This window comes from Rattus norvegicus, chromosome 13 (genome assembly GCF_036323735.1).
Source record: "Rattus norvegicus strain BN/NHsdMcwi chromosome 13, GRCr8, whole genome shotgun sequence".
Lineage (NCBI taxonomy): Eukaryota > Metazoa > Chordata > Mammalia > Rodentia > Muridae > Rattus > Rattus norvegicus.
This window is the reverse complement of record NC_086031.1, coordinates 24,039,519-24,111,607: the sequence shown is the minus strand read 5'-3', so window position 1 is coordinate 24,111,607 and position 72,089 is coordinate 24,039,519. Positions and strand designations below refer to the sequence as shown.

The 72,089-nt window shown below is 38.8% G+C and overlaps 2 protein-coding genes across 5 annotated transcripts; both read right to left on the bottom strand.

Annotated features, from left to right (window-relative positions):
* Positions 1-25,793: 25,793 nt before the first annotated feature.
* On the bottom strand, positions 25,794-43,637 carry Serpinb10 (serpin family B member 10). Of its 2 annotated transcripts, none has more exons than XM_039090410.2 (8): positions 43,503-43,637; positions 40,334-40,510; positions 38,124-38,189; positions 37,552-37,689; positions 35,720-35,837; positions 33,394-33,536; positions 30,998-31,153; positions 25,794-26,444 (listed from the first exon to the last, which is right to left on the bottom strand). In XM_039090410.2, the coding sequence occupies exons 2-8, from the start codon at positions 40,499-40,501 to the stop codon at positions 26,397-26,399; spliced, it is 837 nt and encodes a 278-aa protein (XP_038946338.1). In that variant the 5' UTR covers positions 40,502-40,510; positions 43,503-43,637; the 3' UTR covers positions 25,794-26,396.
* A 2,938-nt stretch (positions 43,638-46,575) lies between these two features.
* Serpinb2 (serpin family B member 2) lies at positions 46,576-59,675 on the bottom strand. Of its 3 annotated transcripts, none has more exons than XM_008769495.4 (8): positions 59,614-59,675; positions 55,397-55,585; positions 52,993-53,112; positions 50,961-51,092; positions 50,428-50,545; positions 49,864-50,006; positions 49,124-49,288; positions 46,576-47,631 (listed from the first exon to the last, which is right to left on the bottom strand). In XM_008769495.4, exons 2-8 carry the CDS (start codon positions 55,562-55,564, stop codon positions 47,227-47,229), a joined length of 1,251 nt encoding a protein of 416 aa, XP_008767717.1. In that variant the 5' UTR covers positions 55,565-55,585; positions 59,614-59,675; the 3' UTR covers positions 46,576-47,226.
* Between the last annotated feature and the right edge of the window lie 12,414 nt (positions 59,676-72,089).

The following is a 72,089-nucleotide window of genomic DNA, read 5'->3' as shown; positions in this document are numbered from 1 at the left end:
GACAGGATCATGACAATAGGTCACATACCATAAAAACTGGAGTTCTCCATGGTAATGAAGTATTTGGCTACACTTTTTTCTGATTACTCTTATTTTTAATCCTAATTATTTCACTTTTATGAATAATTGTTTGTATTTCTTTAGAAAATCTGAAAAGCATCACTAGGAATTTTTTCTTGTCCTGTTGCATCTACTTCTCCCTGAGTTATTCTTTCTAAATAAGACCAATGTTTGTGATCCGGAGATACCTCTTCAGGGAAAGAAGGCATTCGTTTGCTAATGAACTTCAAGAGCTTTGTCAACTGATGGTGTCCTGCTTTAAGTATTTCCACCAGCAACAAACTGTGCAGAACTTCTCCAAACAATCTGTTCTAATCTTCTGCCTCCTTCTCATTTTCTGGCTTTTTCTGTGTTTACCTGTGCTTGTTCTCACTTCAACCTGTCTATCACTGTCCTGGTAAAACTGCTCCCTTTTTCTCGACACTGCTCTCTTGAGTAGCTTCCCTTTCTCTTCTTGTGAGAGTTAGGCATATCCTATTCTGTCAATTTTTTATCTGATTTGCCACTTTGTCATTCAACTAGACACTACTTTCAAACATGTGTGCTTCCTTCTCTAAACTAACTTTACCTTCACGCAAACCTAAACCTTGTTTGGGATTAAATGTATTAAGGATGTTTCTGTATTCTAGTTGAAGGGATTAAAAAGTATATGCTAAGGGCTGAGCACATGTAGAAACAGGGCTTTTCGGTAAATAACACATCTAGGAGTTCACAATGTGATCAAATATTCCTCAATAGGTGAGGGGATAGAGAGTGGGAAGGTGGAAAGCTAGACTGAGGGACTGCCCCAGCAAATAGGCCATCAGCCTTACACCCTATAGATGTCTCCATGTCTTTATTCTTGAATCCCAAGCAGGATCCCTGAAAGTTCCAGTAACAATACGCGAGTACACAAGATTGATGTGTAAGATTAATTGCTCTGTCAAACTTTTACATACTTTGCTGACTTCTATGGAATACAGAGATACACAGGAGGCCAGAATGCTTCATTGCCTGAGGGATTACCTCAGTTTTTTGGGGACTGAAAGGTACACAGTGCCCCAGGAGCTATGGTCTCTAACCTGAAAAACTCATGATCTGTGCCTCTAAAGGTAGCTGGACCAGGAACTCCATGAATTCCTGTGTGTGTTAATTGAATGCTGTGTAATTCCTGAGTCAATTGATCATTGAGTTGTTCCTTATAGTTTACATTTTTTCATTAGTGTAGAAAATTCTTTAAAATGCAACAGGACATGTATGATACATTTCTCTATATTATTATTTAATAACTTTTAAAACAAACATTTTCTTCTAAAAATGCTTATATTGACATTTATGAGACATTTACTTTAGTGTGTATGGTCTAATGTAGATTACACTAGTATTGATGTGTCTATTAGTAGTTTGTTTCCTCAGTGTATCATATGTTAGCATTAGGGGAAAAACTGTTTTAATGCATATAAAAATCCTCTGTATAACCTTTTAACTATTTTTTGAGTCTAAAATTATTCTAAACTAATTGGAAAATATTATAAGAATATATATAAGAAATAAGAATCAATAATAGAAGTAAGGATAAAAGTTCTGCCACACTAACATCTTCTGTTAAAATTTTTATGAATAAGTAAATTTATTATTTATGTAAGCATATTCTGTGACATCTAAAACATGTTTTTAATAATGCTAAAAATATTCAGATAAATATTAAAAAAATAAAATGATCATGTTTTATGACTTCTTTTGGATACTAGAGCTTGGATGTGCAACCTTGGGCAGGCAAGGTAAGTATAACTAAGCTCTGTCTTTAGCCCTATAATTTTTATTATACCTTAATATTCTCTAGCACACTTTTTATAATCATAATCCAATGACCTCATTTTTTCCCAAGCAAAACAATACTATTTTAAGAAAACAAGAAAAATAGTTTTCATTTCCTGGGATGGATTATTTTTTTCATTTTAAGAAATCCTTTTATTCAAATTATACACATTCAAATAGGGACAATTTTACATAAACACATTTTACCTGCATAAAAGTATCTCAGAGAAAGGAATCAATTTTACTCCCTACTTTCTATAGTTCTGAAATCTTTGATTCCGTTACATTGACTGAAGTTGCACTTCATCAGAGTGGTGCAGTAGAAGCAACTGGGTTTTGATATGCCACAAAAATCTGATTACAGCCATCAATTGTGGATGAGTCCTTCTACTCCCCTCCTGCACCAGCTCTTCAGAAGTCTAGGTAGTGATGACAGTCCTTAAGGTTTTGACATCTATTATACTAAAAGTACCTTGAGGCTTGTGACTACCTATAATGCTGAATATTTTCCACATTCAACTGGAAAAGCATCAGAAAGAAAGTTGTACAGTTATATGCATTGTAAGTGACATTGCACTAGCCCTCCAGGAGGGGCTCTCAATGTAACTTTCTAGACATCAAAGTGCACCCATGAGGTTCCCTCCAGTTCTTTAACTCGGCGGTTTCTCAACCTTCCTAATGCTGCAACCATTTAATTCAGCTCCTCATGTCGTGGTGATCCCAATCATGAGATTATTTTTGTTGCAACTGCATAACTGTAATCCTGCTACATTCAGAACTGTAATGCAAATATCTGATATGCAGGATATATTTTCATTGTTACAAATTGAACATAATTAAAACTCAGTGATTAATTATAAAACAATATATAATTACATATTTAAAATATTTACTGCTAAGTACAAATAAATGAAAATTTGGCTTGAAGTATGGTATAACAGTGTTAATATAAATACAGTAAATTACATGGTGAGATTTTGTGGCAGTCTGTGTGAAAAAGTCGCTGGAAAAGTTGAGACTGCTTCTTTCTCACCAGATCAGTGATTCTCAGGGCAGTATTTGCAAGAGCACAATAAAAATCATCTTCCACAAGTCTACCTCTGAATTTATACTTGATAATCAGCAAGGTAGACACCCTGTTTCACCAAGATGTGTGGTTGGAAATGGAACAAAAAAGTACAACAAAGTCTCAGGCAGGTGTGACTGCAAAAGCTTGATCCAGACTTTTGTAGTTGGCATCGTAGAAAATTCAGCTCTTGCTGCATCGCTGTTAATAAGTTCAGTGAGCTCCTCTTGTGCTGACTCAGGAACATCATTAACTTTGCCTGGGAGTGGGCTTCTAGCAAATGCAAACGGGATGTCAGGTAGATGTGGAAAGTTCCATGAAGTTTCACCTGCAAGCATTTACAAGTGTTCTTTCACAGAAGATATCATCATAATCCTTTTGTCTGGTGAGTATCATATTCCTCAAAGAGAACCAGATCAGGGAGCCAACATGTAAGATTTTATTTTCATCCTCTTTCTTTTTTCAAAGCTGAAGTTTTATTTGGAATGTCAGATCTTTTCAGACAAATTGAGGCACATTGCTTTTGATTCTGGCAGTGATAAATTTAACTCATACAAGATGGTAAAGATGCCAAGCAAGTAAGTTCTTTTCAGCAATGGACTTTTAACTCTGAAAAGTGCTTCAAACTGCAGTTTCGCTTTCCAGTTAAGAAAAGCTTTGATTTCATTGTGAAGATCAACAACACCTTTAAAACATGTCCTCTTGACAGCCATCTTTCTTCAGTGTAAAATAGCAGAGCTTTGTTTGACACAAACTCATAAAGTTTCGAGAACAGTCGACTGTCTAAAGTGCAGGCCACTATAAAACTGACAGAACTTATGCCACCTTGTAACACTTGTGACAATTGCTTCATTTGCAGTGGATCATAAAAAGAGATCTGGACCTGTGGATACCGGCCCGCAGCAGCTCTCTGCTCCCAAACCCCATGGGAGAGAGACCTCACCACCTGGTCAGGTGGGCACTCCTGAGGCTGCAGAGCGGAAGAGACCACCAACACTGCCCACTCCTGCCCACATCCCTGGCCACAGAAGAAACTGTATATGGCCTCTGGGTTCCCATGGGGGAGGGCCCAGGAGTGGCAGGACCCCTGCGCCTGAGACACCACCAGAACCTGAAGAAACAGACTGGATAAACAGTTCTCTGCACCCAAATCCTGTGGGAGGGAGAGCTAAACCTACAGAGAGGCAGACACACCTGGGAAACCAGAAGAGACTGCACTCTGCACACATTACTGATTCCAGAGGAAAACACCAAACGCCATCTGGAACCTTGGTGCACTGAAGCTCCCAGAAACGGCAGCGCAGATCTTCCTGGTTGCTGCCGCCAAAGAGAGCTCATAGGCAGCACCCCACGAGCAAACTTGAGCCTTGGGACCACAGGTAAGACCAACCTTTCTGCTGAAAGTGACCTGCCTGGTGAACACCAGATACAGACCCACAGGAACAGCTGAAGACCTATAGATAGGAAAAACTACACGCCCGAAAGCAGAACACTCTGTCCACATAACAGGCTGAAAGAAAACAGGAAAACAGGTCTACAGCACTCCTGACACACAGGCTTATAGGACAGTCTAGCCACTGTCAGAAATTGCAGAACCAAGTAACACTAGAGATAATCTGATGGCAAGAGGCAAGCACAGGAACCCAAGCAACAGAAACCAAGACTACATGGCACCATCAGAGCCCAATTCTCCCATCAAAACAAACATGGAATATCCAAACACACCAGAAAATCAAGATCTAGTTTCAAAATCATATTTGATCATGATGCTGGAGGACTTCAAGAAAGACGTGAAGAACTCCCTTAGAGGATCACAGGAAAATATTAATAAACAAGTAGAAGCCTACAGAGAGGAATTGCAAAAATACCTGAAAGAATTCCAGGAAAACATGAATAAACAAGTAGAAGCCCATAGAGAGGAGACACAAAAATCCCTGAAAGAATTCCAGGAAAACACAATCAAACAGTTGAAGGAATTAAAAATGGAAATAGAAGCAATCAAGAAAGAACACATGGAAACAACCCTGGATATAGAAAAGCAAAAGAAGAGACAAGGAGCTGTAGATACAAGCTTCACCAACAGAATACAAGAGATGGAAGAGAGAATCTCAGGAGCAGAAGATTCCATAGAAATCATTGACTCAACTGTCAAAGATAATGTAAAGCGGAAAAAGCTACTGGTCCAAAATATACAGGAAATCCAGGACTCAATGAGAAGATCAAACCTAAGGATAATAGGTATAGAAGAGAGTGAAGACTCCCAGCTCAAAGGACCAGTAAATATATTCAACAAAATCATAGAAGAAAACTTCCCTAACCTAAAAAAGAGATACCCATAGGCATACAAGAAGGCCTACAGAACTCCAAATAGATTGGACCAGAAAAGAAACACCTCCCGTCACATAATAGTCAAAACACCAAACACACAAAATAAAGAAAGAATATTAAAAGCAGTAAGGGAAAAAGGTCAAGTAACATATAAAGGCAGACCTATCAGAATCACACCAGACTTTTCGCCAGAAACTATGAAGGCCAGAAGATCCTGGACTGATGTCATACAGACCCTAAGAGAACACAAATGCCAGCCCAGGTTACTGTATCCTGCAAAACTCTCAATTAACATAGATGGAGAAACCAAGATATTCCATGACAAAACCAAATTTACACAATATCTTTCTACAAATCCAGCACTACAAAGGATAATAAATGGTAAAGCCCAACATAAGGAGGCAAGCTATACCCTAGAAGAAACAAGAAACTAATCTTCTTGGCAAGAAAACAAAGAGAAGAAAAGCACACAAACATAACCTCACATCCAAATATGAATATAACAGGAAGCAATAATCACTATTCCTTAATATCTCTCAACATCAATGGCCTCAACTCCCCAATAAAAAGACATAGATTAACAAACTGGATACGCAACGAGGACCTTGCATTCTGCTGCCTACAGGAAACACACCTCAGAGACAAAGACAGACACTACCTCAGAGTGAAAGGCTGGAAAACAACTTTCCAAGCAAATGGTCGGAAGAAGCAAGCTGGAGTAGCCATTCTAATATCAAATAAAATCAATTTTCAACTAAAAGTCATCAAAAAAGATAAGGAAGGACACTTCATATTCATCAAAGGAAAAATCCACCATGATGAACTCTCAATCCTAAATATCTATGCCCCAAATACAAGGGCACCTACATACGTAAAAGAAACCTTACTAAAACTCAAAACACACATTGCACCTCACACAATAATAGTAGGAGATTTCAACACCCCACTCTCATCAATGAACAGATCATGGAAACAGAAATTAAACAGAGACATAGACAGACTAAGAGAAGTCATGAGCCAAATGGACTTAAGAGATATTTATGTAACATTCTATCCTAAAGCAAAACGATATACCTTCTTCTCAGCTCCTCACGGTACTTTCTCCAAAACTGACCATATAATTGGTCAAAAAATGGGCCTCAACAGGCACAGAAAGATAGAAATAATCCCATGCATGCTATTGGATCACCACGGCCTAAAACTGGTCTTCAATAACAATAAGGGAAGAATGCCCACATATACGTGGAAATTGAACAATGCTCTACTCAATGATAATGTGGTCAAAAAAGAAATAAAGAAAGAAATTAAAAACTTTTTAGAAATTAATGAAAATGAAGGTACAACATACCCAAACTTATGGGACACAATGAAAGCTGTGCTAAGAGGAAAACTCATAGCACTGAGTGCCTGCAGAAAGAAACAGGAAAGAGCATATGTCAGCAGCTTGACAGCACACCTAAAAGCTCTAGAACAAAAAGAAGCAAATACAGCCTGGAGGAGTAGAAGGCAGGAAATAATCAAACTCAGAGCTGAAATCAATCAAGTAGAAACAAAAAGGACCATAGAAAGAATCAACAGAACCAAAAGTTGGTTCTTTGAGAAAATCAACAAGATAGATAAACCCTTAGCCAGACTAACGAGAGGACACAGAGAGTGTGTCCAAATTAACAAAATCAGAAATGAAAAGGGAGACATAACTACAGATTCAGAGGAAATTCAAAAAATCGTCAGATCTTACTATAAAAGCCTATATTCAACAAAACTTGAAAATCTGCAGGAAATGGACAATTTCCTAGACAGATACCAGGCACCGAAGTTAAATCAGGAACAGATAAACCAGTTAAACAACCCCATAATTCCTAAGGAAATAGAAGCAGTCATTAAAGGTCTCCCAACCAAAAAGAGCCCAGGTCCAGACGGGTTTAGTGCAGAATTCTATCAGACCTTCATAGAAAACCTCATACCAATAGTATCCAAACTATTCCACAAAATTGAAACAGATGGAGCACTACCGAATTCCTTCTATGAAGCCACAATTACTCTTATACCTAAACCACACAAAGACCCAACAAAGAAAGAGAACTTCAGACCAATTTCCCTTATGAATATCGACACAAAAATACTCAATAAAATTCTGGCAAACCGAATCCAAGAGCACATCAAAACAATCATCCACCATGACCAAGTAGTCTTCATCCCAGGCATGCAGGGATGGTTTAATATATGGAAAACCATCAACATGATCCATTATATAAACAAACTGAAAGAACAAAACCACATGATCATTTCATTAGATGCTGAGAAAGCATTTGACAAAATTCAACACCGCTTCACGATAAAAGTCCTGGAAAGAATAGGAATTCAAGGCCCATACCTAAACATAGTAAAAGCCATATACAGCAAACCAGTTGCTAACATTAAACTAAATGGAGAGAAACTTGAAGCAATCCCACTAAAATCAGGGACTAGACAAGGCTGCCCACTCTCTCCCTACTTATTCAATATAGTTCTTGAAGTTCTAGCCAGAGCAATCAGACAACAAAAGGAGGTCAAGGGGATACAGATTGGAAAAGAAGAGGTCAAAATATCACTATTTGCCGATGATATGATAGTATATTTAAGTGATCCCAAAAGTTCCACCAGAGAACTACTAAAGCTGATAAACAACTTCAGCAAAGTGGCTGGGTATAAAATTAACTCAAATAAATCAGTAGCCTTCCTCTACACAAAATAGAAACAAGCTGAGAAAGAACTTAGGGAAATGATACCCTTCAAAATAGACCCAAATAATATAAAGTACCTCGGTGTGACTTTAACCAAGCAAGTAAAAGATTTGTACAACAACAACTTCAAGACTCTGAAGAAGGAAATTGAAGAAGACCTCAGAAGATGGAAAGATCTCCCATGGTCATGGATTGGCAGGATTAATATAGTAAAAATGGCCATTTTACCAAAAGCGATCTACAGATTCAATGCAATCCCCATCAAAATACCAATCCAATTCTTCAAAGAGTTAGACAGAACAATTTGCAAATTCATCTGGAATAACAAAAAACCCAGGATAGCTAAAGCTATCCTCAACAATAAAAGGACTTCAGGGGGAATCACTATCCCTGAACTCAAGCAGTATTACAGAGCAATAGTGATAAAAACTGGATGGTATTGGTACAGAGACAGACAGATAGACCAATGGAATAGAATTGAAGACCCAGAAATGAACCCACACACCTATGGTCACTTGATTTTTGACAAAGGAGCCAAAACCATCCAATGGAAAAAAGATAGCATTTTCAGCAAATGGTGCTGGTTCAACTGGAGGTCAACATGTAGAAGCATGCAGATCGATCCATGCTTATCACCCTGTACAAAGCTTAAGTCCAAGTGGATCAAGGACCTCCACATCAAACCTGATACACTCAAACTAATAGAAGAAAAACTAGGGAAGTGTCCCGCGCTACGTCTCGCCAGCAGGAAAGATGCGGCACACACAGGATCCTACTACAGAAAAGCTTTAATGCTTCTTGAGAGGGAGAGCATAAGCTTACAATGAGGAGAAGGAGAGTGAGGAATAACCGTCCCTTATATAGGAAACTATCCTCGCCTAGGACGTGTCACTCTCTGACTGGTAGCTGCCAATTATGCCAGATGACGTACCAAAACGTACGTGTCCCTTTGAGTAGGGAAGTTACCAGGCGCCTGCGTATTGCCCTTTTTACTAGGTGCGTTCTGCAGGATGCCGGTGCCATCTTGTAATGGAGTTTGTGAGGTCAGCTCCTCACATATGTGAGGACAGCTCCTCGGACAGCTCCTCACATCTCTGTGAGGACAGCTCCTCGGACAGCTCCTCACATCTCCCCCTTTTCTGTTTTTTTTTTTAAGCAAACAGGACACCCAGATATAGGAGGGTGAAGACAGAGGTCATATCCTCGTACAAAGTTGGCGAACCTGTACAAGAGAGATACCCTTAGGCTGTTGTTGGGACCCAGGGCACTGCCGACCCATCGCACTGCCATTTTTCGAGGGAGGGAAAACTGGGGCAGAAACCCTCATGTAATATGACATGCCTTCCAGGGAGCGTATTTGGTAGAACTTCCCTGTGCGATGCTAAGCTCGTCACCCCTCATGGGCTGCTCAAGCCAGACACTCTAATCCTGTGCAATCAACCGAGGTTCTAGGAGTGCAAGAGCTGTCCAGCCGGCGACCTGTTGCTCGAGCATGGTCAACCAGATATCGGCTGACGCTCCTTGTTCAAGGGCTATAAGCGCCTGGGCGATCACTACTTTGTCCTTTCTTGTTTGAGATCTCAATTTGCAAAGCAACCAGAGGAGTAACACTAATCCACAGCAGAGGATCACTCCAAAAAGTCCCACTCCCACACATTCCTTGATATAAGAGACTGCTGAGGTGATCCAGGACGACAATCCCTCCGTCAAAGACAGGTCCAGTCGGGTAGAATTTACTTGAATGATGGTCGCTCTCAGCTCCCGAAGTGTCTGTTCAAACTCTGAGGTCCAATTCTGTAACAGATGCTGTGAAAGACTCTTAGACAGATTAGCAGCTCGGGTAAATTTGTCATATTATATGGAGGTGACACAAAGGCCTGGGAGTTTTTGCTCACAGCCAAGCTGGGCCAGTTGCCATAGAATGTCTAATTGCTCTCGGACCAGATCTATACGTTGGTTGACAAGCATAAGGCCTCCCTATATCTGAGTATTGGCCGAGGCCTGTCTGTCCTGAGCCACAGAGATGGTGGCCGATAAATCATTGATAGTTTGGGTTGTCTGTACTGAATTTGACAAGGCCAATGCCGAGGCAGTAACCGAGGCAGCGACTGCTGTTGTAGCAATAATGCCAGCAATAATAGCAGAAGTACCAAAATCTCTTTTTCCTCTAAATAAGGTCATGGTCCCCGAGGTATCAACAGGGATCGGGATAAAGCGAGGCATGCGGGTAACTACTGCGATATTTTATATGAGTAGCTGTCCAGACAGAGGCAGCAGGTTTGATGTTCCCCATCCAGGAAAATGACAACTGTCCCTTTTCGCCCTTTCCTCCAAGTAGCATCGCCATGGGCGTAAGATCAGTGCAGCTACCATTAACGCAATGTAAGGCCACCACCATAGAGAACTGTGGCGTTAGCCACAATGTCCTCCTCACCAGTTCCCCATGTGGCCTCCCTTAACCAAGCAGAAGATTGATTACATAACATAATGCAAGGGAGATCAAAAGATGTTTTGTTGAATATGCCAAAGGCTGCCCTTAAGGGGAATAGTCCTATTTTCTTTTAGTCGTTCAACCTGTGGATCCTTAGGTAAATAGGCCAACCCTAAATCCCTGTTAGTGGTACATCACCGGCATCGGGAGTGGAAAGGTTGACATTATTCCCCATCGTAGCTCGCCCTGCACCGTTGCTGGCATCCATAGAAGAAGAGTGAGGAGGTGCAGGAGTCCCAGTCCCTTCCTGATCACTTGCTGTGATGCTCCGAGTAAGTCGTCCTGGGATCCATATGGGATTTTCATTGTCCTGTGGAAAAACACAGACAGCTCCCCTGGATCTTATTAAAACAGGATCTGGGCCTTTCCATTCATTTGTTAATACATCCTTCCATTTGACTAATTCTTTTGTCCTCTTAGGCTCTGAGCAATGTCGCTCAGCCGCTGTTTGTCCAGCTTCATCAAGATTTAAAAAATTTAAGGTAAAAAGGGCCAGAGCAGTGGCCACTCGGGGTGTTGGGGGGAGTTCTATCATAATTCCCCTTCTTTGTTTTATTAAATATGATTTGAGCGTCCGATGAGCACGCTCTATGATTCCCTGTCCTTGAGGGTTGTAGGGCAGGCCTGTCAGGTGGGTAACCTGCATCTGAGCACAAAACTGACAGAATTTTTGAGATGTGTAGGCGGGGCCATTGTCAGTTTTTACACATTTTGGCTTTCCCCAAGCACTCCATGCTTCAAGGCAGTGCTGAATGACACGTGTTGTTTTTTCTCCTGTAAGTGGGGTGGCATGTAGAATGCCAGAACATGTGTCTATAGATACATGCACATATTGTAATTTTCCAAAAGTAGAATTATGAGTAACATGCATTTGCCAGATTTGCAATGGCTGTATTCCTCTCGGGTTGACCCCGATGTGAGGAACTGGGAGGAACTGGCAGCACTGTTGGAATTGGGTGACTATATCACGTGCCTCTTTTCTAGTTATAGAGAAGCGGCGGCGTAAAGTTTCTGAGGTGACATGGAAATTGCCATGAAAGGCTTTAGCGGCCTCTAAAGGAGAGGCCCGGGCCACAGCTCATTTTTGTGACTTTGTCAGCCAAATCATTCTCTGAACTCATTGGGCCAGGGAGTCCAGAATGGGCCCGTATATGAGTAATGTATACAGGGAATCTTCTATTTAATAGGATAATTTGGATTTTTCGGATAATATCTGCCACCTTACTAGTGGTTTTAATTATACCGGCGGTTTCAAGAATACTAACAGCACTAGCTCGGCCTCCTCCTCTGAGTCTAAGGTTTTATTTTCAGAGCTTTCAGAACTGTCGAGGTTCAGTGCTTCTAGCTCTTTCACAGGGTATAGGCTGGTTCCCCCTCCTGGTTTATGTGTAGAGGAGGAAGTGCTGGAATCTGAAAATTTCAACGCTCCCTTTCTGCGGACTTACCAGGAGGGCCTTTTTTCTTTCTTAGGACGTCCTTTTTCTTGCGCGCGCCCAACCTCTCACTACGTTCGGTTTCTGACATACTGTCCCGGACTACCTCGAGAGTGGCCTGTCCTTCTACTACTGCTGCCTTACACGTTTCATCCTTTAAACAATTCTTAACCAGCTTCCATATAGCTTTGGTCCCTAGGCGCAGATCCTCTTCCGCCAATTTTCTGTCAAGGTCTTTTCCAAGTTTGTTCCATGAGGCAATTGTAAACGAGCCTGAACAGGCAAACCAAGGTGCGACCCTCTCACATCCTTCACAAAGTTTTTAAGTGTTCCTCCTCCAATTTTGATGTTCCTCTGCTTTAACACTGTTTCCAAGGCCGTGACCACAGACTGTGAGGATCCCATGATGGGCCAGGAACGCCGGCGGCTTATCTACGTCCGTCTGACAAGGCGTGAGGTGAAAGGGTAGAGACGAACACGCTGCTCTCTTATGTACGGGAGTCTTACACGCGCCTCCCCGGACGGTGCCGCTTATCTACGTCGGCCTTATCGCGTCCTTGCTCCTTAACAGTCAAAATCGAAGGTAAAAGGGAGCTGCGCGAAGCTCACTTATATACGAGAGACTGAGACGCGCCTTCAGCTGCTGTGATCGTCCTTTTAACAGCGAAAACGGTGAAAACAGAACATAAAGAGTAGGGTGGCTCCCAGGACAAATATACTATAGCCTCAACAAATCCTTCCCAAGGCGGTGACAACCCCAGACCAAAGTCCAAGAGAGGGCTGCCTCTCCGAACGTATCTACCTGCAGTTCTGAATCCTCCTTGTCGCCAAGGGATCTCCGAAGGTGCTGACGATGGCGAGGTCTTTCCGGGTTTTTGGCACCAGATGTCCCGCGCTACGTCTCGCCAGCAGGAACGACACGGCACACACAGGATCCTACTACAGAAAAGCTTTAATGCGTCTTGAGAGGGAGAGCATAAGCTTACAATGCGGAGACGGAGAGTGAGGAATAACCGTCCCTTATATAGGAAACTATCCTCGCCTAGGACGTGTCACTCTCTGACTGGTCGCTGCCAATTATGCCAGATGACGTACCAAAATGTACGTGTCCCTTTGAGTAGGGAAGTTACCAGGCGCCTGCGTATTGCCCTTTTTACTAGGTGCGTTCTGCAGGATGCCGGTGCCATCTTGTAATGGAGTTTGTGAGGACAGCTCCTCACATATGTGAGGACAGCTCCTCGGACAGCTCCTCACCGGGAAGCATCTGGAACACATGGGAACTGGAAAAAATTTCCTGAACAAAGCACCAATGGCTTATGCTCTAAGATCAAGAATCGACAAATGGGATCTCATAAAACTGCAAAGCTTCTGTAAGGCAAAGGACACTGTGGTTAGGGCAAAACGGCAACCAACAGATTGGGAAAAGATCTTTACCAATCCTACAACAGATAGAGGCCTTATATCCAAAATATACAAAGAACTCAAGAAGTTAGACCACAGGGAGACAAATAACCCTATTAAAAAATGGAGTTCAGAGCTAAACAAGGAATTCACAGCTGAGGAATGCCGAATGGCTGAGAAACACCTAAAGAAATGTTCAACATCTTTAGTCATAAGGGAAATGCAAATCAAAACAACCCTGAGATTTCACCTCACACCAGTGAGAATGGTTAAGATAAAAAACTCAGGTGACAGCAAATGCTGGCGAGGATGCGGAGAAAGAGGAACACTCCTCCGTTGCTGGTGGGGTTGCAGACTGGTACAACCATTCTGGAAATCAGTCTGGAGGGTCCTCAGAAAATTGGACATTGAACTGCCTGAGGATCCAGCTATGCCTCTCTTGGACATATACCCAAAAGATGCCCCAACATATAAAAAAGACAGTGCTCCACTATGTTCATCGCAGCCTTATTTATAGTAGCCAGAAACTGGAAAGAACCCAGATGCCCTTCAACAGAGGAATGGATACAGAAAATGTGGTACATCTACACAATGGAATATTACTCAGCTATCAAAAACAATGACTTTATGAAATTCATAGGCAAATGGTTGGAACTGGAAAATATCATCCTGAGTGAGCTAACCCAATCACAGAAAGACATTCATGGTATGCACTCATTGATAAGTTGCTATTAGCCCAAATGCTTGAATTACCCTAGATGCCTAGAACAAATGAAACTCAAGACGGATGATCAAAATGTGAATGCTTCACTCCTTCTTTAAAAGGGGAACACAATACCCTTGGCAGTTAAGAGAGAGGCAAAGATTAAAACAGAGACTGAAGGAACACCCATTCAGAGCCTGCCCCACATGTGGCCCATACATATACAGCCACCCAATTAGACAAGATGGATGAAGCAAAGAAGTGCAGACCGACAGGAGCTGGATGTAGATCGCTCCTGAGAGACACAGCCAGAATACAGCAAATACAGAGGCGAATGCCAGCAGCCAACCACTGAACTGAGAATTGGACCCCCATTGAAGGAATCAGAGAAAGAACTGGAAGAGCTTGAAGGGGCTGGAGACCCCATATGTACAACAATGCCAAGCAACCAGAGCTTCCAGGGACTAAGCCACTACCTAAAGACTATGCATGGACTGACCCTGGACTCTGACCTCATAGGTAGCAATGAATATCCTAGTAAGAGCACCAGTGGAAGGGGAAGCCCTGGGTCCTGCTAAGACTGAACCCCCTGTGAACTAGACTGTTGGGGGGAGGGCAGCAATGTGGGGAGGTTGGGGAGGGGAACACCCATAAGGAAGGGGAGGGGGGAGGGGGATGTTTGCCTGGAAACCGGGAAAGGGAATAACACTCGAAATGTATATAAGAAATACTCAAGTTAATTAAAAAAATGAGGTGGCTGCTTGTGAGTCACCACTGACCACTGTTTTCATATTAACAAGTGTGTTTTTGAGACAGTTAAAAAAAAGAATATAGGAAAATACAATCGAAGAGGTGAAGGATATTAATCAAACCATCCAACACCTGAAAAGGGAAATATGAACAATTAAGAAAATATAAACTGAGGCAATTATGTAAATGGAAAACTTGGGAAAGAAAACAGAAAACTACAGACAGAAGCATCACCAACAGAATACAGGAGATGGAAGAGAGAATCTCAGGTGTATAAGACACTACAGAGGAAAATAATACAACTGTCAAAAAAAGCAAAATCTAAAAAGTTTGTGGCAGAAAACATCCAGGAAATTTGGAACACTATAAAAAGACCAAACCAAAGAATAATAGGAGTAGAAGGAGAAAATTTACAGCTCAAAGGCACAGAGAACATCTTGAACAAAAAGAGAAGAAAACTTCCCTAACCTAAAAGATTTGCCAATAAATGTACAAGAAGCTTACAGATCAACAGATAGATTGGACCAGAAAAGAAAATCCTCCCACCACATAATAATCAAAACACTAAAATTCAAAAAAGAATATTAAAAGCTGAAAGAGAAAATTGCCAAGAAATATATAAAGTAGACCTATTAGTATTGCACTTGATTTAAAAACTAAGACTCAAAAAGCTAGAAGGGCCTGGGCAGATATCTTGTGATCCCTAAGAGAACACAGATGTCAGTCCAGACTACTATAACCAGCAAAATATCCAATCACCACAAACAAAAAACCAAGATATTCCATGACAAAACCAAATTTAAACAAGACCTTTCCACTATCTTAACCCCAAAGAAGATACTAGAAGAAAATATGCAGCAACCCAATGGAGCTAACCACACTCAAGAAAACACAAGAAATAAATAACATCACATCATTAAATTGATATAAACACACACATACACACACACACACACACACACACACACACACACACACACAAAAACAAAGACTACCACCACCAGCATCAAAATAATAGGAAGTAACAATCATTTGTCATTAATATCTATCAACATAAATAAACTCATTTCCTCAGTAAAAACACACAGGCTAACAAAATGGATGAGTAAACAGAATCCATCATTCTGCTGTCTACAAGAAGCACAAATCAGGAAAACAGATATCCATTACCTCAGAGGAAAGGGCTGGGAAAAGATTTTCTTAGCAAAAAGATGCAAGAAACAAGATGGAGTAGCCATTCAATAAAAGCAATACATAGCAAGCCAATAGCCAACATCAAGTTAAATGTAGAGAAACTTAAAGCAATTCCACTAAAATTGGGGACGAGCAAGGTTGCTAACTCTCTCCCTATCTGTTAATACAGTACTTGAAGTTCTAGCCAGAGCAATAAGACAACTAAAGGATATCAAGAGGATATAAATTCGAAAGAAAGAAGTCAAAGTATCTGTATTTCCAGATAATGTGATGGTATACATAAATGATCCCCCAAATTCTACCAGAGCCCTACAGATAAACAACTTCAGCAAAGTAGCAAGATAAAAAAATTAACTCAAAGAAATCAGTAGCCCTCATTTTACACATGATAAGCAGGATGAGAAAGAAGTTGGGGAGGCAATACTCTTCACAATAGCTACAAGTAATATAAAATATCTTGCTGTAACTCTAACCAAGCAACTGAAAGACATGTATGACAATAACTTCAAGTCTCTGAAGAAAAAAAAATGAGGAGAATCTCAGAAGATGGAAAAATCCCCCATGCTCATGGATCAGTAGGATTAAAATAGTGAAAATGGCTATCTTACCAAAAGCAATCTACAGATCCATTGCAATCCCTATCAAAATTCCAACATAATTCTTTATTGTTCTTAAAAGAACAATTCTCAAATTCATATAGATAAAGAAGAAGGATAGCTAAAACAATCCTGAACAATAAGTAACTTCTGAAATTATCAATATCCCTGACTTCAAGTGTACTATAGAGCAATAGTAATAAAAACCGTATGGTGTTGATGTAGAAAAAGACAGGTTGATCAATGGAATTGAATCAAAGACCCAGAAATAAAGCCACACACCTGCAGCTACTTGATTTTCAATAAAGAAGCCACAGCCATACCATGTAAAAGGAGAGTAACTTCAACAAATGATGATAGTCTAACAGGATATATTCATGAAGGAGAAAAAAATATATCCATATTTATTACCCTGCACAAAACTCAAGACCAAAAGAATCAAAGATTCAACATATAACCAGATATACTAAATCTAGTAGAACAGAGAGTTAGAAATCACCTTGAACTTGCCTGTACAGGAGACAAGTTCCTGTATGAGCGACAGTAGACCAATGGCTTAGGCACTAAGTCCAATAATTAATAAGTGGAACATTATGAAACTAAAAAGCTTCTGTAAGTCAAAGGACACTGTCATCAGGAAAAACACATAGCCTTCAGTTTGGGAAATGATGTTCAACAACCCCACATCTGACAGAGGACTAATATCCAAAATACAAGAAGAATTCAAGAAGCTAGACACCAACAAGCCAAATAACCCAATTAAAAAATGGGGTACAAAGCTAAACAGAGGATTCTCAACAGAGGATGGCCTGGAAGCACTCAAAGAAATTGTCAAAGTCCTTAGTCATCAGGGAAATGAAAATAAAAATGACCATGAGATTTCCACCTTACATCCATCAGAATGGCTAAGAGCACATGATGGCAAGGCTGTGGAGCGAGGGGAGCATTTCTCCATGGCTGATGGGAGTGCAAGCTTGTACATCCACTCTGGAAATCAGTTTCTTAGATTCTTGGAAAATTGGGAATGTTTCTACCTCAAGACCCAGCTATGCAACTCCTGGGCGTATACCCAAATGATGTTCCATCATCCCACAAGGATACTTGCCCAAATATGTTCATAGCAGCTTTATTTGTAATAGCCAGAAACTTGAAGCAACCTAGACATCCCTCAACTGAAGAATGGATAAAGAAAATGTGGTTCATTTACACAATGAAATATTACTCAGCCATTAAAAACAAGGCTATCATGAATTTTGCCTGCAAATAAATGGAACTAGAATGTATTGTTTTGTGTGAGGAAACTCAGACCCAAAAGGACATATAAGGTATGTGTTCATATATACAAATATTAGCCATAAAGTACAGGATAACTCCACCATAATCAACAGACCCAAACAAAACAAATAAAAAGGAAGGCGTCAAGGGATGGTTGGTTGACTCTTTCTTAGAAAGTGTAACAAATATTGTAGATCAATTGAAGGAGATAACTAAATGGGAGAGGAGATGAGCAGGGGAGGGGGGAATCATTTGTAGGGAGAGCAGAGGAGAGAAAAGGGAAATAGGTGATGGATAGATAAGGCAAACTCTAGGATATGCTAGAAGCCTGGAATGGGGGAAGGCCCCACAGATCTATAGAGAAGGCTCTAGCCTCCTGCCAGTGGAGGATATGGATTTGGAAGTGGCAATTTCCCCTATTTAGGCAGAACCTCCAGTGGAGGGATAAGGACAACTGATGCAAAAAACTAAATAAATAAAACTTTGATCCAAAATATGTCTGGCTTATGATATATGCAGGGATAAAGATAGAACAGAGAAAGAAGAAATGGCCAACCAATGAATGCCCCAAATTGAGACCCACCCCATGGGCAAGAACCAATCCCTGACTCTAACAATGATACTCTTGTTCTGCTTGCAGATAGGAACCTAACTTAACTGTCCTCTGAAAGGCTCCAGCCAGCAGCCAATGGAAAAAGATGCAGACACCTACAGCCAAACATTAGATATAGCTCAAGGAGTCTTATCGAAAAGTTGAGAGAAGGATCAAAGGAACAGAGAAGGGCAGGGACTCCACAGGAAGATCAACAGAGTAAACTAACCTGACCCCTTGGGGGCTCCCAGAGACTGCATCTCCAACCAAAGAGTGGGCCTAGGTCCCTTGAACATATCTATCAGAAGAACAGCTTGGTCTCCAACAACAGGAGTGGTGGCTGTCCCTGAATCTGTTGCCTGCCTGCCTGCCTGCCTAAATGGACTTTTCTATTCTCAGTGGAAATGTGCAAAGTCTTGAAGTGACCTGATGGAGGTTGGGTGGGGGGAAGTGGTGTAGCAGAATGGTGTTACCTAGAGAGGGGGCTCTCTCCCTTTTCTAGATGAAGGGGAAGGAGGAACTGGTAGGAGGTTCTGAGTGAGGAGGTACTGGGAGGAGAGGGGGAGCTGATACTGGGTTGTAAAGTGAATTAAACAAAATAAAAACAAAGAAATGAAATATTAATAATTATACTCATTCCCTGTTTTGATGCTGAGCCTTCATGTCCTCAAGGGTTATTTCTGCCTGCAGTCCTCTTAGGGCAAACAGTGCCTCAACTTTGTCAAAAAATTTTGCTACCATATTAAGAAGAGCTAGAGAGCTGTTTCCTCTTGCTTTTCTTATACACTATATGGATGAATTCTGATTTCTCCTGAAAATAATAGGCTGCTGGAAGACCTGCTTGCTGAGGTAAAAATTGGACTAACCTATTATGTACTTACTATAGCAAATAAGAAAATTCAGCATACTATACCAATCTTATATTTACCTGTAACCGCTTTGGCTCCCGTTGGGTCACATGAACACTGCATCCACCCAAGAAATCTCTGGATTCTCAAAGCTCACACACACACACACACACACACACACACACACACACACACACACACACACCAGCTAATTTTGATATGTCTTGACTAGCTTAATGGCTGAGCAACCTAAATCTCCCTGCTGCTAACATACATTCATCTCCCCTCCAACTTTCTTGAGTCAACTTGCTAAATCAACATTTCATCTCTGTTACCCCAGACCTAATGAGGATGTGGCCCCTTCTGCCACTTTCCAGGATCCTTACATGCTGGTAAGCATTTTAAGTTCATATTTGTGCTTCCCCATCATGGAGCTTCTCCATCTCTCCTCTTTCCGATTCTTGCCCACACAATCTACAAGTCCCACCTCCATCTTTCTGCCCAGCCATTGACTGTATGGCAATTCTTTTTTTTTTTCCTTTTCTTTTTTTCGGAGCTGGGGACCGAACCCAGGGCCTTGCGCTCATGGCAATTCTTTATTATCTGTAGAAGCAAGTTGTGGGCAAAGACCCTCAGGTCTGGAGGTGTAGCTTTTTGAGAGCTGAAATAAGACACAGCCTTAGAACCAATCCCCAACATCTCATCTTTTGTGTCTAAATTATAAAAAAGACTCTCCTCTTAGCTAGAAATTGAGCATAACCATAATAAGTATGCAAATTAAAAAGAATGATATAATTTACATCCAGTCTATCATACTTGTTAATTCGATAAAGTACTCTAGCATCTCTCCTAACTTAAGGAGCTTATAATTCTATATCTGAGTTATGTTTTGATTTTAGCTTATATTACCATAAAAATCATCCTTTCGAATCTATATCATCCCTCTCAATGATAAACAAGTTAAGTTTGATTATGAGACTATAACTAGTCTTCAATCCTGTCAGAAATCCAAAAAGAAATTATTATCTGAATATTTAGGAAGCACAAAAATAAAACTTCCAACACAAACAAATTGCAGAGACAACTGAGTTCTTTGACAGTCCCCTAATTTCTTAATAATGCTGGAGCATTGTCTTCATCCTTCTGGCCTAGATCCGTCTGACAGATCTTGAAATGAAGCAGGAAGTATGCAGGGCTCTGTCTTGGCAGAGCTAAGCTGTCAACTATACAGCATTGTGAGCTGGAGGGTGTTTTGTTGTGGCAAACATGTGAAGGAACATTTCCTTGAAGTGGACACAGGTGTGAAATGCTAAGGCAGGGTCATGAATGGATGTTTCAATGAAGTGGATACAGGAGAGAGGATGTTCTGCTAAAGCAAGCACCCAAAAAGACACATGATGAAAGATTCTTTGTAACTGATATGAATGTACTGTCTACCTTACATTGTGTAGTTGAACTGCATTTGTTGGGACATCATAAAGAGAAATGTACGAAAAAACTTTTGTTGCTGTACTTTAGCTTTGGCTGGATCCAACTGATAGTTTGGATGAAGTGAAGTCATGTGGGATCAGTAGCAATTCCTGGGGCTATTCTGGAATTAAATCTCTGGACATCATCAGGAGGCAGGGAGCTGGAACAGAGGGTCATTTCACTGTTCCAAGGATGAATCTTGCCCATGTAACAGATGTATCTCATAACCAAAATTTTAGTACTATTATGATATTCATATGGATTGTGTAAGGTGCACAGACAAGTTAAGGATAAATTTTGCTCCTAGTTTCAGCAGGTGAAAGGCAACTGTCTTTTTTTAAGATTGAATTTGGTCAATAACCAAATGTAATAAATCTTCATTTTGCCAGATGAAGGATGCCATGATGAATCTTAAGGATTCCATAACCAACAAGATTTATTGTCTAAATTTGCTGAAGTTTTGGATAGAGACATTTTCCTGTCTAAGCTAGTTATTGGACTGTTCTTTGTCGAGAAATCATCAAATTAATTTATCTCTCCTGTTTGATTTTCTCAAATTTTTCTTTTCTGTTGCCAAGAACTTCAGGGGTTCTACCCCTGTCATGTCTGATCCATATCACTATGGAAGATGTCCAAAGTCTTTCCTATTTCTGGTCAACACAAATACAGAGCCTGTCTTCCAGATAGCATGTCTTTGGTCTGGTAACCAGAAAGCATTAACAGTAAAGCTTGACCCCTCTTCCAGAAGAATTTTAAATTCATAAATACTCCCAAACTTACAATCATTTTCATTTTGATAATTAAATTAACTCAAAGCAATTAAAACAATCTAAACAAATATTATCTATTGAGATAGTGCTCTCTCACTATCTGCTGGTTTTGTTTTATTTTGTTTTTCTTAGACAGTTAATTTTTAAATGTGAGGTCAAGGCCTAAATTTCCACCGTCTGAGATAGGTTAGGTTCCCTACCCCCTGCTTTTTGACCTATAATATAAGATCAAAACCCTCAATTATTTATTCATCTAAGTATATTTAAATCCTCCCTTCTGTGAAAATTAATATCCCTGTGAGTACATATGTCCCTTTCTCTTTATGTATCTAAAATTAACATAAGCGTCTATTATCTGTCGAGATAAGTTTATTCTATTTATCCCCTACTTTTTACCTATACTCTAAGATCAAAAGCCTAGATCTCTTTATTCCATATACACTTAAGAACATTGAAACAATTATCATTATACTACCTTCTATCCTTAAAAACAATTACATCAAGTTTCATTTATTTCTATCTTTTGATTATCTGCTTGTTGGAGGCCAGCAGCTTCTACTTTCTGCCATCCTGTCTCTTTGAACAGCAGGGGCTCTCAACACATCTGAGTCAAACTCTGTGTATTGTTCTGAACCACAGGAAGAAATCCCCACATGGCTCGGGCAAAAATCTATATTTGAACATCATGGCAGTGTGTGTATTCCATCCAAGAATCTGTAAATAACTGTTAATAGTGAGTTTTTGTCTACATGTTCTGTACCATCTGTAGAGGTGGATTAAGTAAATCACTTTAGTTCCCAGTGGGTCACTCATGCACTGCACCTGCCCAGAAGCTCTCTGGATTCATGAAACACACACACACACACACACACACACACACACACACACACACACACCATCTAATTTTGACATTCCTTGACTAGCTCAATGACTGAGCACTTCTAAATCTCCCCATATCTTGCATACATTCTCCCCTCTAACTTTCTTGAGTCAACTTGCTAAAAGAACAGGTTATCTCTCCTACCCCAGACCCAATTCAATTAAGGGAATGGCCCCTTGGGCCATTTTCCTGGATCCTTACATTCTAGCAGGCCTTTTAAGTTTCATCTTTCTGCTTCCCCATCGTGGCATTTCTCCATCTCTCCACTCTCTCTCTTGGCCCCTCACCCTTAAAATCGAAAAGTACTTCCTTTGTCTTTCTGCCAAGCCATTGGCTGTACAGCAATTCTTTACTATCAATCAAAGCCAGCTGGGGGCAGGGATCCTCAGGTCTGGAAGTGCAGCAATTTGAGAGGTGAAGTAAGACAAAGTATTAGAACCAATCCCCAACATTTAGCAAACTTCATAAAGTATTTTGTAATCATTCCTCAAAGGGTGGAAATTAGGAAGGACATCTTAAAAACTCTAAATGATTTTCAAAAACTGCTAGGGGATGTAGATTGGATTAGACTTGCATTAAAAATTCCTGCATCCAAACTGCAACCTTTATTTGATATCCTTCGGGGGATCCTGATCCTTAATCTCCTAGTGAATGGACGGAGTCTGTGTTTACAGCACTAGAGCAGGTGGGAAATGTACTTAGAAATGTTCAGCTTCCATGAGTCTCCAATCGCTTTACTGTTCCTGCATTGTTACTTATCTGTTTTCCCAACATGCTCACAGGACTGCTCTAGAATGGATAATCACACTAGCAGCCCCAAAAGGGTAATCACTCCATACTCTTTTATGGCTGCTGAACTGACATCTCTGAAAAGGTCTTAAACAAATCAATTACTCAGAAAAGAGACAATAAAAAGTGTGTATTCCTTATAGTAAAACAGTGGGAATTTTTGCTGAATACTTAAGATTAATTATCACTGGCTTTACCTATGCATCTTTTTCAAATTGATTATAATTTTCTGTCCAGTAAACACTGAGCTTTGCATAAAAACATGCTATTTTGTTTCCTGAAAGTACACCCGCTTCCCAACCTCTGTACAAGTAGTGTTTGTAGATACCACAGCTGGTACCGTGCCCTGATTTCTGAAGATGCTTCACAGACATTCACTTCGCCAAGTGCTTTTATACAACAAATGGAACTGTATATGATTTGTGTTGCTTTGTAACATGACTCCCAACCTTGAGTCATAATACATAGTTTTTGCAGTGCAGCATCTGGAAACAACATGGATCACTTTATCAGTCACCTCTATTTAAAATTTATTACAATTAATTCGACAGAAATTGTAGATGTAGGAAATCCAGATTATTTTGGTCATATTAGGTTGTATTCTAATATTCCAGGACCTTTATCTGTGGGAGATGCAAATGCACATTCTCTTTTAACACAAGTTTCTTCAAACACTTTTCACTAAGGATCAGGCTTGTTTGATAATTAAGGAATGGCACTCATGCATAAAAATTAATGCCATGTCTCTTCCCTTTTACACTGTAACTCCCCAAGGATTATTTCCAAACCATATTGGCACATGAATGTTGATCATGTCGCCAGTTTGGTGAAGTTACAATATATTCCTGTCACTGTGGACACCTATTCATCGCTCATTTTTGCTGTTCCCCTGTGAGTTAAAGATAGTATCACATCTTTACTCAAAGCTTGCTATGGTAGCCCCTTGTTAATTATTAAAACCTGGCAATGCAACTACATGTACTACTGAGGTTTTCCAGAATTTTGCCAACAAGATGTTGTTAGCCACACCACCGGAATTCCACAGACTCCTCAGGGCCCACCTTTTGTGAAAAGAGCTCATCTGCAACTTAAACAGTATTTTTAAAAAAAGGAGGGGAGAAGGGTATGGCAATTTCTCACAATAGTTTATCTTCTATTTATATTTTAAATTTTTAAAATTTGGGTAAGGATGGTCTTACTGATACCCAGTATTTTGGAACCCCTCCAAAACAATTCAAGTTCATGGAAAGATGCTATGTCTAGCCAGTAGAATGGTCAGGATCCAGTAATTCACTGGAGCCAAGGTTATCTTTGAGTTTTCTCCACAGGGTGTTGAGAAATAGTGGATACCTAAAGAACTGATCAGACCTGAGAAAAATGGACAAAGAGGTTCCAAGAATCTGCACAGTTTCACTGGAAGGAAAAGAAGATAATGGGGACAGAGTCATCCAGCCAAGAATAATCTACATCCTAACAATGACTCAAAGAAACTAGTGATGGAGGGGGGACAGTTAGTGAAATCTTAAAAGAAAGCTGTGACTCTAGAATTTCTGTTTCTTGCTATATTGACTCTCATGAATGTGTCTGTCACTGCTGAGACATATTGGGCTTATCTTCCTGATCCTACTGTGCTTCACCTTGTTATGTACGAAGAGAATAACATTACTGTACACATTATTAATTCTAAGGTCCTGAGTGCCCCCAATGCTGAACACACTGTTTTTCTAGGCAAAGCTGATCACATGACAATTTGAGTATTGCTGTTTAGGCCTTGCATGAGAAAATAGAATAATATGAATATAAATACATTTATATAAACTTATGCATATAGATAAAAATATAAATTCAAACTTAAATGAATTATTCATCTAATCCTAGGAAAATCCTAGCAAAGAATTTGTCATTATTTTTGTGTCTAATTAGACTTCTGAACTGTAGTCTCTGGGAATTTTGTTATTGGTTGTAATGGGAACCATTATTGCTTTGAGATTGATTTCCTACTCCATGTTTCTTTTAAGAATGACTTTCATGCCTTGAAATTAAAAAAACAAAAACCAGGGAACTGTAAGGAATCATGAAAATGGCTTAGACCAGCTTCCTTGAGAGACATGTGTCATGTTTCTCAGGTTAGAGCCCAGGGTTCCTGGGAGACTATGTACCTTTCAGTTCCTGAGAAACCAAGGCACTCCCTCAGGCAGTGAAGCATGCCAACTGCCCCCTCCCCAACCCCATGTCTCTCAGCATTCCCTACAAGTCAGCAAAACATAGAAGTTTGGCAGAACTAGTTAATGTCTTAACATTAACCTTATATACCTGTATATTTTGTAAACATTACTATATCTTAGCAACTGCAATTGTATTCTTACTGGAAATCACTGTTGCATTTGGCTTCTCATAAGGATATGAAAAGTGTGATTGCTTTTGATAAATTTGCCTCTACCTCAGTCTTGCTGAGACCCGCTCCGACCTGGCTTGGTTTTATTCCCATCAACCATATCAGGAGACCCTGGTTCAGTAAGTAAGCTCTGGCACTTACAAAAGCACTTCTGCAACATTAATAAAAGTTACCCTAAATCAAAATGGTGTGTATGTGGTAATAAACAAATAAATAAATAGACATGACAGGATCACAGGAACACACTCTTGAAGATTCATTTATTAATATGCAAGCATAAAATGTGTATAGACTATGGGCTGACTTTGTGATGTCTGATTTTTCCATCTCCTAATATGAATTTTTGGTTGTTTGTTTTGTGCTATATGAAGTTTTCACTAAATGAGAGATGCAGAGTTTAGGGGGAGTAGAATCTTCCATAAAATAGAATGGTATTGGTTACGTTGTGCCTGATGAGAAATAGAAATGGATGATCTGCATTTAATTCAATGGAAGGTGCCTTAATTCGAAAATTGACTTCACTTCCCGTGCCAGCTGCAGCCTCTGTGCCTTCTTCATTTATTTCCAGAAAAGTCTTATGGAAAACATTGGACAAAAATAGATTTCTCTCTGAAGTCATGTTTGAGAAATTAGCTTTACCCTGGTTAAAAGCGTCGGTCATCCCCATATCTCTCAGGGCTGACTGGAGGTCATAACTCTCCTCCATCTTGAACTTGGGGAGGTACAGCTGCACTTCGTATGTGTCCATCATGTCTGCACTGGTCCACTTATCCAGTTTCTCGTAAGTGATGGCTCTCTCCAGCTGCAGGGTCGGAACCCAGAAATAGCCAGTAAATCAGAGAGAAAAAGAGGCCACAAAGGAGAGTACCATCAGTCCCTCTACCTAGGGCAGCAAAACACACATTTAGAAATGCACTGGTTAAATGTTGAGAACTTTGTACTCTTGAACTACTGAGTCTCTGTTTTACAGATAATAGCTTAGGAAATAGAAGAATTACACTTTGTTTTGAAAGGGAAATACTTCTACCACAGTATGCAAGATACCAACCATACTAAAATATCCTAATATAATCAAGCACTTGGATTTTTTTTACACAAAGCATAACTGTAGTGTAAGTTGCATGGTAAGACATGTATGAGTCTTTACTGTCAACTTGATTAGATTAGAAGCAACTAACAGATTAGTTAAGCATACCTCTTCTGTGTCAGTGAGAGCATTTCTTTAGAGAATTAGATCATAAGCACTCTAACATAATAAACATATTGATCTGTTAATGGAAAACTCTGAATAGACGATTGAGAGGTGACTGAACTATGGGAAGTGGTGCCTGGCTGGAGGATGGAAGTGTATCCTTGATGGCCATATCTTTCTCTGGTCCCTTCTAGTTCTTGTTTCCTGCCCACTATGATGTAAGCTATTCTGCCACAACCTCTTTGCCAGCATGGATTGAAATCAAGACCAAAATCAACATCTCTTCCCATAAGAGATTTCTTTTAGGAGTAAATTTCAGTGACACAGGGCAAAAACTGCTCATTTTCTTAACAGTGGAAACAGTTCATTGAAAACAAAATCTCAGAGAAAATAAAATGCCTATATTTTATAACACAATATTCTAAATGATGTCAAAAAAAGAATGAAAAGGGGGAAAAAGAAAAATTCCAAAGCTTATGAGTACATTTTTATATTGGGCATAGGATACCTCAACTGCCCTTTATATTTTGAAAGTTCCAAGAATAATATATGAATGTGGGCATAGGTCTATTTGTATAGTTATATAGATTTGACATTTTATTCATATTTTTACACCAAAGCATATATTTTTGTTTATTTGAGAGTTTTATAAATCTAAATATTGGCTGTATAAGTGACATATTTGTGAATGTTATACATTAATGATGCTACAATATCTTCATCTCAGGACTCTGAATTCCTATGAAGCAACATGTTATGACTGTAATGGTTTTCAATTTACACAGGTCTTGTCCTTACCATCCTCTCTAGTTTCACACATTTTGAAGAACAATATAAAAATATTTTCTGTATGCTAGCAGAGCCATGGAAACTTATCAACATTAAGAGCTTGACACATATGGAAAATTAGAGAATAGGCAAAGAAAGACAGGGTATCTACTGCAATAGAAGCATATAGGCATATATTTGCTCAGACACAAAGTAGATCAGACTTAATAAGATAAACAGTCTGAATGGGAGATTGTTTATTTGATTAAAAAAGGTTTTTTAAAAAGTCGTATAACACCCCATATGTATAATTATATAAATACTCATAAATAAATAGAAGTGATTAAAAAGATTAATTCAAAGGCTGGAGAGGTGCCCCAGTAGTCCAGAGTACTAGCTTCTCTTCTAGAGGATCCAGATTCTTATCCTAGCCTCTCCATGGTGGCTTACAGCTGTCTATATATCTCCAGTTCTAGGACATCCCATGTACTCTTGTAGTTACCACAGACACTACACACACATATTATTCAGACATACATGCAGACAAAATGCTCATACATATAAAAATAAAATAAAATAATATAAGATAAAATAAAGAGATTTATTTGGGTTTGAGAAGAAGTTCTACCCAAGAAATCCCACTTAGTACACAAGAACCCTGTGTGATCTAAGGCACCACAAAAAAATTAATCCTCCCCAAAAGTTTTGGTATATATTAATCTGAAGTGGGTCTGCAAATGACTTCCATAAATAGATGTAGTCTGGCCCTCTGACACAAACAAGGGTTATTGAATACGAAATGAATTTAGTATGGCTTTCAGATTCCCATGAGTTATTTCTTCTGTAGGTATCACCTGGTTTCCACGAGCAGTGGCCATCCGGTTACCCATGAACCTCAACCACATCATCCAGACTGTTTCCAGAGCTTTCTACCTCACCACTGCCAGAATGAGAGTCCTTAGGCACTTGGCCCTGCTAAGCAACGAAAGATCCGTATTTCAAAGGTTGTCCATGGTCTAGTTTGCTAGCTTTCAGTTGCTGACACACCAAATGATACATTATAAGGAAATTGTCAATCTATCATAAAATTTAAAAATCATGTGACTGTATTTATTTGACCTATCTATTCTTATGCCTCATTTTTAAAATCTAAATATTGTTTACAAACAGAACCATGAGAATAATAGCATTTTAGATTGATTAATGTGATAAAAAGTTAGCCCTCCTCCACCCCATGGCAAGGGACAAAGAAAATCTCATTGGTTATATTGTTCTTAAATGAGTCAGGGCAGAGCAGAGGTCAACAAAGCTATCTCACACCTAAGACTCACAAAAATTAAATTAAATCAAATCAAATCCAGGAAGCACAATGTGGGAGGAGGAAGACAGACAGAGACCTTTCTATCCACAGACCTGCCCTCCAATGCAAGGAACATAGATGAAGAATGTCACCCCAGGGCCTGCTAGTAGCTGGCACCATTTCTCAATAGCATCACCAGAAGCACCACTCAGGAGAGCAGGCCCTGAGCCTCATCCAGGCAGCACAGCGGAGTCCTGGTGCTCAGTTGGTGTGGGTGAGCCAAACATTCATCTACCTTGGGGTGGTGAGCACATGTGGGTGATTCCTCCCCTCCCACCCCTCCCCACATCTCACACCTCCTGAGGCAATCAGGAGAAAAGACCCCTGGGTCCTGAAAGCAGGTAAGTTGGCCTTGCCCCTCGTGGGCTACAGTATTGGAAGAGTGGGCCCTGCACCTCATCTGGGCAGAACAGTATAGCTGGTTCTGGAGGAAGAGTGCAAGTGAGCTGGCCAATGGATACAGAAGAGTCTGGGAGAGCTGGCCCTGCCACTTCTCTGACCTGACTCAGGCAGCTTGGGCAGAGGGGAGATGCCTTCTGCATCATCGTTCCTCACCACTTGCACATCGAGGAGAGCAGATCCCAGGGTCATGGGAGCTGTTGGGCTGGTCCTGGCCCTTGCCAATTGCAGTATTCAGGAGAACTGAGCTGCACCTTGCCTGGGCACCACCGTAATGTTGGTCTTTCTCCAGAGGAAGTAAGTAAGACAGCCCTAGGACAGAGCACCGGAAATCTTGTCCCATCGACCTTTTGGCATGAGGTGTCATGGGGATGGGAGTGGTACCTTACCTCCCCCTCCTCTGCTTACACCTCACAACCTGCAGCTGTCAGGAAAATTGGCCCTGGGGTCATGAGAGATGGTGAGATAGCCCTCCCCCATCACTATCTGCAGGACGTGGGAGAGCTGTCCCTATACCTCATCTGAGCAGCACAGTGGAGCTGGCCTTCATGGCGAAGGCACAGATGAGTCAGCCCAGAGGCTGAGATCAGGAGAGCTGGCTTATCCCCTCTCAGGATACAGCAGTTGGATGAGTAGCCCTTGAGCCGTGAATGGGCAGCATAGAGGAGCTGGCTCTGGACGCATGGGTGTTGGTGAATGGGCCCTGAGGTCAGGAGATCAGGAGAGTTGACCCTGTCTCCTACAGATGGCAGTTTTCTGTGGCCCAAAACGGGCAGTGCTAGAGAGCTTCCTGGTGATGAGGATAAGTGAGAGACAGCAGGCCAGAACCAGGGCTCTGAATCAGCCCACCCCAAAATCTATATTATTTCTGAATAGTCGGAACCAATAGTCGGAACGAAAGGGCCAGTACTGACAATCTAAAACTGCAGGATCTCCATGGCACAGAGAAACAATAGGAAAACCAGCAAGAGTCCAGGTGAGGAGCCAAAATTAATGGTGTCACACAAGCCAGCAATCTCAAGGGCAACCAGTGACTCATTGTAATGAATGTTTGCAAGTGAAAATATGTGGACATAGGGATATACTGTGGGACACACTGTGACACACTACTGCTTTCACAATGAGATTTTTTTTCTCTCCTTTGTTTTCATTTTGTTTGTTTGTTTAGTTTGTGGGGTGGGGTGTGTGTGTGTGTGTGTGTGTGTGTGTGTGTGTATGTTTTATTTTGCGGGAGGTTGCAAAGGCAGATATGAGGGGACAGAAAGATGAGTGGAACTGTGATACATAATGTGAAACTCACAAAGAATCAATAAAAAGGTTTTTATTTAGAATTAGTAATTCTAAATAAAAGTTAATCTTGAATTGGGTAGTTTCTGCTAAACTGAGAAGACCCAAGGCAACTAATATGTGATCACGATTTGTCCTAAGTGCCTCCATATCTGTGTACATGTGACTGTGTGTGTACCCACCTGTGCTAGAGGTGTCTATAGTTACCTAAATGTTCTAAAAATAAGGAGGAATATTAACTTTGTAGAATTTCATAAAGTATGAGCAATGTTACAATACAAAGTACCCAGGGCCCAAGTATATCAAGTCCAAAGGATGCCCGCCCATGCAGAAATTTAACATCAGGGAGGACAAGTCCTCATGCTTTTCTCTCTAAAGCATAGCAGCAGTCACAGAATCTATTTTATATCAGATGGACTGATGAATCTACCTGTTTCAGGCCTTCCACTTCCTCTGGAAGCAGTAGAAGCAGGCTGAACTCACGGTTCTGATAGTGGAGTTGAACGCCTATGGTTTGCAGCTCCTCAATGTGGAAGACTTGAAGACTCTGTTTCATTGACATCATTTGCACTGGTTTGCTTGTTGTCTATAAAAAGGAACAGTAAAGTCACAGATTCTTTATCTGGTCAGTATCAGTTTACCTTCATCTTGTACTTTAGCAAAACTAGCTATCCTCCCATAAACACTAAAGTTTTCCCACCATAACTTCTGGAAAATTCTACTAACAACATCAGTGGAAGTCAAACAAAAAAGCTTTTGTCTCAAACATATACCTGGCAATGTGCTTATGCCGCAGTAAGTAGATTCTACTAAGCACTTAAAGGAGCAATGTGTGAAGACCATAAAAGTACTAATGACCCCCAGAAACTATAGCCCATTTTACACACAAACACTTGAGAAACTTAGGAAATATTTTCAGTATCAATTATAAAAACTGAAGTACATTAAAAAATGAAGAGCAAGCAATAGATAAGGATGAAATACTTGTAAAAATATTGCCAGATAAAGGACTTCTGTTACGTGTACAAGTACCTATATAAACCCAGGCAACAGATGCCCTGGTTTTGAGCTTCCCCACGTGAATGTTAGGAATCAAAACCTAGTTATCCGGAAGAGCAGCAAGAGCTCTTAACTGCTAAGTCATCTCTCCAGAACCATGTGATGTATTTTTCAACAAAATCAACTGCAAATGAAGTCACAACAAAACTTTCTGCAGTCAAGGGTTATAGATATACTATTTACAAACCGTATGTGGAGCTGAGGTAAATCAGAAGGCCTCACCCATAAGCTGATGAAGCCTTGTAGCCAGGTCATCGATTGTGGTAAAGTGATGGTTCCCAAGGTGCACAGACAATGGCACCAACTACAGTCCTTTTCAGCTATCATTGTTAAAACCAATAACTATGTCAGCTAGCTTTGAGGTGCTTATACCCTATTTTTCAGAGTAGAAGAGCTATTGTGGATAGCTATATTTGGCCATTGTGGCTTGGAAAAAAAACCTGGAGCTCAGCCAGAGAGAAAAAAATGATAGAAGAAATTCAGTGAGAGGAGATAATGAGACAAAAATCCTGACATTTTGGTTCAGTCACATTCTAGCCTTAGGTCATAAATTGGAAAGGCCATGTGTTTCCATTGCCACATCTTAGTTACCAGCTGGTGATGCTGCATGGATGCTGGGAACTGTAGGAGTTGGGACTTAGTAAGGAAGTTGTATTACTGGAATATTGACCCTACTCTGTCTGTCTATCTGTCTCCCCACATTGTGATTTGAATATGCTTGGCTCATGGGAAGTGGTACTGCTAGGAGATGTGGCCTTCTTGGAGGAACTGTGTCATTGTGTAGGACTCCTAGTTCTCCAGCTCCACCCAATGACGAAGAGACTCTCCTCCTGGCTGCTTTGGGATGAGGCAGTCTCCTTGTTGCCTTCAGATCTCCTTGTTGCCAGAGGGCTCTCGGCTCCTCTATCACCATGTCTGCATACATGCTGCCATACTTCCTGTCATGATGACAATGGATCGAACCTCTGAAGCTATAAGCTAGCCCTAAGGAAATGTTGTCCTTTTATGAGTTGCCTCTGTCATGATGTCTCTTTTGTAGCAATGGAGACCGTAACTGAGACACCTTTCTCTCTCTCTCTCTCTCTCTCTCTCTCTCTCTCTCTCTCTCTCTTCCCCCACCTCTCTCTCTCTCTCCCCCTCTCTGTCTCCCTAACTCTCCCCTATCATACATTCACTAACTTTTCCTTGAGATCGCCTTTCTACATTGATGTTCTCTAGGACAGGTGACCAGGCACTGGAGCTCTAAAGTCACGAGCTACCATCTTTCCTCCTTTCAAGTTGTTTGTCTGAGAGATTTTGTCTTGGTGATGTCAAGCCCTTGGAATCTCTCAGATTTATCTCTAACTCTGTTTCAATATGCCCCCCCCAACACACATACACTTTGCTAACTATATTAATAGAAATAGTATGACTTATTGTGTGGTAATCATTGGTTCTGGAAGTTTAACTCAGACATACCTCTACTTCCTTAGCTACCTCTATTTCTCAACTGGGAAGTAAAGAGAAAACCCACTCTACCCAGCTTCCACATGCTCAGTGGCATGAACTGATAAATTATGCAAGTAACCTGTATTCAGAGAAAAACAAGGAAATAGCAAGTTTTAGGTCAAAGGGAAGAAAGAACTCTGATCTCAGCCTTTCCTTCTCTAATTAGCATTTGGAAATAGAAAGATATTAGAAATGAGAATACATTGAATATAGAATATGTCGTTTTTGCAAGGCCCTGTGAGTCTAGGACCTTCAAATTGCTTTTTAACCAACTCTTACCTTGTTTATTCTGAAAGGTCTTTCAGTGGTGTTTTGCACTGAGAACTGATGCTCCCAGGTTCCTTTAAAATAAAGGGCATTCACCAGAACCATCGTAGTCTTGTTGTCTACTGCGTCATCTGGGAGGAGATTTGGGATTTTACCTACAAGAGCAGGACAGGTCTCAAAATGGCTATTGGAATATGTATGATTAATTACATTTAATTTAGATTAGATTAATTAGATAACCAGATTTCCATTCTTTCTGGAAACATTTTCTTTTAAAATTTTGTTTTAGGATATTCCAGAAATAGAACAATTTCTGATTAAGTAGCTTAAAGCTGTAAATTATGAATCTGCTCTGAACTCCAGCAGGCTTCTTGCTACTGCCCACCAAAATCCAGTCTGGGAAGTGGTCCTAGGGCGGCTTCCCTGATTTACATGGCTGGATACTTAAACCTCCCTTTCTCTCCTATTCTCTTGCTCAGGAAATCTAAAGTCCTGCCTCTAACTCCCTGCCCAGCCATTGGCTGTAGGCAACTTTATTTCACCAACCAAGGCCAAATGGGGCAGGGACCTTCAGCATCTTATAGGCATAGTGCTGGTCCCTGAGTAATTTTGAAAGCCAAATTAACACAAAGAGCATTAGGATCAATCCACAACAGTAGCACACTTTTTCTAAATAGCTTTGAAGAATTGTTGAATAAAAAACTACCCTATCTTCTGCAGTACTAGTTGTTTGACAGCCACAGTAAACAGATACATGGCAGTATCCATAGACTTCGAGGGTTACTCTTACTTAACTTTTTCCCCAAAATGATAATTCATGAATCAGAGCAAGAATATGGAATGTGTTGGTTACACAGTAGGGAGACAACGTTATTATTTGCAGACAATATGGGTAACAAGGAAAATGAAACATAAACGTCATATAAATCTTGAATTATACTACTTCCTGCACAATATATTTTTCTCTTAGCAATAGAGAATTCCGAAGGGATAGTTGCATCTACATGATATGTCACATTTATAAAATTGTTGATTACAAACATTTGTTTAGTTAGTTCGTTTGGATGTATGTTTGACAAAAAGCCTTTTCCTGCAGCCCAAGGCTAGTGTGCAGAACTCAACACACAGCCTAAGCAGGTCCTAGACTCATCATCTCTCTGACTCAGTCTCCAGTGGGAAGAGTCCCATTTACTACATCATCATCATCATCATCATCATCATCATCATCATCATCATCATCACCACCACCACCACCATCATCATCATCATCATCATTATACCATAGAAAGTGGTGTTTGCCAAGGAATTAAAACAGAAAGTTTGCTTCAATAAAATGCTCTTAACAAGCTGCCTTAAAAACCATCAGTTGTTCTAATTAAAACACGCCCAGCTGCCCCCATAACCCCTAAACTGCCCACCCACATACACCAGCAATTAAGACAGGATCTCAAGCTATATCTAGTTATAATTTCTTTGTAGTTTCTTTTACAGTTCAGTTCATTCTTTATTAATTGTTTTTAGATGACTAGGACACTTTTGCAAAACATGTGCTTTGTTGTGCAGAATGTTCTCAAATTCTCATTTGGCTTTATCTTATTGTTCCTCGAGATAATATTTAAGGATATCCATTTTGTGAGGAAATTATTGAATGTCTAAGTTTCCAATCCCATTAAAATGTTTATATTCTAACTCCTAAGATATTATGTGACTTTATCTGGAAAGAGCATTTCTACAAATTTGATTAAGTTAAGATCTAGAGTAAACCCCAGACTAGTGACTACTGCCCTCAGGAAACAAGGAAATTTAGAAACAGACATTGAGAAGGCTAGGCTGCTTCCATGGCAGACTTCAAATTGGCAGTTAAGGAGACTAGGCCTAAGAATTGGCAACTTCAGGCAAGCCCAGGCAGGCCAATCACTAATAGAAAAATCCCAGGTTCCAGCCTTCATGCCCCATAGGGGTTCTGGAACTCCTAGAGGTAGAGAAAGATAAAGCTCATCTACTCCAAATTCCAGTGTGCTTTAAACTGAGCCTGGAAGCTCACTTGGTTGTCTATCTTGGTAATGGGAGACCCCAGCATGCTGGACTTCTGAAGAATTAAACACTCTTTGCATTCACATATGCCTGGGAAGTTTGATTTCTAGGTTTTAGACAGGACTTACTAGGAAGGCTACCAAACTAAAACTTAGAGAGGTGTAAAGAGAAATAAAAATTCTGAATATTTAGCATGTGTTCCATAGTTCCACTAAAGAAATATATAGGCATGCATGGCAGAATTTCATACAAATAAGTTGAAGATTAGAGCAAGCCATTGGCTGTGCCCTGGGCAACAGCTTACCCCCAGTCTGGCTTCCAACCCAGGAGTTGATCTCCTTCCTGATCTGTCCAGAAGCTTCGACAAAGTTAACAGACTGTGGTTCTGCACCAAAGTATGTTTTCATGTCCTCCAAATATTTCTGAAAGATATAGGTAAAATCCCAAACTGAGAAATTAATTTTGTATACATTATTTTTAACAAAAATCAATAGGGGGGAAAACTGCAGTCTTGCACTCCACCCATACAATGTGTATTTCTTCATTTATGGTATGAGTCAAAATGAAAATTTAGTTCTCTTCAAAACCAGTTATCCATACAGAACCACAGGAACAGAAGGAAAATCTGCCTACCCATGGTACCAGGGTACCTGCGTGCATATATATAAATTTATAAACACATCCTGCTTAGTCTATATAAGGTTACTTGCATGTATGTTTTCTCTTTTCCTTTTTTCAGGTGTGGAACTGAATGTTGAATGAAAAGAGAAGACTGTAAGTCCACAAGAGGTTACCCAGTAGCCAAAGAATATTCAGAGTCGGGTGCCTTTTTGTGGGAGGTGTGGAAGCCTAGTGAGAACTCTGGGGTTGCAAGTTGACTGAGGTGGTCTCCAGACCCCCAGGAACTTAGAGAGGCTTGAAGAAAATTACCTTCTGCTAGGCAATTGATCTGGGAGTGAGGTCAAAAGCCTCACCAGTGGTTTTGAGGGAGTGAGCCTGGCCTCTGCCCTTGGAGCTTTGATGTCACGCCCTATGGTTCTCATCACAGCTGGCAGTACCTGAGGATGCACTTGCTGTAACACCTGCCCTGCAATGTGGTTTCTCTTCTCCAGGAGGGGCAGTGTTATTCCTTTAGTTTGGTTACTTCTTGGAGGTCTAGTAAGAGTCAGAGATTTAATCCTATCCCCCCAAAAGGCTGTGAGGTCCACATTGGAATTTATAATCCAGCAAAACAAAAACAAAAACACCCCCACCCCCAATATGAGGCACAACTCCCTGTTAATGTTCCTGTAGACTCATAGAAAAGATGGTCAAATGCCTGTATCCCTTGGTTTTAAGCTGAGTGCTACTGAGCTCAACTTTCTTAGTTATGAGTCAAGTAGGAATCCAAAATCCTGACAGTAATGAGAGTGTCTTTAAGGCTATACCTGAATGGTATTTTAGATTAACACAGCCCAAGGCTCTGAATTCCCAAGAACCCACTGATGTTGGCAGCCATAAGATGCTTGAAACTACAGGATATTTACTTCTTATCTGTCCTGTCTCACGTCCTTACTCTTTAACCTTTACATGCTTGAGTCCACTACTCTTCTTGATTTTTTTCAAAGGGTGTCATGCACAAACTTAAAGTAGAAAAATAACTAACTGTTCCTTGAGGAGCTATTGAGTCTTAATAAGACAGAGGCACCAATGTTTCTACTGGTCAGAAGTCAACCATTAGCAATGAAGGAAATTGGCATCATTTCCATCCTGACAAATTTTCTAAAAGCCTGATGGGGAAATGTCCTCTATTCTCATCCCAAAGACAGCTTCCAGCCACAGTCCAGGGCTAGACATCATGTTTGGCCCCTTCAGCTCTACCCTACTATTACATGACTGGATGCTTCCTCACTCTGTGTTTTCTGGTGAAATTAGCTCAAGATACCCATGTCTGTAAGGCCATGAGCCAGTCCCAGGTCAGACCCATTACAGTTTTCTTCAGAAATTGGTATTCACAGGTTACTGTAAAATGGTTGCTCACCAAGAAGTACTGGTCACACTGAGATTTTCCTGGAGGACTCTAGAGAAATGTGTATTTTCTTGTCGGTTCATTTCTGCCTCGTTTCCCCATTACCAACAAAAGATGTTTATACTCACATTATGAAATGGGTATGTTTTCTCCACATATATCCTATTAGCTATTTGAAGGACATAAGAATTTCCATGCTTGAGGATTTTTGCAGTGAGGGTCTGGAAATCGGACTGTATTTCTTCACTTTTGCCTGAATGACATTCCTTTAAAAGAGCAGGGATTAGAAAAAAAATGTTGAACAAAAACCAAATGATATATGACCAATCTGGAGTTAAACACAATCGTTTGATGCATAGCAAGCAAAAGGTGAAAACAATTTATTTAAAATAGATACAAGTATTTTCTTCTATGTGCTTGATACACGATTTTAATAAAGGAACCTTTCATTCATAGCTTACAAGGGCAGACAAGAAGGACTTTGAAAGTAAAACAAAGCCTTGAGAGAGATAAAAAGGGAGATAAGACAAGAAGGAAACAATTCTGACAAAGCATAAGCACTTTAGATTCTGAAATATATTCTGCTATATTTCATGTTCTCAATAAAAGTTTTAAGTAGATTGCTTGAACTGAGCACAAAATACATCTGTTTAAAGCAACCCCGTCACAATTGACAAATGGATATGAAATATGTAAATACCATTTTCCTTTTCTTTTCACTATCAGGACCAAATTTGAAGTCTTGGATGCTGCCAAAATGAAGTACCTGTAATGTCAATAAAAAGGCAAGTGAATATACTTTACAGAGAAGTACACATATGAAATGAAATATTTGTAAATATGAATCAATAATTCTTACAACCATAGAGCACATAAATAACTAAACCAGGAGGTTCTGACTGAGCTTATATAACACCAGCAGAGTTAAAAAGCTCATTAAATGAAGCTTTAAAAAAAATCTAAGTTTCTCACAGTATATTGTGACAATGTTAAAACTATCCCGAGGTAAAATTCTCTGGGTTTTCATCTGTTTCTCAGTGATATTTTGAAAATAAAGGTAAGTGTCAACATAAAAAATCCACTAAGGTTAAATCCTAAATTAAGAGAAAAAAATGTGCTCTACACACTGGGCGGACAGTACTCATGTGTAAAGGAAGTAAATCCTGGGGTTTGTGGGGACAGTTAGAATTAGGACCCCACATATGGAAACTTAAATCATTTAGTCCGAGGAAGCTATCAGCCTCTGTTCTTCATATATTACCCTACCCATTTCTTAATCTGTATCCTTTGTAGCATTCTTTATGAAGTGCCAACAAATAAGCATCTCCCAGAGTTTCGTGGCCACACTGGAAAATTAATCGAGATTAATGAAAGTGTTGTGGGAACTTTGCTTTATAGTGCTTTGGTCAGAAGCACAGGTAACATAGCCAAGAGCTATGACTGTGCCTAAAATAGAGGAGAAACAACCTTGGGGACTCAGCCTCCAGATGTGGAGTCTAATGATATTTGTGTGTACAATGTACCAGACTTTAGTGAATTTGCGTACACCCTGTGTAAAAAAACTTCCAGACATCCAGTCTCAGAAGTCATGCATGCTATAATAACAAGTTGACATGTACACACATAACCTTCATGTTTATGCCAGCATTTCACTTGGAAGCTAGCAGGAAGGATGTGGTTCTTCTGTTTCCCCTAAAGTATGCCACGGTGTAACATCCTGGACCCAGATTGCAATAGCAGTAAGTACATCCTACCACAAGATGTATTGACTCATAATAACAGAGTAAGGGTTACCTCCCCTAGAGTAATTAGGTGCATGGCAAGTTCACTAGACTCACGGCAACTGAAGTCAATCATAGGTACAGCAGAGACAAGCATTATCCAGACATATATTTCATGTGAAATGGGCTCAAAATGGAATACACCTAATAACTTATCAATGGGTCAGTCTTATATATCAGTTAACAATCATTATTTAGTTGTGTGCATTCACATATTTGATTACATGTGCACATACATATGGCTCTTTTGCCCCCCCTCTCGTGTGTGTGTGTGTGTGTGTGTGTGTGTGTGTGTGTGTGTGTGTGTGTGTGTGTGTGTTGTAAAATGCTCTTTGGGGAAGCTTATAACAATAGCATTTTCATGTTTTAATACAGTCTCTGAACTCTTTAGATTCAAACAGGCAACTGTGGTTTAAATAAAGATGTGACCAAACAAAGCATGGAAACAGAATTCTGTTATTACGTTGTTGCTTTGTTCAAGATAGGGTATTACCTTGTATTTCTCGGCTGGCCTAGAATTCACTGTGTTCTGCAACCTGGTTTAGAAGTCCTGACTCTCCTCCTGCTGGGATATCTGAAAGGCTAGAATTACAGAAGTGTGCCACTACACACAGCTAGACTTCTTGAATTTTCTCTATCAGAAGCATGCTCAATAGTTTTACTACTTAAAGTTAGAATATTAGTCTTTAAAGCAGGTCTATCATTAAAATAAAACTGTTTAGTGCTAAACTACAAGGTCTGACCTCACCATTGATCTTTTTTCTGGAGGAGACAGGTTCTTTTTTTTTTTTAATTTTTTAGGGAAACAGGTTAACAGGTTCACGTTTTCAGCTTTCTTGCCGTTGTTGAGAGAAGATGTCATCGTGTAGTTCTAACTTGCTACTTAGACCTGGCTTGCCTTGAACTTACAGAGATATGCCCCAACAATTTCAAATGGATTTCTCTGGACTTCATTTTATGGTACAGTGTTTTCTAAGTGTTTTGAGAAATATCATTGTAAAGTGTGGGCTACTAGACTTTCAGGACCCAACTGAAATTAAACAAGCTAACTAAAAACACAACAAAACTAAACTAAACAAAAATACCATTTAACTTTTATACCTTGGGGGTGATGGGTTTTTCCACTCACCTGGGACATCTGGGCTGCAGTAGTACCTTTGGTACCCAAATACACCATAGCCAAAGAAGTTGAGATGCCCCATGGAGAAAAGAAGATGTTTCTACCCTCAGCAGATTCAGCGAGCTTTTTACTGAACTCCACAGCGAACTGGTTGATGGATACTGCTAGTGAGGCCATTGGGCAAACCTGTAAAGAGAATAAGACAGAGGACATAAAAATGTTAAGTCTTTTCCATTTAATTTATTTTTGCAAAAGTATCTGTCCAGAGACTCAGCTATATGTGCAACTATTCATTACTGAGTTGACTTTAACAAAATTCTAATTCACCCACCACTACTGTTTTATATATTCTCAGCTTAAAAAACAAACGAAGAATGTAAGAATGCATGCTTGCTTCAAAGTTTCATGCAACACACCACAGGGACCACCTGGATTCCAAGCACTTGACAGACAAGTACCATAACATAGTATTTCCATTTTCTGGACATGTATTACTCTGTGCCTCTGCATAGCCTTCCCAAGTGCCTTAGAAATATCTTCTTCTTATATATTGCCTTATATACCTAACAGCATATAGTTCAGCACTTTGCCCAAAATAATTATTTATAGGTATTTTTTCATTACCTATATAGTCTGTACTGTCTGCAGTACACTATGTATTATTTACTTCAGCTTGATATTATGCACAAATAAGTTGAAAATTCTTATAAGAAATTGAGTAACTTCTGTCTTTTTGTTATTCACTTTTCTTTAACAAGAGAACTCAAAAAATTCCATTTTGCTGTATTATATGCATCTTCTAAATTTCACCTTTAATTGTTCTGGGATTTTAATTTAAAAATAACTTAATGTTTGTTGTTCTATAGTCAAATAATTTCCAAATTTATTAAATGACTGATACTGAATTGATGAATACCTAAGCCCGGGACCTTCTGTAGTTACTAACATTGTGAGAAGTTGAATCTTGTCCCAACAACAAAGGCTTTGGGAAAGTCAGAAGTTTTCTCTCTGCTGTCAAAGCTGGAATCAAGACCCAGTGTGCATAGATTTTGGTTACATTATTTGTTTTTACAGTGATTCTGTTGAAATCCTCCCCACCCATTAAGTTACACTTGATCACGCACATGGCTTTGCAGACTCAGGGTCACACCCAAGGTGTGGTTTGTACCCATGGTGAAATCTTCTGAGGAACCCAGGTGAATTCCATGAAGCCTTGGAAATTTGCCAGCACTCCCACTCCAAAGGATGTCATCTTATAAGGAACTCTACTTCCTTCAAAACCATATTCATTCAGCTCATACTTTGATTATGCAATTTATATTTGTAAAACCCATGAGGTATATTCACAGGAATAATGTTTGGCTCTATGGCCCAGAGCAAGCAACATTGTAGGGCTTGGAGATTTTATACCTCGACATATAGGTTATGCTAAATATGGAATTTATTTATAGTAAGTAACCTGAAAATCTAATGTTTCTCTAAGAAAAGAAATATCCTTTTGCAAATAGTTAATATCCACTTATCTTCAACCTTATTAACATCAGAAATAATGTATAAAGTATAGCCTCGAAGATACAAGGAAGAAATCTTTCTGATAACACCCATTTTTAACTATTAAACTATTACCTAACCCAACAATCAGAAATGATTCCTGAAAGATACAGAATTCTAAGATGAGATTTTATTCAAAATAATTTAGACATAAATATTGAGTAATCAGATTACTGTGTCATATTCTCTTTCTCTCTCTATCTGTGTCTATGTTTGTGTCTGTCTTTCTCGCCCCTATGTGTGTACGTGTACATGTTATACATACATCTGTGTGTATGTATGTATTGGTATATCCACATGTAGAGCCAAAGGACAATCTTCAGTTGTTTCTCATGAGATGCCCACTATTCTTTTTGAGACAAGATGTATCACTGGGCTGAGGTTATGGAGTTAGTTAGGCTGGTTGTCTAGCAAGTCTCAAAGATCTATCTGACTCCACCTCTTTAGCACTGAAATTATAAATGGGAATTACCATGCCTACCTTTTTACATGAATTCTGGGGATCAATCTCAGGTCTTTATGATTATAATGCAAGTACCTTATAGATTTAACTTTCTGCCCATCCCCTACTGTATCATTTACAAAATAATTTGGTATTTTGAGACTTTTAGAAGCATAAACTGAATATATAGAATACATTTTATACACTATTAGCTATACACACTGAAAAGGACATTAAGAAAGTAAAAAAAAATCATAAAATCTACCAGTTTGGACAGAACCTTAGAACCACCATAGTCTAACACTCCTATTTAATCTTCTAAAAACTCAGGACCAAAGAAGTTAGATAGGCTGAGTAAGGATGCATAGTTAATAAACAGTAAAAAAGTGCAGCCCTGTTCTCTTTATTATGAATACAAATCTCATGGTCAGTGTAGCTAATGGTCTGTACACTTTTGAAGGTAAGAGCAAGATTGAGTAATGTAGGACCAACAAAAGAAGTTTAAAAGAGGGATGAGGAAGAAGTAGAGGATGTGACAAGAGGGGACATCCTTGTTCTTTGTCCCATGAAAATTGCCTAAGACCTCTTGCTTGTCTCCTCTGAGGACAGTTCTGAATCTTACATTATGAAGCTCTTCAGAACAGAATATGACAATGTCTCTGCTTTCCGGCATTTCTTTACTTGCCAGAACCCTTTTCTGAGGAAGTTGTTATGTTGGAGCACTTCTGAAGAGTAATGTCTGCTCAGAGTCTCATGTGTCCAATAGCAGATAAAGGAGCTAAAGGCACATGGCATGCTCACAGGCAGGAGAACAGGTTATGGAGAGGGCATGGAAAAACCATTGGTTCCATGTATCAAAGTCATACTGTCAAGCCAACCTTCCCTGTGTTAAGTTGGCAGATATAACTCAGTAGCTGGCAAATCTAGCATGACTGGAGGACCGAAATTTCCTCAGGCCTCTCACAACTCCAAGTAGAAGAGTCAAAGCTTCCTTGCAACTAATAGCCTTCCTCTTAGTCAATCAAATTTTAAACCAGTTCAATGCTAAGTATCTGACTTGTTTAGAAAAATGCTAAAAGAATGAAACCTCACCTATTATGAGTTTTGAGTAAAGCTCTTGGTAATTTGTTAGGCATTACAATAACAAACACGTAAACATTTTAATCCAAGAAATATTTACAGTACCTTATTTCCCTCTCCTGGAGCAAACTTCACAAATTGTTCCTCTAGTAAAAGACAGTTGCTGAAAGTTAGGTAACTTTTAACTGAAGAAACTTAAAACAGAATCATAGACCCTCCTTCTTCTGAGCCCCACCCAGGATTCACTTTCACAAGCCAGAACACACTTCCTTTATCCGGCTTATCTTGGACACAATTTCAAATAACTCAGAGAGGTAGAGAGCTGAGTTCTTGCCTCAGTTATTAATTGTGAACATTTTCTGTCTAGGATTGCATGCAGAGACATGAATTCAGACAAAGTGTAACTCATACATTTCAAGCTTAATCCCTGCTGTAGGTTGCCAACAGCGATTAATACCATTTCTACTGGTATGTTTCTAAGAAAAAGACAAAAGACAGTTTCAAGGGGAATAATAGTGGGCCATAAAGTGGAAAACTTTATCAGTGTATAATTTGTTGCTGATTGATTAAGGTATCCTTTAAAGTGTTCTGTGAGAAACACACAGGTCTACGTCTGCTCTTGAACACTAGAACAAAACCCAGGGTGTGACTTGGCTCTTGTTGATTCCTTTATCAACAGGAACAAGGCTTCCATTAATGTTTTGGATAGCTTTTTCATGTGGGACATTGTTCACCATTTTCTTCTTTTCTTGCTTTCGCCCACTACCCTTCATTTGGCCACTCTTTCTTATCACATAGAATAAAAGCAAGAGAAGCCGGTGTTAGTTTCAGGTGCATGGAGGAATGGTGATGAGAATGAAAAGAGTTATGGGAATACCAACAAAAGCCCAGAGGACCGCGGGCCCTTTCCATGCACTGACACTTCCACTTTTCATATGTGTATACAGCTCTTCGGCAAACTGAAGACCGCTCTGGAGGCCATGGTGGAGAGTTACTCTGGATTGCACAGTGAATAAAACTTGTGGTAGGAAATTTGATGTGCCTACTGAGACTGTAAAGAGCAGATACAATTAACCATTTCCTGCTGTATTTTTAGCTGACTGTAGAGGCTCCAGATAGACAGACCACTGGTTTTGACTGAGAGCAGCTCAGCAAGCTAACTAGGGCTGCATCCCTGCTCAGCCAGAAGGCTTGTTCTAGAAGTTTATGCTACTTATGATGACATCTAGATACTATTTATCTAGTGATATCTAGCTATATAAACACATTTATATCTAATTCTGCTGAATGAAACAATTTGTTCATCTTTGTAAATAATAATAAGGTGTTCTTATTTTTCTCCCTAAATCTTCTCTGTATTTCTTTCCTACTTAATTAAAATTCCTACTCAAAATGTACTGTCTGTATCACTTGAATCATGCTTGTGTGTTATTTTGTTTCTTATTAGGGCAAAAAAATAATAGAACCTAGTGGTACAGACCTCTAATACTAAATATTCAGGTGACCAAAGCAGAAGGATGACATGTTCGAGACCAGCCTGGGCAACTTAATTAGTCCCTGCTTCAAAATACATAGTCCAGGCTGAAGCTCAGTGGTAGATCACTTTCCTAGCATATGTGAAGAAACAGGCTTAATAGCTAATACCACAAAAAAGAAAGACAAAGGAAGGAGAGGAGAGGACAGGAGAGAGAGAGAGAGAGAGAGAGAGAGAGAGAGAGAGAGAGAGAGAGACTATGATGTAATAACGTATTGGCTTTATTGTGATAAGTTTGTCATTGCTGTTTATTGTGGATGTACATATGTCACTAATGAGGCAGAAGAACAGGAACAAAAGGCTCAAGAAGTTGAGGTGTGGGTAGAGCCACCACTCTTAGTCACATAATAATCATGTGCAGACGGTATAAATTATTAGGTATTCCAAACCTCTTAGAAACAGAAAATCTCTAAGTACCAAAAAATAATCACTTCAGTAGAAAGCAGAAGGAAATAGGGAGAGAATCAAGCAGGAGCGCTTGAGTATGCAATGCTGATGGTATCTTAGTCCCTGAGGTGGAACTATCAAAGTACCATAAGCTGGGAAAAGAAGGACACAGATCCTCATGGTGCTGGAGGCTGCAAGCCTGGGACTCGACTGCTAGCATACTCAGCTTCTGTTGGGAGCCTTTCTCCTGTTCTTCAGCTGGCTACCTGCTCATTTTATTTTTACTTGGTCCAGAAATAAAAGTTCTGCTCTTTTATCTCCATTCTGGGAAATCTTTTCTGATCATTAGGTCTCTACCATGTTTACCTACATTGCATTGTCTTCCAAAAATTCTGTATCCTTCAAAGGATGTCTCAAAGGACTCTGACATAAACCGTTCTGAATTGATATATGTCTTTCTTGCTATGAGGAAGGGACTGATTGATTTTTCTACAACCAGTCTATGGTGGTTTGAGTAAGACTGGCCCTATAGCCTCATATATTTGCATCCTTAGTCCCTAGTTTCTGAAGGATTAGAAGGTATGGTCTTCTTGGAGGAGATGAGGGGATGGGCTTTGAAGCCCTGTGTATCTCCTGCTCACTACCTATCAAGAGTTATCAAGATGATCAAGATGTAAAGCTCTCAGCTTCTACTCCAGTAGCATGACAGCGTGCCTGCCACCATGCTCTCTTTATGATAATAATGGACTAAGTCTTTGAAACTATAAGCAAGCCCAATTAAATGCTTTCCTTTACAGGGGTTCCCTTCGTCATGGTGTCTTTTCACAAAAATGGAACAGTGACGAAGACACCATCTGTCTTACTTAGGATTTATCTTACTATGATAAAACCCTATAAACCAAAGCAACATAGGGGAAAATGGTTGATTTCAGCTTATAATTCCATATCATTGTCTAGGGAAGGCACTAAAGCAGGGCAAAAACCGGAAGTCAGGGGCTGAAGCAGAAGCCATAGAGGAGGGCTGCTTCCTTCCTTGCTTGTTCTGCTTTCTTAAAGAAGCTAGGACCACCTGTTCAGGGGTAGCATTAACCACAGTGGTTTAGATCCTTATACATCAATCATCAATCAAGAAGAATGTTAGATAAAACAATGCACTCCTGGAAAAAATAACACCAAGCCAGTTCAGGTCTCACAATTCACAGAAAAATAACTAGCCTATCAACCTTGAACTAAAGTCTCTAAAACAAAAAACCAAAATAAATCTTTGAACTTTATTATCTCTGGTATTTTGTTACAGTGATTGAAAGATGACTAACAAACAAGGATTGCTAAGTATTCTGTTGTGCATACCTAACAGAGAACAACAAATAGCATTGAGTAAGGAAGTATGATGTATTTCTAATTATAGATGACTTGCAGATATGTACATAAGATATACAATGATAGACATATAACATGTTGTTGTCTTTTGTTAAGTACATTTTTCTGGGTGATTATCATGAGAAATCATAGAAAAGTCATATTTTCCTTCATAATTACATTGAATGGCTGTTTTTCTTTAAATAGAAAATTATCTGATTATCTGCTTCTGTAGTATTATAGTCTTATTAAATAGACAGAGGACAACAATCTGTAAAACAACCATTATGTAAATAATAAATAACACTGTAAAAACTAAAGCTATAATGACAAAGCAGTAATAAGGATGAACTAAACACACATCGTTTGGAAAAAAATCATTAACGGAGTTATACTGTAAGCAGTGCAGACTGTTGTACAGTTTGTATTTAGTGTATAGCAGTATAAAAATGTGTAGGAAAATATTTTGACTTTTGGCACTTGAAGAAGCAATTCTGAGGCTTACAGCGCATGCTTCAAAATCTAATGTGAAAACAAGGTCTTCCCCTTTTAGGGTGAGGAGAATCTACCAACAAATAGTATGGTGCGGGTAATGTTGTTCATGATAAAGAAAAGAAAGGGATGATCAGCCACAAACTGTGGACCACCATGACCAGTTCTCCCTGTCATAACTGCCCCAGTCCCACCAGCTGCCACAGTGCCCTCCTCGTTCACATCTACTGTGGCTTGATGGAACACTTCAGAAAGAAAAAGGTCATTGCTCTCAGACATTCCCGAGAAGTCGGCCTTGCCCTTGTTGAAGGCATCTTCCATGCCCATGCGTTGCAGAATGGGCTTGAGTTCGTAGTTTTGTGCCAGTTTGAACTTGGGAATGTAGACCAAAACATCATCTTCATCCAGTGTCTCTTTGCTGATCCACTTGTTGAAGTTATCGAAGTTTATTTCCCTTTCCAGCTACAAAACATAAAGAGCAAACAAAAATTGAATTTGAGAGAGAAGCAGCTCAACGTCTAATATTAAAAAATCAGTTGCCAAGTGGTGGGAGAAATGTCTTAGTGATTAAGAGCATTGGCTACTCTTCCAGGGACCCAGGGTTGATTCCAGGCACCCACATGACAGCTCACAACCATAAGTAGCTTCGATCTGAGGGAATCCAATACCTTCTTCTAGCCTCTATGAACATTGCAGACATGGGGTATATAGGCATTCTTCCAAGCAGTATAGGCAGAAATAAAAAATAATAACAAATAACATTTTTAAAAAATAAGTTACAAAGCTGACTATATTGGTACATGCCTTTAAATCTTGTATCTAGGAGGAAGAAGTAGGTAGATCTTTGTGAATCTATGAATTCAAGGCCACTCTGGTCTCCTCTAGGCCAGCATAGCTACATACTGAATCTCTTATATCTTAGATGCCAGTTGCTCCTCAATTAGAGGTGAGGTTTCATAAGCCCCTCTATTATCCATACTTGTTTTTTGGGGGGTGGGGCTTGATCTTCTATAGGCCTTGTGTTTGAACTCACAGATTCTGTGAATTCATGTATGTAGTGACCCTGTCATGTCCAAAAATCACTGGTGGCTACTATGGGAGGGAGAGTTGGATGTTGGATTTCCTCATGAATAGAGTGTCTAAATAGGTGGCTCCTGCTCCCGTGGAGACTTGTACATCCTTTCACATTCAGTCAGCACATAGCAGACTCCATGAAGTTTAAAAAATAAATATGTGAAATTGATCAGAAAAGTGGTGAGAGGGTATGAAAGCAGTTGATGGGGCAGGAGGAAGGAGTGGCTCATATCAAGGCACATCATATACACATGTGAAATTCTCAAATAATTAGTAAATTGTAAAAAGAGTTCAAAAGAAAAGGACACCTCAACCCTACATAAAGAACTACAGGCAACTAAGAATGGCGAGAGTGACAGAAATGCTCTTTCTTAGGGAAAAGCATATTAATCAGTCATCTAAGATCAAAGGGTCAGCCCCCAAAACATGTATACTTGTAACACTATGCAGAATGAGCACGCTGTATTTAAGACTATGTGTGTGTGGATATCAATCTACATATATAGATATAATATAGATTATATAGATAGATATAAATATAGGTATAGATTTATAATGCATGGAACAATAATTAATTGAAAGATATAAGGGTATAAGGAAGTGTTGAAGAGAGGTAAAAAAGAAAAGTTGCAATTACAATCTCAAAACATAAGAATGATAAAAGAATTTCCTATGTTTAAAATTTAGTGAACTGGACAAATTTTGTAAGATGGTAGCATAAATGACGTAAACTTCAGATTTTGAAATTTTGTGACATAGTACATGCATTATCAACTGACTCATTTATTTCTGTGACAAATTACACACCATTTCCTAGTCATAGATGCTCATTTTGAGCAAAGAAAAATTTGATAGCAGATTTGAAATTGTAATGCAATACCATCTCCAAGCCGGTGGATGAATCTTCGATCTCATCAGGAAGCAACAGGAACATACTGATGTTTCCAATATACGGAAGTTCTAGGATCTGAGTCTTCAGGTCCTTTATGTATCCAATGTTCAGCTTTTCACGGAGGTACATCATCTGGACAGGTTTGCTTTCATTCTAATATTGTTTTAAAGTAAAATATGACAATCAAGACTTAGATTTTTAAGATATTTACACCAACACTAAAAGACTAAGTGAATTCAGCTTCAATGCTAATAAGCAAGTGTGTTTCCTTCGATCAACAAAGCAAATAATTACTTGTATACTGTTGAGAAGGTATTCGAACTTAATGAATTTTTTAAGCATTATAAACAACAATTTATAAGATAACAGTAATAATACCTAAAATGCACCAAGAACTTAGATAAATCTTAATGAATATTTACAACAGCCTTTTGAACTAGATATTATTCTAGATTTAAAGATAAACAGAACACACGGATGATGTTCATGATATAAATGTAGAAACAACATCTATGTTCAGGCTTAGAATTTAACACTCTCTCTTCATTTCTATCCATGCCAACTCTTAGGAAACTCTTGAATATGCTCAATACCATAAAAGAGTCAATGCCCAACATTCATAAGCTGTAACTAGCAGCATGTAGGAAAATCAATGAACAGTTTCTAAGTTTTCTATCTCCTTTGTAAAGGCTTAAATCCATGTTAGGAAAATGCATCTTGTCTCATACCAAGTTCACACGGAAAGGATAAAGCCCATTAAGTCTCTTCTGAAATGGAGTTTTCCACCGTCCTTTGAAGTAGATAGTATTCACCAGGACCATTTTGGTGTCTTCGTCTACAGAACCTTCAGGTAGCAGGTTTGGGATTTCACCTACAGAGAATACAACACATGTTTATATTTTTTCTAATAAAAAGTATATATATTCTGTTTAAAGTATAATTTTTATAGTATCTGGAAAGATTTTCAATTCCTTTTATATTATTTCCCAAAGGTTTTTTTCTGTAGTCTGAGGTTTATTCAACCCAGAAGGAGGCAAAAGAAAATTGATTGGACATATTTTAAGGGAATGAGGGTGAAATTTAAAAAAATGGCTTAAAAAGAAAAATCAAAGTTTTCTAAGTGGAAAAAGGAGAAGGAGGAGGAGCAGGAGGAGGAGGAGCAGGAGGAGGAGGAGGAGCAGGAGCAGAAGGAGGAGGAAGTGGAGGTGGGGGAGGAGGAAGGGGAGGAGGAGGAAGAGAAGAAGAAGAGGAGGAAGAGGAAGAGGAAGAAGAAGAAAATTCTGAAGGTTTACCTTTGGTTTGAGTTTTAACCCAAGAATTAATCTTTTTTCTAGCTTCATTGGCACATTCAAGGAAGTCTACTGCTTCTGGTTCTGTAGAATAATATTTCTTACAGCGTTGTATGTATTCCTTTAAAATAAGAAAACAACACCAAATGTTATATACAGCTTAATGTGGATAAGGGATGGTGTGACAAAATCCAATCTCCAACAAAACGAGTGAGACGTGGAGAAAATGGGTGTTGAGATGGCTGGGGCAGGTGTAGATCCAGAATCAGTGTCTACAGCCAGCACTCCAGGCCGAGCTCAAGCTGCCCTTTGCATTAAAGACATTTACTGACTATGAACAAAGGGAAGGCTTGGGAAACAGAGAAGAACAGTGGTTACATCATTTGCTGCTCAACAGAGGTGGAAGGGAATCAGCTCATCCCTTAATAGCCTGCTCACAATGCTGACTCTGCTCCCAAGAATTGTGGAACAGTGCTTTGAAACTGATCTCCCTGCTGGTGTTGGAGCCAGCCCTTTCAGTGACGAGCTCCACTTACTTCTTTGAATCTTGCAGATTTCTCTCCAAACAGCTTGTTTGCACTTTCTAGTAAATAATCTCCCAAGCGTGGTGTGTTGATTGTCGAGCTGAGAGAGGAGAAGGCTGAATGGATTTTGTCTCTTGCTTGTGCCTTAATAAAAGGAAGAAATTTTCATTTATATCATAGTACTATTAACAAAAGTATCCTGAAGAATAACATTTTCTCAACACAACAATAAAATAGTGTATGCATCCATGTTTTTGTAGTGCACCAGAGGAAAGAATTTTTATAAGAATGCTGTTCAAAAAGACTTTAGTGATGGCTCCCATCTATGATCCCAACACAATTAGAGACACAAAACCTGAGATCAAGTCCCATCACATCAGTACAATGAATTCAAGGCAAGCTTGTTTGAATATGTGCTCAAAAACAAAGACGACAAACAAAAAACAAAGCAAGACAAAACAAAAACCCAACAACTAAAACAAACCAAAACATCACTACTACCAATAACAAAACAGAAACAGAAATGTGTATACAGATGTGATGCTGTAAGGCTCTAAAGGCACATTTTAATTAGTTTGCAATTCTACTATGTCTATTGATTAGATTCCATTAGAAATAAGACACTCCACTGCCTGAAAGAAATTCAGGTTCTTTTGAAGTTTTTAAATTACAGCATTTCTAAAGAGTGTTTATTATTTTACAAAGCAGACCTACTCTGAAGACCTGAAGTATAGCATTGCAATTATAGCTACTGAAACTGCAATATTTTTCAGGTTTGTGATCAAGATATGTTGAAATGGTGTTATACACACATACACAAACATACTAGTGGTTGCATGGGTTCTCAACATTTTACTTTGTGGTAATTGTTTCACTATGTATAGTAAAATAAACATATACATGCACATATAAACACATACGCATATATCTTCATGTTCCCACATATGTATAATTTTACTTCCCAGTTACGAAGTTCTCAATGAAACTCTAGTGAAATGTTACCAAGATATATTATATATATATATATATATATATATATATATATATATATATATATATCCTTAATAGGTTCCCATTTTACAAGGTAGCCTCTACAGTAGAATAACCAGAGCTTTGGAAATTCACAAAATAAATAAGAAATCAAATGTTCAACTTGGAGTCTATAAATGGTGAGATAGACAGGTTCACTTACAACATCAACTGGACTAGAATGCAAGACTAAGGTGTATGGTGTTTCAGAAGACATCATGGAGGCTTTCCCTACCTAATCTATCCCACAGAATACCAAATGATAGCCAGGATATCCAGGAAAGAAGAATCAGGCGACATGTCCTTATAATCTAATCATGGGCATGGTTGTGTAGAGTAGTTACCAAAAGTTTATTCTTAGACAGTTTCTGTAATGGAACTAGGCTTTTGATTTTTAAGGGCATAGGATATGAAAAAAAAGTATTACTTCATATAATATACAACAAATGGACAAATAGACATACTGCATGTGATAGATGGATGGATAGATAGATAGATAGATGAGAGATAGATAGATAGATAGATAGATAGATAGATAGATAGATAGATAGAGATAGATAGATAGATAGATAGATAGATAGATAATAGATTATAAGTAGATGGTGGTGTCATTGGACTCTTATGCAGTCACCAAGATTATGCTTTATTATTTATTATCCTCTCTTTCCCTTGTGCAATTCCTATTCATACTTATGGACATATGAACCCAAATAATCTTGTAACATAACAAACAACACTTTTACAATACATAATATATACATATATACATATATATGAATAGTTTACACACATATATGTATAGTTTATGCACACACATATGCACACATATATAGTGTTATATACATAAATATATATCTATATGCATATATATGTATATAGATGGCAGTTGAATAGCTGTACAGATGTACAGATGTACATATATTATATGTATATTGCATACACACACACACACGTGTGTGTGTGTGTGTGTGTGTGTGTGTGTGTGTGTGTGTGTATGAAGACCCAAGTTATGTACCTGTAAAATAGCAACAGGATAATTGTCCCTCTGTATGTGTTGTGCAAAATCACAGCCATGGAAGTTCTCTGGGTTTCCTGGAGTGAGGTCGTAGCTGCCAATTTTGTCAAAATTCAGCACCTACAATCAGAATCAGAAGGAATGATGGTAGAATAATACAGAATTAGTTCACTTCAAGCTAACGGCTTAGGTTCCTTTATTTATCATTTCTCTGCCTGTGGGTTGTGAGCCCCTTGGGGTTGAAATAACCTCTCACAGGGATCACCTAAGACCATCAGATTATTTTTCATTAGAGTTTATAACTAGTAAAATTACAGTTACCAAGTTGTGAAAAAATTATAATTGGGGTCACCACAACATGAGGAACTATATTAAAGGATTGCAAGTAATTTAAGAAGCTGGGGCAAAATCACAGATTCACTCTAAACATAAAGCTGATGAACATCTCTTGCCTTTCAAACTGGTCTCCTGTAGCACTGTGGTATCTAGAGGATTTCCCACTCTATTCTTTTTCTTTCTTCTGGTATAACAGCATTACATCTTCTGGATCACCATTTCCCAAATCGATGTCCTACTTATCTTATTTGTAAAATTAGTCTGATTATCATTGCATCCATGTCACAGGATGCAGAGTTATGCAAGTTCTTGGGCAGTATTCAGAATTATTATAAATAAAATTTAGCTGTTACTACAATTAGTTTTTAAATGCTTTCCCACTCTATAGATGAGAAAACTGACACTCAGAGGATTTCAGTGCCCTTATTCACTTAGCTGAGAGCAATGGTAACATTTATCAAATAAATCGCATCTGTCCATCTGCTGTTGACCTAATTTATCTGGATAATTAATCTAGGAGGAAATCAGGAAACTCAGATAGGGCTGGTGTTACAGTCCATGCTTCTTTCCTAAATTAAAGAAATTCTCTTTTTATTTGGAAACTAAATAAAAGTTAGCACTTGATTTATAAAATCTCTCTTGCAGCAGTTATAAGAAAATTGCATGGTCTCACATTCTGAAGCAACTTTCTTGATTTAGGAAATCTGTTTCACTAGGTGGATTTTTCTTCTAGTAGATCAAAATCATTTTTTTAGCAACCCAGACCAACTCAGATCTTTATGTGAGATTTTTGGTCTAGCTATATTGTTCTTGGTCCTTTACATTTAAAAGTTGAAATCACCAACACTGCCTAAGGTAAGATGTTTTTTACTGCACTTTTTCAAGGCAGAGAAAATAAAGAGGAATATATCTTGTACAACTCTGCTACCATCAGAGTTGAACAATTGAGTTTTGTTGTAAGATATGATGTTTAGACTACCACAAGCATAGAACACAATCTATCTACCCTGAGACTGGCAGTGTGATTGGTTTGTGTGTTCTCTGTAAAACTTTGTACTTGAAAAAAGGCACACTCAAAATGGTTCACTATGTTCCTGAGAAGAATATATTTATTCTTACATATATTCTCATGGGAAAGCAGGAAGGAGCCGGGAGCATTTTGGTGTGACTGAAAGTACAATGCATGCTTGTACTCAAAGCAAATTTTCTTAATATTTGCATGCTTGTGAATGCAATGAAATTTTAATTATATCATTTCCATGTCCGGGTCTCTGACATAACAAGTAACCGAATGGTGAGAAACTTAAATATAGTGTATGAGTTTCCAGGTGTGTTGCAGTATGTATTTCCAGTAGTTCTGAGGTCTGGGAAGAACCCCTGTGTAAATCTTCCCATTCATTAAGGAGGGAAATGGAAAATTTGACATCTCTGACAATGATGCTTCACATGCTAGCCACACTGACTTCAAAGACTGGGTATCTGGGATATCCAACCACCCTGTGTAGACATAGCGTCTCAGTCAGACAATGTAGGGAAGTCTATTAAAGCTATAATAATTTTGCATCTCTATGCATGCTTTCTTCTTCTTTGGTACCTTGGCTCAAAACCATCAGGAAACATTTTTATAGGAATGGGGAAGAAACCCCACCCACAGAGGCAGAATGTTAAGAGGGAGCCTCAGCTGGAAGTCAGGAAGCCATGAAGCTCTTGGAAACACATTGCCAGCAATCTCATCTGTACAACGATATTTGACTTGAAACCAACTGAAGGAAAGTATGAAAAACATTTCCTTTGCAAACTCTGAGCATGATATTATTCAAAGACTTTGTTGGTAGCTTTTTTCCTTCTTGTAAAGTTGCTGCGATCTTTCTTTTGTTTACAGTAAAGTAGTTTCCTGGTTTGGACATTTTAGAAGTTTAAATTTACAGAGTCCATGCTGTAATGGCTGGTGATGATAATCATGTCACCATTCCTATTTCCTTAGCAGACCAGAGCAGAAAACAGGAGCAAGCCTACCATTCAATTCAGAAAACATGTGGTTCTAATGTGAGGTTGAAAGCAAACTTACTTTGGCCATTTGCTCTTCAGTGTTAGCCTGAGCACCAAGGAAAACTATGGCCAATGTGGATGAGATGCTCCATGGAGAAATAAAGATGTTCTGGGTAGAGTTCGATTGTTCTATCTGCTTAAGGAGATTGAGGGCAAACATGGTGTTTGCCATGGACAGTTCTTCCATTGTTTCAATCTAGAAAGAAAGCTGGGAGAGAAAAGTTCTGTATGATGGTGAAGTCAAAAGTCATACACACAGTGCCTTGTCTAAAGCTCCCTTTCTGACTTTCCCCTTGGAACAAAATGAGGGAAGATGAAAACAGCTTACAGTCACAAACCCTGTGTAGCTTGCTGTACCCACACAGAACATACCCCATCACTGTCTGGAAATCTGAATCATTTTAAACAGGAAACACTGCACTTTCATTTTCCCCCAGACTGTGGAAACTATGCAGCCAATCCTGCAATATGATGATCAATATTATAATGAGGAATGACATTTGGTGACAGTCATATAATGATAAGAGTCGTAATAACAGTAACACCCAATGATTCTTACTGTCTACATGAGAACCATCAGACCATAGACACTAAACTGTATTGGATATTCTATTTCTATAATCTTTTTTTTTCTTTTTTCTATTTTTCGGAGCTGGGGACCGAACCCAGGGCCTTGCGTTTGCTAGGCAAGCGCTCTACCACTGAGCTAAATCCCCAACCCCCATTTCTATAATCTTTTAATCGTCACTGAAATCCTGTGAGGAAAAGGACTTAGACTCCTGTACGAAGGAAGAAACTGCTGCTACACAAAAGCCGACTGACCATCCATCAACAGCAAAAGGTGGGAGGGGAATGAAAGCCAGGAAGGTGACCTCCAGGGTCACTCTCAACATCCATGTTTAACACATATTCTCATCACACAACCCACAAATATGTACATATACAGAATATTGTACACACATCCAAATGGAGGCCACCTGCACACATTCTTGTTGGACTCCGGTGAAACTGTCAACCTTTAACGTCTCTAGTTTTTGAAGTGCATAGACTTGCTTGAGGATTGATATAGGCACCCAGATCCTACCACCCCACAACATACTTATGACTCAGAGTTCAGCTTTGCTCTAAAAAAAGTCAAAGTTCACTTTAGTACCTTCTGTCCTGTCCCACACACCCAGGTGCTCACAGGAAACCAGAGATAATTCAATGTGTAGAAGATAACAATATGCTTAATATGTAGCTACCTAAAAATAAAGGACAGGCAACACCTTAAAACCCTGTGTGCAGCTGGATTCTTGGACATACCAAAGGGGGGGGTGTGTGTGTGTGAAGGGTTGTTAGGTAAGCACCATTTTCCTAGCTGTCTATTTTTCTTTCATCATCATATAAAATAACCTATAATTATTGAAATAAATAAATATACCAAACAATGACAACACTCATCTCTTTGTAAACTTTCTGGGAGAGTTTCCAGAACTGGAGAGTAGTTGGGAGTTCCCTGAATGAAGCAAGACTGAAGCTACTCTCTTGATTGTCTACAGAAGTGCTGTGGAAGAGAGAAGAATTTGCACCAAAAGTTGCCATTTGTAATAAAATGCTGTTGCATTTTGTAAAGACAAATTAAAGCAAACTAAATTGTGTTCATTAAATACTTTTCCATTACCTTGACTCTTCGTTTAATTTATGAGTGTGTGTTGGACCAGGGGACACGTAAGTGTGAACAAGAGGCACATGTTGGGGGTCGGGGCATGTGGAGGTCAGAGCACAACTTTGTGAAGTCAGTTTTTCCTTCCATGTGCACATGAGTTCTGGGGATGGAACTCAGGTTACCAGGCTTGTGTGTTGCACCAGTACTCTTGTTTAACTTTGTTGTGACCATACAGGGTGGATATGACTGACTGTTTCACAGACTGTATTCAAATGCTCTTGGAAGTTAAGCAACTTTTGTGAGGTTCCACAGTTCATGGTAATGACACAAACCTGCAGTCAGGAATCTCCCACAGGAAGCCCACTGACTTCCAAGTGGTTGAATCCTTCTAATGCCGACGCAACGCTTCACTACAATTGTCAGAGTTATGGATTGAAATACTGAGAAATACAATTAAAAAATTTAAAAAAATAGGAAAAGCATGTCTACATTGCTCCTTGAAAGTCTATTAATGTAAAAGAAAACAGTTATGTTTTCCTTCTTGTTTTACCATGGATGCCAGATTCAGGCAGGTATTTCAGAAATTTACTTCTCTAGTGTCTTAAAATTATAATGGTAAGTCTTCATGCATATGTTACCTTAAAGCATTTCTTTAAAATTATGAATAAAATGTTCTGTTTCTACTTGAAAGTTCAAATAAGGGATCAGCACTAGGAGAATTTCAGCTCCAGGAGAGTACAACCTGATGTTTCCTAATCATAAATCTGTGCAACAATCTGTAGAGTTAGTATTTCGAAAAATTAAGAGTCAAGAAAATCCACAGAAGGAGCAGATAATACTAAACTAGGACATGAGGTAACTTGATAGAGAACAAAACGTTACTATATGGAATGAGATTGTTCCAGATCTATTTACTTCTTTATGAATTCATCTCAGTCTGAGAAAGTAACTGAACACTGGTTGTGCCATGGCCTGTGCTCAGTTCACTAGTTCTGACAATAAAGAAAAACATTGAACTAAAGAACCTGAATTATTTTGTATTAGAGAGGAGAACCTTGAAATCAACATGTAGTCAGGGTTGATCTTCAATTCAGATCCTCCTTCGTCTGCCTCCCAAGTGCTGACATTACACATGTGTGCAACCCAGCCTGATTTACACAGTACCAGAGATTAAATGTGGGAGACCACGGATACTACGAAAGCACTTCACCATCTGAGAAACAACCCTTGTACTGGCATTCTATTTTTTAATGATGTGCTGTTAATTACACTTACATAAAAATGATAGCTGGTAGCTTTACTGCAATTACATACTTACATCTGCTGCATTTTGTTTAATGGGAAAAAATCATATATCCCATATCCTTTGGAATTTCTGCTATAGTAATGAAAATGTGAAGAGGTAACTATTGCAGAGCTCATCAATTCCAGCATCTGGGCTTTTCCTACAAATTCTTCAAATAATATTTGAAAGCTTCAAACTAATACATATATATCTCCACTAGCGTAGTAGTCCCTGACAAGTCTACACCTTACATTAGGATAGGACGAGGTTATAGCATGATGACAGTATAGTAAGCCGTACAACTCCATATGCTTCCAAATATGACACTATTATTAACAAGATGAATAAATGGAAAGTATCTGCTGGGTGGGGTTCTGTCCTCTTTCTGTTGGTTCCTGCAATACATGTTTGGCAAATGCGTTGGTGAAACTTGGCAGAGGCGATGAATTTCAGAGGTATCATGGGCTCACCGCCTGTTACACTCCCTCTCTGCAATAGGCCTGGATATTAAATTGGATTTTCCACAGCATTTCAAACATTTTTAGTGTGTGTAATCATATAATAAAAATGTTTTTAAATTGTTTCCAAAACTCAGTGAGAACTAAAATAAGGCAGTCATAACAAGGAAACATACCATCAAAAATAAAACAAATTTCTAAGAAACTGGGAACAGTGTTTTAGATAATAGTTTTATCTGCTTACTACGGATTAAACTGTTGGCTTGGTTTACCCATCAGCTAGTTTGTTTGATATTTTCCTCCACTAGGTTAAATAAATACATTTTGATACTGGATTGTTCTGACCCAAATTGTTTCTTAATTTTTATAGTTTCAGGCTGTTAATTTTAGGTAAATATTGAACTTCACAGATTTATACATGTAAATAAATTACAATATAAATATAAATATAGTGCTTACTTTCAATTGGTTAAGTATAAACATTTTAATATTTGCAGTTATATATGTCTAATTTCATATGAAATCAATAGGTAATCTAAAGCATACATATTATAACCTGTTCCATAAGATTAGCATTGAAATCTAATGTACATTTCAATTTTAGTTTGGCTAGTGATACAGAAGCATTTGCTCACTTCCGAGACTCAAAGTCAAGCATTCATAAATTTAATTCAAGTCTTAAGCCAAAATATCTTTAGTTAGACAAGTGAGAAAGAAAGCATGGTTCCATTTCTTTACTCACCCTCTACACACGTCAGTATAGTAAATATTGCTATGGAAGAGAGAAGGATGGACGCCCTGGATTCACAGAGATGGTCACGGCAATTGCTGAAATACTTTATTACCTCGTTATCTTCTGAGCGGCTGACACACAGGAACTGCTCCTTGGAAAGCTGGCACAGTGTGGAGAAGGTAATGACTGGTTTTATAAGGCTCTGCCCCTCCCACACAGCTCTTTTTTTAAACTTTTTAATTTGTATGATTCAACATTTTACTCATAAAGTCATCATTAGAAAAGAAATGCTTGTTTGTCATGTTCAGTTTAAGAAACAACTAGAGAGTGTGATGTCATTCAAAAATTCAAGAATTTGGCAATTTCCAATTTAAATCTATTAGCTGTAATCTGCACGACTCATTTACCGCTCTCTCCTTTCTCACAGGCATTCAGTGAATTTCATGATACTCAATCCACCTTTGAAGAGTCACCATCTGAGGGAGTCGTTACAATAAAGGATGCGGTCTTTTCTTCCCTTGGATCTACAAAGAATCAAAGAAACCTCCATACAAAAGAAGAAAGAGAAAAAACACACTTGATTTTTCTAATTTAATAATTTTTTAAACTATGATTTTCTAAGGAATTATAAGCTAAATAATTCTGCGGTCAGCTCCAACAAGATACACCCAAAGAACTTTTCATATGCCCTTAGCATACTTTAAACAATAACATCTTACTAAATTATGTTGACTCATAATTGACAGAAACTCAAACATGCAAATTGTAATCTTGGACACTCATTATGGAAAAAATCACCAAATTTCTAAAAACACCAAAAATGTTGATAAGAAATGGACAAAAATTACACATAATTAAATGTAATCATGAATCTAAATATTTTCGCACTGTCAGAATGTATTAGGAAGAATTGGAAACACATCTTTCACATCACTTCTCATCTCTTAACTGTACATTTCTATAAAAGAAGACAGACATGAGGACATGGAAAAGGCCACACTTCCCCTAGCATGCACAGGGGACTTCATGACTTTGACTGGAGAGCTGAGATAAAGACCATAAATGTCAGGGAGATTGAGAAAAGAGATGGAGACAGTGTGAGGTCCTCTCTCTTTCTGTCTTCACAGACCCAGGTTTCACTCTTACCTTGCCTGCTGATTTCAGTCTCTGGTCACAGAACTGCACAGCAACTTAGACCCTTAGTATTAGAGGAGGAATAGTACAATAGATTCATTCCTCTGTATCTGCCTGAAAATCAAGAACACAGTCATTTTTTAACTGATGGAAGACCTCAGGCCTGGTGGGTTCTTTCCCTTTTTGGTTTCAGTCCCCTAGATAGCACTGACTGGTTTCAGTCCCCTAGATAGCACTGACTGGGATGTCTATGTGAGCAGCTACATGTTTTATCAACCTTTCCCCATCTCCACATCAGCAGCTCTGTTTTCTGAACATGTCAGTTGCACCTAGACTTTACCCACACTTTGTCTCACTCTGTTTTCAGGTTAGGCGATTTCTCATCTTTACTTATTCCATTCAAGTTCCTCCCCTCAAGAGAGACATCATTGTTTACCCCACTGGTCAAATCTCTGAACTTCTTCTATCACCATTTAGAATTGAGCCTACAGTACTGTAATCAGGTTTATCCTTGCTGTTCCCTCACACTCGGGCGTCTATCCCTATGGTAATTTGATTAACCTACACCAGTAAGAATAATATGAAGCATAGAGTGGCTTCTTCCTAAATCATGTTTTGGTGAGTTAAGGAAAATGCTAAGGTTATCTAGACAGGCCCTGTCTAGTGGTGCATAAAGATGGGGGTTCTGAAAGATTGTGAAAGATCTGTTTCAAGTTTTCCTTTCTCCACTTTCTAGTTGTATAATTGTGCACCTATCTCTCACCTTTTGTAAGCTTTACTTTCGTAACAACACCACACACTGGGAGGGATAATTACTCAGATGACAAGGAAGCGTCTTCTGCAGCCATTCCCTTCACTTCATTTGTATATTATTCAGATACTCTTTGACCTCAAGGAAAGATGTCTGGTCTAATTTATGAGTTCTGGAAGAATTGGGGGGGGCATATGTTCTCAGCAAACAAAACAAAAACAAGTTATTCCAGATGAGAAGGGAATATTCAAGGAAAATGTCCATGCCCTATACCACCATCCACTGCCATGTCAGTCACTTTGATTATATGACCATGTGATACCAGAAGATGCTGAGTCATGTTATCCAGAGTGCAAGGCTGAAATTGTTTTGATACCAGAGCTCCTCTAGACCAGCACCCTAAATCACATAGCCTCCAGTTTCTGTTTTTATTGTCATATGAAATTATACTATGCACTTATGTTAAGCATTGTTATATACACACATGTACACATACACACATGAATATACATGCATATAAATATATGCCGTGTGTGTGTGTATGTGTGTGTGTGTGTGTGTGTGTGTGTGAGAGAGAGAGAGAGAGAGAGAGAGAGAGAGAGAGAGAGAGGCTTTCATGAAGAACAGATGAGACACTGCTTGCCCAGTATTTGTTATACTGTGTCTACAGTAAGGGTGGCATTGCATAAGCTGGCACTGTGGCTGTTGATTAGGTTTACAAGTGACCTTCTCACCTACATTAGCACAATCTCACAAGTTTATCTTAATAAAGAAAACCTTTCACATAACATACAATTAGAAAAGTGTGAACGATAATATAGAAACAAAAATGAAATCAACTCATATCAATATTGTCCTAGGAAGGAGAAAATAGAATTGATAAGGCATACTTGGAGAAAAAAGTTGAGGAGGAAAACAAAACCACACAGAAGAAAACCCCCATAGAGATAGAAAGGAAAAGGGTAAAATTACAGGAATGGGTAGCACAGCCTTGAATAGTGTCCCGACATCTGCCTGAAGAAGCATTGGTCCTATTGGACGGGAAGAGAAACCATAAAAAACTAAGATCTTACAAAGGAGCTTCAGACTCAGGGCACAACTAAGATCTAACCTAAGGCAGCCTACTCGAAACCCTGGGAGAGAGACAGCAGTAGTAAAAAGCAATTTTACACCAGAAAGTCTGTAAATCTAAAGGAAGAATTCAAAGCATAGATCAGCCAGAGCACAGCAGCAGTAGACTGGTTAACAAATACGTCCTTAGGCACAAACACCCAAACACAAAGTCCCTTTCCACTGTTAAGTTACCATAACCTAAAATCACAATGCTATATTCTAGAACACATCACTCCTATGAAAACTGGAAATGGTGGAACAGTAGTTCTCATTCTTTTTTTTTTTACATTTATTTATTTATTATGTATACATCATACAGCTTTCTGCCTGCATGTATGCAACTACAGGCCAGAAGAGGGCACCAGACCTGATTATAGGTGGTTGTGAGCCACCATGTGGTTGCTGGGATTTGAACTCAGGACCTCTGGAAGAGCAGACAGTGCTCTTAACCTCTGAGCCATCTCTCCAGCCTCAGTAGCTCTCATTCTTATTTTCCTTCTTTTCTCTTCTAGGAAAATGTGTATGAAATAAGCAAAAGTAGAGAAAAAAAGATGTGAATTTATATACATGATAGGACTTGACCTTTATAAATAACGTAAGTGCAGAAATGACTTGAGGAAAAAAGATGCCAAATATGTTTATCGTACTCTAGGTAATTAATATTTTTATGCTTTAAAAGTATTTCTACATGCTCCCATTATACATAGACATTACTTTTAATTACGGAATTACTTCGTTGGTAGTTTTTCACTTGCCAGGACTTCGTTTCTTTTCTGTGATAATGGGTAGTAAACTTAGAACTTCATACATGCCAGACATTTGCTCAACTACTGTGCTGCTTCTCCACCCCAGAGGTACTATTTAAATCAGAAATACATTACCAAATAGTCTATGTTTTAGTGCTTCCTGCTTGATCAGAAATATCTAAACAATTATGTGTAAAGAAAAAAATTATATTAATATTTTAATATTAAGGTTTACATGTACTATGCTACCAACTGCTTGTTGATAGAACAAACTATGTGGAGTCTGTCTCCCCTGATGGATAGAAATGACTTGAGGTCCTGAACCCTGAGATCTCTAATGGTCAAAAGAGGTACTTGACTCCTAGTAGGTGCTCACTAATTGTTCAATGGCTTAGGAAGTACACGGCAATGGCTGTGAATTTGTACTCTCTGCACTTTGAGTGAACAATCATGAGGACTCCCAGAATTACCTAAACTATTTTCTCATAGGTGGGGAATGTTAGAAACATTTGTTATCTGACATTAGCAGAAATGCCATAGAAATTACCCAGCAGTAGAAAGTCAGAAAAGAAATATATACAATTCCATATGGTGATCTTACTTTACTGATCTTTCAGTAAGACACATTAAAACAATTTATAGCCAAGATTAACTGTAAAGAGAAACTTTAGTGTGTTCTATAGATAAATCACCTGTTGATTAAAAAGCATATGGCCTATGGCTTATGCTGGAAATAGAGGTAGGACATCTGGGAGGCAGAAAGGATTCTGGGGTAGAGCAAGGGAAATCCTCCCAGGAAGCTGTGAGGAGACAGAACAAGGTACCTGAGCATAGATAACCAGCCAAGTGGCAGAATATAGATTAAAATAAATGGACTACTTATCGTAAAATATGAGTCTAGACACAGAATAGCCCAGCTACATGGCCAAGGTATTTGTAAATGTAAATATATTTTGAGTCTGTGTATTATTTCATGGGAGCATGGGTCTGGGAGGCAGAACCACACCTTCAACAATTAACTAGCTATAGTAGTTAAATAAAATGGTGTCAGTTGGGATGAATGAGAGTCGGTAAAAGCAGTTGCCTCTATGGGATGAGTTTGGGAGTATCTTGACTAAAACATCTTCTACTCTACATTTATTTTTTGGATCTTTTTATTGATATTTCAAATGTTATTCCAGTTTCCCATACATAAACACCCATCCCATCTCTCCTCCCCCTGCTTCTATGAGGGGGTGCCCCCACCTACCCCTTCCTGCCTCTCTGCTTTGGATGGTAGCTTAGACCCTGAGAGCCATGGTTAGTTGGTACTTTTCTCTCCTTCAGCTCCTTCAATCATTTCTCTCACTCCTCCAATGAGGACCCCGTTCTCAGTACAATGGTTGGCTGTGAGCATCCACCCCTATATTTGTCATGCTCTGGAGACAGCTATATCAGGCTCCTGTCACCATGCACTTCTTGGCATCAGCAATATTGTCTGGATTTGGTGGCTGTATGATTATAGGCTGGATCTTTATACTTTTGATGTTAGCAATAAAACAGCACACTAATGGCTCAGGAAGAAGTGTGCCTTGTATCTGAGTTCCTGCAGAGACGGTTCCTGTGAAAGGAGAGGAGGCAGGAAAGGAGTTTCGGGGTGTGTGAAGAAGATAAACAGGGAACTGAGGAAGCTTTGAGTGAGGGTGGCCCAGACCAATGAAGGAAGTTCTTTAAACCCAAAGAAATAGCAGGAAACCTTGTACATTTTAAGCTATGGCCCCAGGCCAGCCTGGGCGTGAGAATATTTGGGTAAAAAAAACAAGCTTAGTTAGGCAGTATAACATCTCTGACAGAGTATTTATCTTGTTACCAAGTAAAAGTCCAAACACAGATGCCAGGGTTGGGAAGCTGTTGAAACAGAGATCCAGTATATCTATGATTCAGCTACTTGAGAAAACCAATAAAGGACCTAAGACTTGTCATGCTAAAAGCATGCACAAGGCACTTCCAGAACAGTGTAGAACTGCCTGTGACTCACTCATCACACATATCAGATGATACCGGATGCTTACAGTATAGCGTTTCCTTAGAGGGACCAATGGTATGATGTTAGACTCATCTAGACTCAACTGTGCTCATCATCCCATCTACATTATCCTTGTAGATTATTTATGAGTAAACACGATATATTTATATTTATAGCCTAATTTAGTTTCTGTTTCCCTTGCATAATTCTACTCTGCCACAGCCATTGTTGTGTGCATATAGAAAGAAATACAATTATGTTAAATTTCATAAAATACATTTAGAAGAAAAACTACCAGCAAATAATCAGTGTTTCTACAAGGCAAAATCAGTTACTACTATTTTCATCCCCTCATAGATTTCTGTATCTATTTTTCTAAGGGTAGATAAAATACCAGAGTGCTCAATAATGAGCGAAAATGATGTCCATATGGATTTCAGATTCTGTTCTCTATAAAATCACTGGGACAAATCCCTTTATTAGTGGCAAGACACTCGTGTATATTGCCTCGGGGCTGAAATTTTCTTCTCCTTCCTAACAGCCTTATTTAACCTTGGTGAGAGTGAGGAGGAGGGAAAAGAGATTATTTCCATTCATTAGTCATAAAGCACTGACTACAGAGTCAGGAAGATGATTGATGGGTGCGGAAAGAAAGAATTCCAATCCTGATAACTCCAGAAGACTTTCCAGTCTTGACCTCTGCCCTCATCTTGAGAATTGCACTTCTACCCTCCTCACAGACATCTCCATTTGACCATTCTATGGCTTTCTCAGCTTCATCTGTCTAAACTGACACATCAAGTCCCTCTGTCCCAGACTTATTTCTCCTTGTCTACTTTGTCTAGAAATCAGCAAGTTAAATTCAAAGTAACACCTTTTCTTGTTTTAAATTTCCTCTCTCCTCCACATGCTCTTTAAATTATTTACCCACTCTTGAACTATGTTTACTGTAAGATCCCTTAGCCAATGATAAGTTTGATTAATTTGCAGCATAAATCTGACTCGGCCATGACTCTTCTTAAAGATTTTCTGTGTGTGTCCATAAACTGTTAGGCGAAGTCTACCCTGGGCTTATATAAGTTGGATGCCATCTAGACTGGTGCAGTTCTAATTATATTAAATTAATTGTTATCATTTATTTACTATAATATCTGGCACATGTAGCCTTAATGATCAGTATTATTTGATATATATCAAAGTACTTAGATGATACCTAATTTCTTTTATTTATTTATACATTATATATTTATTTATTTTATATTGTATATGCTTTTATATATTTATTACTCTGAAAGACTTCTGACAGAAGAATCTGTGCACTTTGGCTTTTATACAAATAGACTTAATGCGCTATGTGTTATAGAGCATACTCAATGTTTTCAAACTCAAATGAAAGCAAACTTCTGTCTTACTTGGGTATCCCATACTATTGAGAGTCTAAAAGGATGGCCTTTTTGCTTTCCTTCATCTCCCATGCAAACGGAAAAATATCTCTAGTCCAGATTCCATCCTAGGAAATAGCTGCAAAGGAGAAGAAATCCTAAGTCTACAAGCTCTGGGAACTTTAGGGTCAGATTCGCATAGGAGTCCATCAACAGAGGAACAGAAGCCGTGCTCTTCAGTGGCGGCAGTGGACACTAAGGCTGTGGCATCATCAGTAAGTGTATCTCCTCTCTAGGGCTTGGGTGAGGGTCACACAGGTGCTGGCCCACAAGAGGTCTAAGCAGTCCAAAAGTACTGAGTGAGAGTAACAGATGCTAAATATTAAAGAATGAAAGAAAAGACTCTATACTTCAGTCACAGAACCAAAAGAAACCGAGTTATAACAAACTAGGAGCTTCATCCACACTGCCTGGCTTTCACAATGCCAAATGGTGCTATGAAGGCTGTTGAAGGAAATATAATAACCCACCAAAAGTAGTACACAGCTGTGAATATTGTGAGATACGGTAATAGCACCCTAGCATGAAGTACCCTCTACTATAGTGTCATTAACAGTACATGTATATGCAGCCACTTTCTCATTGGATTTGAGGCCAGATCCATAGAAGGGAATTCATGCCTGGTACTGTAAATCTGGCCAGGAGCCTGTGCCTGGGAAGTTGTAGGCACTTGAATGAAGCCCATTACTATTTGCTGTTGTTTTGCTAAATGATCGTGTCGCAAGCTACTTTCTAACTACTGACACTTAAACCTATAAACTAATGCTGCACACAGCACTCATTTGAGAATCTTCTTTGTATGTTGCATAGTGGCTAATGTAGAAGTCTTTAAGTGGCCACAATTTCAAGAATATGTCATGGTGGACTTCTTAAATGGGACAAATAAATCATCTATCACTTCCTGCAAGACTTAGGAAACCTTGAAGAATATGGAGCAGAAAGAATATAAGATCCAAGTGATGGTGAGAATTGTAGCAGAAAATTCTTTTATGTATGATGGAGTTATTACACTATTGTGCTCATGGTCTCACTGCAGCTGTATTATCTGAATAAGATTTGCATAACATTTCATCATGAATGAATGCATGTCTATGAGACCTTACTCTTCCTAGCAGGACTACTGGTGGGGGTAAGGGGAAGTCTTCAGTGTTGTAACCACTGATAAGATGTCCTGCTTGAGTAACTTTCCACGTTCTTTCCGACAGGAAATTTTAATTAAATTAAGTTATAAATTAAAAAAAGACAAAAAAGAAGGCACAGAGGTATAAATGGGAAACAGGAGGGGAAAGAGGGGAGAGAGAAGAATGAGGGGAAATGACCACAATTTGTTATATAAATTGTAAGAAATTGTCAAGCGATGACCTAGAAATAAGGAGTCCCCAAAGAAAGCTGTCCTGATAGCCTTGCTAAAGTTTTTGAATACTTGGCCACATGTACAAGCAAATAAAATATATATAGAAATATATAAAGAGAAAAACACTTTTGAAAATGCTAAACAGTATCATATTCTGGGTAATAGATTACATGGGAATTTTAAAAACAATAGCTTTACAGAAAATATTACTGAAATGTTCTTTGTCCTTGGCATTCAGAGGATTGGCGAATGCAATTATGCAAAGATCAGAACATCTCTGATTTCTGTCAGGTCAGAACTTGCTACGTCCTATTTTTTCCTGTAACTAGCTTCTAGATATTTTTATCTAAGGTACTTATTTACTTTTGGTCTGAGTCAGGGGAATGAAAACCCTACATATATTATTTTGCAATGAGTTTACCTTTGGCTGTGGCTACAATGGCTTTTCCATTGTGTTGGTTGCTGACTTCAGTGTTCACACCCATAAACAGTTGGTGCCTTTGTGTAAAAGGAGTCTCTCTTTTCCCAAGCAAGCAAGACGTAACACTGAGTCTGGTGGTTTTTCACATCCTCACGTTTGAGGGCCTTCGGTTTATTAGAACTGACTACCCAGTATCAGTCTCAGGATTTAGAAGCATGATGTGGAGATGGTTGAGATTCAAGTAAAACTCTTTATGCAAGACAGACAGTTTTCCTCTGTGTTCAAGTACATATATCTTAGAGTTGTGAGTGCTTAACTAGTCTTAATCTACAACAAATTCCTGCTTCCTGGAATCCCCATTTCAAAATAAAATTGAAAAATGTCAACATTAGTTTAGAAAAAAACTTTCACCATCACATTTTTTTTATAAAAGAGTGGTGACCCTTTCCTCTGTATAAGTGACTCATGTTGAAATGACATTGTATAATTTTCTTCTATGTCATCATAATCTTGAAGAAAGATCCTTTTTCATCTAATCTTATTGATGTGGAAACATAATGTCCTGCATTTCAAAAGTCCTAAAATACTATCTTAAGCTATAGTAATGGCAGTTAGTAGGAGAGCATTGTCCACTGTGTACAGTGCCTTGACATCAATGCCCAGCATCGCAATACATATATGTATATGTATATGTATATGTATATGTATAGGTATAGGTATAGGTATAGGTATAGGTATAGGTATAGGTATAGGTATATGTATATAAATGTGCCTCTGACTATGTATCTCTCTCTCACTCTCTCACTCTCTTCCCTCTCTCAATCTCTCTCTTTCTCTCCCTCTCTCTCTCTTTCTCTCCCCATCGTGTGTGTGTGTGTGTGTGTGTGTGTGTGTGTGTGTGTGTGTGTGTGTGTGTGTTTAAGAGTTCCAACAGTTCTAGGAGAAATTATAAAGTAGGAAAATTTTGAAAGCGTTATATACCATATGTGAAAAACTAAAATATTGTTGTTATAAATGAAATATCATAGAGACATGTTAGAAAATATCTGATATAAAATATACTTGATATTATTATTTTGTTGCAAGCACCCTAGCAAATACCCCCACTAGAATGCTACTCTGATCTAATAACAGCTATGGGCTCTCATGTACACATTTCTTTGAATTTCTCTTTCTTTACATAGTCATAAAATTTATATTGTTCTGTCCTAGTTTGTTTTCATGTTATGTAACAAACACCACCACTAAAAGCATGTTAGGAGCAAAACATTTATTTGGCTGCTACTCATCCATCTCTGTCCATCATTGAGGGAAATGAGGCCAAAAGCAAAGATAAGAACCATGGACGAACACTGTTTACTGGCTTACTCTAAGGCTACATGCAGCTACCTTTCTTCTACCACCCAGGTCTGGCTGCTCAGGGATGACACATCCCACAATGGGTCAAGCCCTCACACAGTGAGCAGCAGTCACAAAAAATGTCTCAGAGACATGTTCAAAGGCCAGTCTTATAGAGACAATTCCTCAATTGAGGTTGCCTCTTTTCTATATGTTGAATTGACAAACACAATGAGCTATCACAGGTTTCATACAATTTACCAAGCTTCAATATACCTTTCCTAACTTATCATGTTTAAACTATATTATTATTATTATTATTATTATTATTATATTTAATATCAATCATGTATGAGCTGAGGAAATTTGAAAAGTACTTGCCACAGAAGCAAGAAGACCTAGTTTGACCTAGTTTGCATTCACGATTAATAATAAAATGGTGGTGCATGCTAATAATCTCATTGCTGAAGAGGTGGAGAGAATCAGATTGAGACTCCTGGTCAAAATGAGGGATCTTGTCTCCAAACTAAGGTGGTCAGCACTTTGAGAAATAATACTTGAGTTCTACCTCTCCCTCCAGAGGTATGCTGTTGTGTGACATTAGACATAGAAAGATGCAAACATGTATCTTCTCATTTCACATGGATAGTTCATGACAGACCAAAGTAAGATATCACCAAAGTCTAACCTGGTGACCAATGTATTTCACTGATATCATTTACGAAAGCAGGAATGAGCCAAACACAGCTCCAAGTCTAAAGCCTGACTCAGCATGAATGAGAGCTCATAAGAGCTGGAACACGGAGCACACTAAACAGTTTATAAACAGCTTAGCAGTTTTGAGACTGTTCTTTGCAAGTAGTTCAGTAGGCCTTAGCCTCTTCCATACAATACAGATAGTCTCTGAATGTTCTAGGCACCTAAACTTGTATAAGAGTGTCTCTTACAGCCATGTATGATTGAGGATATAGCAGTTACTGATTCTGGTTAGTTTCAAGGATTTCTTGAATTGTGCACTTTTTGAGATGGAGTGTTTCACCTTCCCTTATCTGGTGTCTTAAAGAGAGTCCCTCTAAAATGGAAGGTCTTAATTTCAGTGGTAACTACTTCACAACTTATGCATGAGCATTGCATATATATGTGTGCAACACACACAGAAAGAACATTCAAAAAAGTTAAATGACAGGTTTACAAATGAGAAAACAGCCAAGGGATTTGACTTCTTGGTAATAGACGGTGAAGGATTAAGTTAAACCCAAAATCAGTGATCATTTCTTTGGTAACTTCCACATTCTTTCCAGCTTGAACAAGGTTGTTTTGGGTTCTGTTGTTGCTTAAGGAGCTGTTAGCTTCTTAGTGACCCAAACAATAGCTGTCTTTACCAATTCTGAGCAAATAATAATAATAATACCAATAATCACGGTAAGTCAGCTCTTCATATGACCTTGCTTCCTCAGACAAGACTTTTCCTAAAATCTTATTCATAGATGTGGTTAATGTTGTTCTACATTGGAAACTCAACAATGCTCTCCTCAGTGTAAATGGATCAAGGAATAAGTAAGGAAAAAAATTAAAGACTTTTGAGAATTTAATGAAAATAAAGGCACAACATACCCAAACTTATTGGATACAATGAAAGCAGTGCTAAGAGGAAAATTCATAGCTTTGGATGTCTCCAAAAAGAAACTGGAGAGAGTATACACTAGCAGCTTGACAGCATACCTAACGGCTCTAGAACAAAAGAAAAAAAAGCAAATACAACCAAGAGGAGTAGATGGCAGGAAATAATCAAACTCAGAGCTGAAATCAATCAAGCAGAAACAAAAAGAACTATACCAAATGTATAAAACCAGGAGCTAGTTCTTTGAGAAAATCAACAAGATAGATAGCCAGACTAACCAGAGGTCACAGAGAGTGTATCCAAATTAACAAAATCAGAAATGAAAAGGGAGACGTAACAACAGAAACTGAGGAAATTAAAAAAAAATTATCAGATTCTACTACAAAAGCCTATATTCAAGAAAGCTGGAAAATCTGGATGAAATGGACAATTTTCTAGACAGATACCAGGTACCAAAGTTAAATCTGGATCAGATAAACTATCTAAACTGTCCTATAACTCCTAAAGAAATAAAAGCAGTCATTCAAGTCTCCCAACACAAGAAAAAAGCCCAGACCAGATGGATTTAGTGGAGAATTCTATCAGACCTTCAAAAACACCGAATATCAATACTCTTCAAAGTATTCCACAAAACAGAATCAGAAGGAACACTACCTAATTTGT

Bases quoted from the DNA above. Each gene is read 5' to 3' on its own strand.
- Serpinb10 (XM_039090410.2), bottom strand. From the start codon at position 40,501: ATGGCCTCACTAGCAGTATCCATCAACCAGTTCGCTGTGGAGTTCAGT. The intron at 38,190-40,333 runs GTGAGTGGAAAA...TTGACATTACAG, and splicing joins CTGCAGCCCAGATGTCCCAG to GTACTTCATTTTGGCAGCAT. The intron at 37,690-38,123 runs GTATTTACATAT...GCTCTTTTAAAG, and splicing joins GTGAAAAGAAAAGGAAAATG to GAATGTCATTCAGGCAAAAG.
- Serpinb2 (XM_008769495.4), bottom strand. From the start codon at position 55,564: ATGGAAGAACTGTCCATGGCAAACACCATGTTTGCCCTCAATCTCCTT. The intron at 53,113-55,396 runs GTAAGTTTGCTT...TTCTGATTGTAG, and splicing joins CTGAAGAGCAAATGGCCAAA to GTGCTGAATTTTGACAAAAT. The intron at 50,007-50,427 runs GTAAACCTTCAG...TATTCTCTGTAG, and splicing joins GGTTAAAACTCAAACCAAAG to GTGAAATCCCAAACCTGCTA.